At 36.6% G+C, this 64,530-nt stretch overlaps 4 protein-coding genes across 4 annotated transcripts; 2 read left to right on the top strand and 2 right to left on the bottom strand.

Annotated features, from left to right (window-relative positions):
• The first annotated feature begins 21,179 nt into the window (after window positions 1–21,179).
• LOC120081170 (17.8 kDa class I heat shock protein-like) lies at window positions 21,180–22,106 on the top strand. The gene has a single exon (XM_039035855.2). It carries the CDS (start codon window positions 21,453–21,455, stop codon window positions 21,930–21,932), a length of 480 nt encoding a protein of 159 aa, XP_038891783.1. The 5' UTR covers window positions 21,180–21,452; the 3' UTR covers window positions 21,933–22,106.
• A 6,693-nt stretch (window positions 22,107–28,799) lies between these two features.
• Window positions 28,800–29,768, bottom strand: LOC120081033 (uncharacterized). Its single transcript, XM_090315231.1, has 2 exons — window positions 28,992–29,768; window positions 28,800–28,835 (listed from the first exon to the last, which is right to left on the bottom strand). The coding sequence occupies exons 1-2, from the start codon at window positions 29,766–29,768 to the stop codon at window positions 28,800–28,802; spliced, it is 813 nt and encodes a 270-aa protein (XP_090171357.1).
• Window positions 29,769–35,184: 5,416 nt separating this feature from the next.
• Window positions 35,185–36,388, top strand: LOC120081510 (17.8 kDa class I heat shock protein-like). The gene has a single exon (XM_039036460.2). It carries the CDS (start codon window positions 35,741–35,743, stop codon window positions 36,218–36,220), a length of 480 nt encoding a protein of 159 aa, XP_038892388.1. The 5' UTR covers window positions 35,185–35,740; the 3' UTR covers window positions 36,221–36,388.
• Window positions 36,360–38,187, bottom strand: LOC120081509 (7-deoxyloganetic acid glucosyltransferase-like). The gene is made up of 2 exons (XM_039036458.2): window positions 37,497–38,187; window positions 36,360–37,415 (listed from the first exon to the last, which is right to left on the bottom strand). The coding sequence occupies exons 1-2, from the start codon at window positions 37,993–37,995 to the stop codon at window positions 36,463–36,465; spliced, it is 1,452 nt and encodes a 483-aa protein (XP_038892386.1). The 5' UTR covers window positions 37,996–38,187; the 3' UTR covers window positions 36,360–36,462.
• Between the last annotated feature and the right edge of the window lie 26,343 nt (window positions 38,188–64,530).

The following is a 64,530-nucleotide window of genomic DNA, read 5'->3' as shown; positions in this document are numbered from 1 at the left end:
ACATGTGGCGATCACCCAGCTTCACGTGTGTTGCACCGCACGTGCCTGCGGTTTCTTCACAGAATGCGGCACGTGACACTCAATCTCCTCCCTTATGTGCGTGGTGCTCATATCATCCGGCTATTTTTTATTTTCATTTTTATTTACTTATTTTCCTTTAATTTCCTGATCCAATTTTCTCCAAATTTTCACCAAATTTCAGCCTTTTCAAATTTGATTTCCTTCCTAAATTTTCATCCTTCAAATCCTTTTTATTCTCCAAATCTCAATAATTCCAATCTTTCAAAATTCCTTTTCAAATCCTTTCCTTTTCAATTTTTATTCAATCTCCACCCTTCATTTGCAATCATATCCAATGGCCAAAATTTATCCCCCTCGTCTATAAATTCGACTTGATTTTACTCTTCATATACACACACCAAAAGCTATCAAGTCTTAAGCTCTCAATTCTCTCTACTCTCAAATTCTTGTCCTCTCTGCTCCTAAATTGGCCTAGAGTTATTTTTGTGAGTTTTTTTCTGAGTGCTCAACTTGTGTATTTAGCCTTCAAGAGGTAATATTGTGAGGTTTTCTTTTAATTTTTGGGAATTATATTAAGGTGTGGGTACACTTGGATTGTGAGAAAAAGAAATTGGTTTGATCCTGAACCAGTAAAAAGGATCTTAGGTTTCTCTTTAACCTAGGAAAAAGAGGGTCATGTGTCGGTTTGGTCCTCACCTGCAAGAGGATCACTTAGTGAAATACCCAAGAAAGAGTCTTGGAGAGTGGAGTAGGCAATTTTCCAAACCACTATAATTCCTGGTGTTTTATCTTCCTTTCTTTCTTTTATTTCTTGTTTTCAAATTTTTTGCATCTTGTCTTAGTTATTTTTTTAATCTTTCCAAATTGCATGATTTAATTTTTAGTGTATTATTTAAATTTATCTTTGATTAAAGTCTTTAAATTTGAAGTTATCATAGCTTTCATGATTTAAGTTTTGTCTTGCATAAATTTTCTTTAATCAAATTAATGGGTTAACTTTATTGAGCATTGTTTGAAGATAACATTATTTAAAAAAAAAAATGGTAGTCAACCCTATTCACCTCCCCCCCTCCCCTAATGTTGCCTTTAGATCTTATAAGGGTGTCCTGTGCAAATGAGTTTTGTGCAAGATCGGACCACGAAACCTATCACTCTTACTTTATAACACTATTTACTATTTATGACTTACTATTTCAAAACGATGACATAGGTAACTTAACTTTAATCCTGTGCTAACTATGAACTCCTGTTTGTTCGGGATTATCCTTTGATCTGCAAACGGTGAAAGTAAACCAATTGCTTCTGCTCAATAAGCTTACCATTTTGGGGATAAGACTTGATGAATAGCTGGGAACTTAGGGTGCAAGAGAGAATTCACTCCTACCCAATTAGGTTAATAGAGAGGTTTTTCCCTTTAAGTGCTGATTCTGGGTTTTGAACAAGAGGCCTCACCCTCTCATTGGCCTGAGAGAGATTCGATTTATTGATTGGATCACAAATCAATTGTTCATTAAGGGATCAGTGGAGCTTAAGGAACAAGAGGTAATTTCGGGGGTAAAACAGAGATTCGACCAAGCCGTTATTACGAGCAACCTGTGAAGGGTTAACTTACTAATCATGGTTATATCGAGTGGACATAATATATCTACAGTGAGGGGAGTTCAACTATGGGCTTTAGTGGAATCACCCATTAGTTAACGAATGGGGGTTAGATCAGTCTACTTAGTTTAGCCGATTAATCTCGGATCGTTGGAGCCCATGATCTGTAGGTCCGCGAGGTCCCCTAACTAGCTCGTAAATAGATAAGCTCTAGAATTGCGTGATAAATTAATTTGAAGTGTTCAAATTAGAATTAAATGAATTTGGAGAAATAATATTTAAATATGGTTTAAATATTTGAAGATGGAATTGTGTTTTTAATATCTGATATTAAATTAATTAGAATTATTAAAAAAATTTAAATAATTATTTATTAATTTTATTAAAGAAAATTAATTTTGTAAATTTAATAATATTTTCAGTTTTATTAAATAAAATTGATTTTTGAAATCAATTTTGATAAAATTGAAAAAGAAAAGAAAAACACAAAGTTGGAAAAATTGATTTTCCATTTACTTCATGAACTACCTCATCAATAACCCATTTAACTCTTCATTAACTCCAAGCATGAGGTGCATCTCATGCATTAAACATCTTTGCATGAATGTCGGCAATATATAGAAGATTTTGGAGTGTTTTGAAGAGAGGGCAACCAAAAAAAATTTTGAGAAAAATTTGAGAGAAGAAGGGTGTTCTTCTACATGGTTGCTACTGTGAGCTTCTCCAAATTCCCTTAATTCCAGCTTATTTTGAGTCTCACTACTCAATCTTGAGTTCCAAGAGGATAGTAGGGAAGATCTTGGGGTGGTCTACAACAAAATCCTGTGGAGATTTGCAGCTAAATCGAAGTTTAGAGGAAGTTCTTCAAAGGTGTGTCATGAAACCCATTTTTTTCTATTGCAGCATGTTTTCTTTTCTGTCAAAATTAATATATTAGAGTGCTTATGGATCCTGGTTTCTTCTATTGCACATTGGTACCTTCCAACAGGATGTACGTCGCATAGGCCAAGAAGTGTTTTCATGCTTACTCGAGCATCTTGAGAAGGGATTCTCAATTTTCATTTAAGTTATAAGGTAATATGGCTAAGGAATAGTTGATGCGTTAAGGATGGTTTTTGATGCGTCAAAAATATGATGTGATAACCATTAGTATACGATAAAGTTAAGCTATGCATTAAGCTCAAAAGGGAGCTAATTATACTGATCAAGGTACCTTTCCTTTTCAGGACAAACACAAATAGGAGAGGCATACAATGCCTTGGATGAGTAGCTTAAGACAGTTAGTGAAAAGTTTTAATAAATGTTTTCTAACGCAAGTTTTATGAATGTTTTCCAATGTATAGGCATTTTATATGAAGTTATTATACTATAATTTTCTCCAATGCATGCCTTAAAATGAATGTTGATCGCATGATCTATGTTTTTAAATGATGAAATTATTTAAGAGTTTAGCATGCGTTTTTGTAATAGCCTATGCCATGTTTTATCGCATCATGAAATTGATCAAGTATACTCCATGTTTTACACAGTCCTATGCATTGATATGAAATCATGAGGTATGATTATTTCAAATATGCATATTATGTATATGTTCTTAAATGTTTAAATGTTTGTGCCTTGTACAAACCCTACTCCAATGTTAGTACCAAAGGTATGGTAAGGTACCCATATTTTAATGATGTTAGGGATCCTTGACATTGAAGGTATGGTAAGGTGGTTAAGACCCAATTTAGTTGTACATGCACGTATGACTATGTTATAAACATTGATGAGATCGAGCAAAAGAGCTCTCTCTCACCTAAGGTTATTAGGGATTGAGCAAAAGGGCTCTCCCACGTGTTCAGGCAGCGGAATAGTGGAATCTTCAAAAAGATGCTAAAGAGTTATTTCAGGGTTTTTACATGATGTATTCTTATGATTTCAGTTCCATTTTCAAAACCCTAATTATAATTTTATAAATGTTTCCTTAGATAAGCATGTTTATATTAATTATGATGCATGTTTATGTTAATTATGATTTAAAGTATGTTTTACATAAGATAGTCAGTCACTGGGCTTTCCAACTCACTCTTTAGAAAAATGCTTTCCTCCCCAAGTAGTAGTCGACATTCCAAGGCCTAGCAATTCTGCCAATCAGTCACTCCCAAGACCCTCAGAAAGATTGAAGTTTAGATGACTCATAACATTCTATGTGTTGATATTTCTGATTAGCAGTAAACTATATGTTAAAAGTGGTTTCTAGAATTATGTGTTGAGTTCTAGAGAATTATAAAGTTACTAATCAGGTTTAATAGGTGCTAAGGATACATGTTTTCATGAGTATGTTGGCAGTAATTGTCATAAGAGGATTGAAAATTGTTGTCTTCACATCTCTCTTTGAATTAAGAGGGTGATCCGGGGAAGGTGTGACAACTGGTCAGGGGTTCAAGATATTTAATAATTGATTGCGAATCATATCCAACATATATTCCTAACCTTCGTTGAGGACCCATCTTAATACGTTGTAATGAAGTAATTGGAACATTTACTGCACATCCAAAAATTCTCAGATGGAAAATATTTTACTCATGACCATGAGCTAATTATAATGGCGAGTACTTATGTTAAGATACTAGCATCATACATACAAGTGACGCTGAATGCAAAATAGCATGTCCTCGTATAGATGTATTAGCTCTCATAAGCAATGGTCTAGTAATTAACTGCAAATGTTTTATGAATGATTCTGCTAAACCATTTTGTGTATGAACATGAGCTACAGGATGTTCAACACTTATCCCAATTTACATATAATAATTATCAAAAGCTCGGGATGTAAATTCATCAACATTATCAAGAAGAATGGTTTTAATTGTATAATCAGAAAATTGTACTCTTAATTTAATTATTTGAGTAAGTAGTCTTAGAAATGTAAGATTTTGACTTGATAATAAGCACACATGTGACCATTTGCTGGACCATACCTCTATTTCAATTTTTTCCACAAGATAAGGAGATGTGGAAAGCCAATAGGCCAATTCACTTTAGCATACCACTCTGGTAGAAAATAGTCTATTTGCCATAGGCGCCCTGTAAAGTAGGCACTTTCCAAATGGTACTGGATTGTATCTTTTATTGTAAGATACTCCATTTTCAATCCCTTGTGGAGATGATGACGAAAGAAAATCATAGCTTTTGCTTTGTCCTGACTGAATGTCGTATTTCCTTCTTTAATTGTCTCTCCAAGATTCACAGTATCTAGGTGAATTTCGGCATCAATCACCCATGACAAATAATTATGGTCGTTAATATCAGGGGCAAAAAGTTCTAATTTTGTGAGATTTGTCATGGCAACACTACCATAAAAGCATTATTTATATTAGAAATTTAATAGATAATAAATATGCAAAATAACATTAAATTTATTAATTATAACGAAGATGAAAAAATCGACATACCTTTAGCAGGAAAAATGATAGGAGCTCGTGCTGATAACGTGTTGTGAATTTAAGGAGCACAACATGAACACATATATGAAGAAAATATAATATAATAGTGATATATAAATATATAAAATAACTAAATAAAAAAAAAGTAAATAAAATAACAAAGAGTGGATTTCTCCACTTTCTCCAATCTTTTTGGATTGATCACCAATATATGTGTCTTTCAAAACTCACCAAATGTCACTATTTATTGGTAATTTGACAAATAAAATATCTTGAGACTTATAAAAATAATGGGGTCAAAAGTGGTAGTTTTCAAATGAATACACCAATGTGCATATATATTTGTAGTCACACCATAACTACATATGGTTGTGTGTGTATATATATACCCTTATTTAACATGACTCAGTAGTATTGGCTAAGAGTGCAACAAAAAATAAAACAATCGAAAAACCAAATCAATACAATCTGATCCACTAGTTTGGTTTGGATTTTTAGTATAAAATTGGACATATTGGTTTGTATTTTAAGAAAACAAAAAATTATTGGTTCAGATCAGATTTTGATTGGAACATCCAATCAAAATCGAACCGAGTAGAACCGATGGTATATAACCTTTAAAAATAATAGGTATCTTTTAGTATTTTAATTATTATGATGCTTATATATTTATTGTTTAGAAAATAGATCAATCATTATGGAGTGTGTGTTTTTTATTTAGAAAGTACCAAAAAAATGAAAAAGGTTCCATTTCAATCTAGAAAGAAAGAAAGAAATGGACCTAATTTCAATTTAAAATTAACAAAAATAACCGGTTCAAAACAAAATTGGAAATAAAAATTAAAATTTGAAAGAAAAAAGAAAAAAGAAAAAATTGAGATCCAAATCGATAATAAGCTGAACCAAATTAAAACCAATCCATTGCTTTGTTTTTTATTGGACATCGGTTTGGACCTCTACTTTATAAAATCGATTGGTTTGATTTTGTTCTTAGTTGACCCCAAAAATGACAAAACCGAACCAATTATCATCCTTAGTGTTAGCATGTGTGCTCTGTTCCTAGAGATTGAATGTTCAATTCCCCACCTCCGTAATTGTTGTACTAAAAATATAAGAATAAAATTTATAAACACACTAGTAAAAATAATACTATGATGTGTAGATATTTCTAGTTACACCTATAGTTACAAATGGATGGGTATAAAATATTACATATATATATATATATATATATATATATGTATATACCTCATTTAATATGATATCAACAATCTATAAATGCACTAGTAGAGGTAGTACTCTAGATAACTTATGTATGTGCATATATCTGTAGTTATTAATTATAGGAAAAAAGACCTATGATAACTTCAAAAAGACGTTATAATAAATCTTTTATAGTATTTTATGCAAAGTTGGGATAACCCATGCGATAAAAAGTATAGGAGTTTTTTATAGCAGTTTTAAAATGCTATAGAAAAGTTCAACTAATATAGTATTTTGTTACATGCTATAAAAAGTCTTTCTTTTATAGCAGTTGTTAAACGCTATGAAATAGACGACTTTTTTATACCCGTTTGTGAATGTTACAAATACAATATTTGAAATAGCACATTTGGTCTAAAGGTATTTTTACAGCAAGAATATTTCGTTATCATACGTCTATTATAGCAATTATTTGTAGCTATAATGATTTATTTAATAAAAGCTATAATAAGCCTACAAATTTCATGCCTTTTTGTATTAATAGCATTTATAAATTTTTTATAGCTTAAATGAATGCTATTACTACATTTTTATAGTTTCTTGAATATGTTCATAATGTTATTGTTGTGTTTCATGCTACACATTAGAAATCAAATAAAAATATATATAATGCACATAATAAATATAACCAAAACATATACATATTTAAATAAGCATTCATACAGGATTCATATGGTCCAACAAAAAAAGATATAGTAATGAGTACTATAGACTTGGAGATGAAACAAACACAAACTTCATAAATTACAAAATATGTCGATATCAAAAATAAAAATAACTCTAGTTTAGTTGTGTTTGTGGTCAAGATGTTGCATACATTGATAGTCCATCAACCTACAAACAAATATCAAGTAAAAAAAAAAAAAAAAGCTCAAGTAAAATTATTGAAGTAAAGAAATAAAGTAATTGATAGATCGATCTATGTATAAACTTTATCAGAAAGCCATGTAATTGTACTATTGGTTGCATCTTCAATGCATATCAAATTATTTAATTTAAAGCCTCTTTATTTGAATTAACTTCAAGAGTCCATAGCACATTTGACGATACATTTACAAGGAAACAGAAAGAAGCAAAATCTAACCATAACAATAACTATAAGAATTCAAGAGTAGTTTGAAAGTGATACCTACCTCCCACAACAACTTTATTACAATCATGACCTTCCAAATCAAACGTTCACATATTTAATCACTAGTTTAAGAGTGCACAACAAATTCAAAGTTACATTTACAAGGAAAAAAACAAAATCTAACGATGACAATAACCACGAGAATTGTCATCAAGAATTCAAGTAGTGCATAGTACCCAATAAAATTATCTTTTGACTTCGCATGCCTATTGACAAGTAACTCCAACAAGGAAATACATGGGTTGCTTGTGTTAACAAAATAATAATAATAATAGAATAAAAATAGAAAAGGAATCATATAAGATAAAAAAAAACTACAAGTTTTCTTTAAAACTAGCAATCCAGAAAATCCAACTAGAGAAAAAACATAAGAGAGATTTTAAAAAAATTTACTTACAGTACAACTCACTAGTCGAAGAAGCCTGCAATAACTTGTGTAGAATTTTAGTTTATATTTATCTTAACTACATTGTCTTTGAATGTAACACAACTAGAAGTGTCAAATAGTATAAATATGGGGTTGGAATTAATACCTTGTCTTTGATTCAACCATTCAAGGGAATACAAAGCCTTGTTAAAAATGAAGTCACAAAAGATAAAGCAATCTCGTACCTTAAATCCTTTCACACTAAGGATGAAGAAAATAATAAGCAGAAAGTTGTTAGGCACATCCCATCCAAACTCTTACACTTACAGAGATGAAGAATGCGGAATGCATGCATAGAAAAAAATAAATCAAATAATTAAATTTCAACTTTACCAAAACACTATCAAAATTTTGGACTTTAATGTCGGTTGGAAAAAGTGAAATCGGATGTATAATATCAGTTTTTTTTTTTTTTTTTTTTAAAAAAACAGCTCTTTAATGTTGGGGTTATACCGACATTGTAGGTGTATCTTTAATTTCGATTTTAAACCGGCATTAAAGATCCGCTTAATTTTTCCTCACACCCACCTCCTCCCATTTTTTTCATTTCCCTCTTCACTCTCCCCCTATTTTCTTTCCCTCTCATTCTCATACTTTCACTCACCCACAACCCACGCGAAATCCACGAATGTCCTCTCGTCCTCTCTATCTTCGTCGTCGACTCCTTCCTCGGCCACCACCGATTTGTCCAATTCGGCAACTTCCAAACTAGTGGCGCCTCCATTTTCATCCATTCCCTCATCTTCTTTGCCATAATTTCCCTCTTCACCTTCGTCATTCAACTTCACATCTACATCTAATGCAATTGGACTCAATCCGTCCACCTTCAGCACTGCTAATATCGTAAGGTAGGTTTTTTTTTCTTGTCTTTCTTGTTGAGGCGGTGTATTCACTTCAATCGTGCAGATCATGATATTTTTCATAAAACTGCAGAAGAACAAGTAAGCTAGAAGAGAGGGCTGCTGAATTGATTAGAGCTCGGGAAGTTAAAAGTTTTGATCAATTTCATAAGTCAGCTCGAAATTCTATAAAAACAAAGGTTCTTGAGTTCTTGAAGCTCTTGAATAGTTTTTTAAAGCTTCAAAACTTGAGGCAAGTTAGTTTAGAGGTTAATTTGAAGTAATATATGTGAAAACTGAAAACTGAAATGAAATTGCTAAAATTTGAAGAAAATAAAGCTAGTATTATTGTTAGATGGCAATCGAAAATTGAGGGGAAAACAGGGGTTGTAGCCAGCTAGAGGTTGAAGAAGTCCTCGCGCCAGTGGCCTGCTCATGTGCCCACCATATGAATAACTAGATTACCAGATACAAAGGTAAGTTTAGGTTTCCTGGAGGTGGTACATAGGTATCTTGAAATTCATGTTTTTGATGTGCCAGACTTTGTTTAGTTAAAGTATTTGTTTGGTGAAGCTTTGTTTTTAAGCATATTGACTATAGGTTCATCGTATGATTGTTGTGTTGATTTTTAGTCTTCAACTTCATCATTTTTAGATGCCATCTTGTTGCTTGAGGTTAACCGAATGCTCAGGGCCGGTGGATACTTTGCATGGGCAGCACAACCAGTTTGTAAGCATGACAAAGTTCTGGAGGAATAATGGGAAGGTAACTATTAATTTTCTTAAGATCACATGCTGATAATGTGTTTTAGCCTGTGAAGTTTGATCTGGATTAGCAATTCTTAGTTAGCGGTTTTAAATTTTACACTCTATACTCATCTCTATTTGTGCTCGTAGTAATACAAAACCATTCTCGTTATTTATAAATATGGTAATGTTCCTTAGTTTAGCATTGAAAATGGGATCATTACAATGACTATTGTGCAGCTATGGTAGTTGTTTATAGGTTGAGTTCATTTCTTTCGTTATTTATAAATTGCTTATATTAATGCAACTTATGTTTGTTTGTTTATACACACTCATATGACATCACTTTCACGAGTACAGGAAGGTTATGGATAGAAGGCATAACAAACTCATCCATAGAATAGAGAAAAGAATAGCAAGTTTTGCATTCATTCATTTTGGTAAGTTTGTATAAATATAGTTTCCATACTTCATGTAATTTATTTTAGTATGATTCATTTATTTTTAAATTATTCTTGATTTTATATACTTAAGCAAGCATATCTTTTTTACAGATTTTTTGGGATAGTAATGACACTCCAAAGTGGACAACAAGCTCTCTCAATATTTAGTTTTTTTTTTTATTTGTTGAAAGTTAAGTTGTATATACAAAAGCAATTAAGATTTTATTTTGAGATTTTTTGGATACATAAGCAGCTAACTACTGCTTTGTAAATATAAATTTTGTTATTCTCTTTGGGAGCTAACAATTATTCGTATTTTGTGAGCAAGACTTCGATTTAAATTTTTTGTGTTTGTTGAGATCTTAGTATATAAAAAAAATTCTTGTTTGTGAATAAAATATTATAATATCGTTTTTAACTTTTTGACTGACATTAAAAATGGATTGGACAATGGCATTTAAAAAACGAACAATAATTGGAAAAAAATGGACAATAATTATGGGCTTTAATGTCGGTTTGAAACTGACATTAAAAAGCTTTAATGTCGATTGACAACCGACATTGAAGATCGTGTTATAAAAGTTCTTTAATGTCGGTTGTCTTTAAAATCGGTTTTAAATCATATTTACCTTGTTTTGCCTTGGTCTTAGCCTTCTTCTTCTCCTTTATCCAACGAGGTCAATTCTGCTTCCAGTGCCCATTCTGGTTGCAATGGAAATACTTTCTTTTGTCAAGCGGCGTTGGTCGCCTACCCCACTGAGCGACAAGCTGTAGGTTAGCAGGTGCCATCCCCTTCCCCTTACCACCCTTCTTCTTCTTTCACTTGGAAGTGTTAGAAGTACAAGGTGTAGACTTCGTTCCTGAGGTCGAACCTTTATGGAACTTCTTTGATGACGAAGCAACATTTGCCTCACCAACCTTCTTTTCCTTACTTTTCATCAAGGATTGGAATGTCTGCAACTCGTTGAGAAGAGTTGTAAGGGTATAGTCTACTTTGTTCAGTATAGTGTTACTGACAAAGTGTAGGAAGCTATATGGCTGCCCTCATCGATGCGTGACCCATTCATCTCCGCCATATTGAAGTGGACCATCATGTTTAGCACATGTTCACGAACAAAGGTGCCTTCCTCCATTTTGGAGTTGAAGATGCATTTCAGAGTTTCATGCTTGAGCTGTCCAGACTGTTGTCCGAGCATTCCCCGCAGGGACTCCATGATCTCACACGCTGAGACCATAGGCTCATGCTTCTTGGCCAAAACGTCATTCAGACTGGCCAAGATGTAAGCTGGACCCTTCTCGTTCATCCGTGTCCAACGCTCATAAGCCTCCCAAACATTTCGAGTGTCGTTCTGAGGTGGAATAGGAGAACACTCCTCCGTAAGGACGAACCTCAGGTCATCGACGATTAATATTGTTTTGATCATGTGTTTCCAACTAGCGTAGTTCTCGCCAGTCAATTTATCACCGCTTAATAGAGCTAATGTGGCTGTAGTCATTCTAACGTTGCTGAAAAATGAACAAACTTAATGAGTTTATGCAATACCACTTTTAACACCAATTTTAGTTTTAGCAAAATAGTTTCCATGTACCTTAAGTGAAGAGACATTTATTTCGCAATGATGCCCCAACGAGGTAGGACAAACGTCACCGGTGGGATGATCAGATGCCCCTTCATAGGGATGAGACACACTCAACCATTAGGCAAAAACAAATCTTGTAACTGGCCCTAACAGTCATCATTTTTCGGTCAAGAATTGTTAACCTTTAACAATTCCGCGTAAGTGTAACCCCTCATTTTTGGCCCTAGAGTCTCGCTCTAATACGCCCACCGTAGGGAAAAAGCAGATTAGGATAAGAGACTAAGCGACCTCATCCTATACAGGAGATCAGATAAAGAGTCGTGCAAAACTGCCATCCTATAGGGGGACACTTCTAGGGTGCCTCGAAGCGATGCATAGAAACGTTATCCAACCTAATGAGAGAGACTGTGGGATATGTTGTAACACGTTCCGCTCCCAATTACTATGAACATTCTCTCCATTCACCTTGTTATTGACCTACCCAAACACCATTCTTTAGGGGGACACTCCTAGGGTGCCACGAAATCGAGGATAGATCTCACGATGTGAACATAAATGGAGAAACGTGAAGAGGTTTAAGTGAAGTATCATATACCCCAAGTACCTCCCACTGAATGTTCTACTTAGGGGTTCATTAACTTAAACCATCCAGCTACTGATTTTATCTAGGTCAGTTTAATTTGCTCAAAAACAACTCTTGTCTTTGAAATTAAACAAGTTCAAGTTAAGTCCCATTAAACTCTTTAACAGACTATCCTCAAATTTGCATGCATGCATCAAATCTATCTAATTCACCTTTCTAGGTAGGTTCCCAAGTAAAGATGTTCCATTTCTGTCACCTTAAGTACCTCAGCCTAGGCAGAACTGACCTTAGATAAAAGGTCCCTTATAGATTGATTTGCCACATATTTAATATTTTATTAGTCAATTTAATCTTATTAAATTGATTAAAAGATTAAACCTTAGGTTGCTAATCTCATTAGAACCGTGATCTTAGGTCTATCTCCACCAAGTTTTAAAACTCTTTTACAACCATGATTCAAGCCTAAGTTCACATGCATGTCTTTCTTATCGATTTTAGTTCTAATTTCCCTTATAACACTTATAAAAGAAACAACCAAAACCATTCCCATTGCCATGCATAACTAGGTATTTCTAACTTTTATAAATTTAATCTATGTGTCATGTTTCATGCAATGTACATTCATTACTATATATAACTCTTATATACTTGGTAATGAACTAAGCTTATATAAAGATGATGCATCTCTATGCTTAATGCATGCGTAAATATAACTCTTATATCATATGATGCATGAGCATGCTCTTATGTAGTTTAAGTCATACAAACTACTATATCATAACTCTTACAATATAGAGATGATGCATGACCAATGCATAACGTAAGGTGGGATTTTATTATATGGCATACCATATGACATATAAGAAAACATACAACTTATATACATTCACCAAAGACTAATGGACCGGGATGATTAGCCTCAAAAACCATAAATTAAAATTTTATCTATTACATAAATCCATCGAGCAAACCGGTTCACAAGCGAATCGGGTCTTGAAACCCCCGGGCGAAAACTTCCTCCTGATTGTTTAGTAAAACAGGTGTGTATCCATGATCACTTAGCTACGATCGAGTACCATTTACAATGCGAATATTAAACATGTAAGTCTAAACAATCGTTTAGACGACGATGTTGCTGTGAACCACGATCGTCTAGACGATCATAGAATAAGCGCTAAGTGACTTTTACTACACGATCGTGTAGTCAATGATAAGCTATGAAGCTTGCTGAGCTACACAATCGTTTAGTGCGCATGCGTCAATCTTGCTATCGAGTATCCCATACTCAACAATTGCTTACCCCCATCGTTTACACGATTTGACCAACGCTTGGTTTTCTTCTTCCACGAAGTAATGTGCAACTCCTCGCTTTGAAGCCTCATCATGAGCGACTCACACTGACTCAAACACTTTGAATTATAAACTCGATAGCAAGTTAATATGCCCCAAAACACAGTGGCCCTTACAATTAACTTTGAATGTTAAAGAATTCAAGAACCAGAGGCAATCATCCCAGAAAAAACTCCATTAATCCACATCCATAAACATATTTAACACTTAAACAGAATGTAGACATGCTTTCACCCACCAATAATGTAAATGTTATTCTATACATCAATGGATTTGGAATATCAGAACCTTGCAGTAAAACCAATTGAAGGAACTCTTATCAAAGAGAACCCATGAGCGGAAGCAAGATCGTTTCAAATTCATTGTGACAGAATTACAAGCATTCACAAACATAAAAACTAGTTATGCATTTACTAACAAATTACGACATGCTTTCAAAATTAAATACAAAGGAACAAGAGACATACCTTTGAAGAACGCTTCTTTCACAGGTCTCTCGCTCTCGTGAAGAATTGGACCAGCACCTCTTGTTGTCACTACGAACACCAACCCAATCGTCTAGTGGATCGTTTGGTCAATCACGTACAACCTTCTCCACGAACAGGCAACCTTTCGGATACCACCACTCAGTGACCTTGGTATTCTCAAAGTGAGAATCCAAGAGGTGTGGGCTCTGTTGAATTTGGTGGTGGGAAGGAGGAAACAACGATCAAACACAACAACCAAGCAAGTGGGAAAGTATAGAGTATATCGTATAGACTTTGTGCTTGATCATTTAGTAAAAGACAACAGGTACACGATCATTTAGGAAAAATAGCTTGATCCTTTACATGATCGTTTAGAGAATATCACTTAGGCACGCGATTGTTTAGTAAAAGATTACACGATCGTTTAGACAAACACTTGAAGCTGTCATGTAGTCTCTCGTGAGCTAAATGATAGGCAATGTACTCAAATGAAGTGATCCTACGATTCATTTACAAAATGATTTTTTTTTTTTCATTTTATCCTTTAGTTATAAAAACTGAATACAACCTCCCACTTTTACACACGTTTAAGGAGAAACTACCAACAATTATCTCATAATTGTTTTAATTATAAATAAATATAATAACTAACTTATCATATTATATTTATAACCTATAGTTTTAATATCACATCATGTGCAACATTTAAACCATAGTTCTTTTCTCCTTTACTTGATATAAATCATATTTATATCATTTTCCTCCAATTAATGTATCTTATACATCATGTCAACTATATCATATATAACTGAATCAGTTTAATCGTATCATATATAATCAAACTCCCTCTTGTCAATTTGAACACTTCAAACTAACCAAAAAACTACTTCTCAACTTGAATCCATTGAGCTACCAAGGGGACCTTATGAACCTGTAGCTTGAAGCTCCAACGGTATGTGAATAGCTAACTAAACTCTTTAGTCACAAGATCCACCATCCGTTAACTGTCGGCACTTCACTAAAGACCAACAGCTACACTCTTCTCACTGAAGATATATTTCTGTGTCCATCGGATATAACAAGTCAACAGTACAATAACCCTTCACAGATGCTCGTAAGTACAGTTGGACTACTTTACCATTTTGCCCCTATAGTTACATCTAACTTCTTAAGTACCACTGATCCCTCTAATTAACAATACATCATAGTCTTTCTATGAGTGGATACCGCTCGGGCCATGAGAAGGTGTGTGGTGCCACATCGTTCAAGCCCCGGAATCAGCCCTTAAGGGAGAAATCTATCTACTTACCCATGCTTCGGGAAAGGAGTGAATTCCATCTCGTGTAGCTGAGTTCCCAGCTCCCCAATCAGACGAATTCCCAAAGTGGTAGGTTTGAGTTAGCAATCTGGCTACTCGCACCCATGCAAATCAAAGAACCACCCTCAAAAGCAGGAGTTCCCAACTCACTCAGGATTAAGGTCATGTTACCTATGGTCATCCTAGTGAAGTGAAGTCTTTGTCATGAATTGCATTATATAATCAAACTATACACTTCATGGTCCGGTCTTATACAAACTCCTTTGTATTGGACACTCCCGCTCACATGTCTCTACATGAATGATCCGGATCAGACCATCTGTAGCACGTTACAATACTTGTAACTATCTACAAAGCGGGCCGCATCCGTAGTGTCACCAGGATAAGGTTTCCCTCCTATATCCATATACTACAGACCATTTTGGTTATCACTTAGCGCATGATCCACTTGTATGTCTCCACATACATGCTTAAGTTACAATGACAACCAAGGATCTTAGTTTATTGGTTTGTGGTAAAGCAGTTAAAACATCTCATGTTTCATAGACAACAGAGAAGAAAATATCTCATATTATTACATCATAAGCGTTTGTTCAATACAGGTGTTTACAAACTATAAGACCCAATGAGAGTTTAGGGCATCAATCCCAACAATCATAATGTTCAGCTTGAGATTTTCCAAACACTAAAATGTCATCAAAATAAAATATGGTTGTTCGACCAATAAATGGCTTTAAAACATGATTCATCAACCTCATAAATGTGCTCGGAGCATTACTCACCCAAATGGCATCACTTTCCACTCATATAACCCTTCACGAATCTTAAATGTGGTTGTCCATTCATCCCCTTCTCTAATACAGATTTGGTGGTAGCCACTCTGTAAATCCAATTGGAAAAATAAACAAGAACTCTCTAATTTGTCCAGTAAGTCCTCCAAGCGAGGTAGTGGAAAACGATATTTCACTGTCATCTTGTTCATGGCTCTACTATAAACACACATTCTCCACGACCCATCCTTTTAGGAACTAAGAGAGCCGGAACAGCACAAGGGCTTATGCTCACATGAATAAATTGTTTTTCTAGCAACTCATCAACCTGTTTTTGGAGTATTTCATGCTCAGTGGGACTCATACGATAGTGGGGTAGATTAGGAAGATTAGCCCTTGGTATCAAATCGATACAAATGTTGAATATCACAAAGTGGGGTAGTTCCATTGATAATTCGTCAGCAAAAACATCTGAAAACTCATTTAATAACTCGCCCAGATTAGTATCCACAAGGGTAGAACCACTATTTTCTTTTACCATGAGAATGAGTAAGGGTGAAAATAGATCTTGGAGTTTGTAGGCAAAAGTACTCCCCTGAATAGTCATTAGTAATGTGGGGGTGTCACATTGGGTGGGGTAGAGGTTTCAAACTTAGGTACTAGGACAATGTTTTTATTCCCCCATTGGATTTTATACATATTTTCCTTTCCATCATAAAGAACAGCTTTATCAAATTGCCACGACCTCCTCAACAATAAATGACAAGCGTCCATATCAACCACGGCGCATTTATAATATATTTGTAAGACTTTCCAATAGAAAATTGGAGTACTTTATGCCCCCATAATCTAACCAATTTTATATGGTTGGGGATGCTTTACAGTGGGTAACTTGAGGGCTCTCAAAGGTGAACTAGCCACAATATTTTTTGTGCTACCATTATCAACTATTACATCACAAACTTTTTTCTCAATGATGCATCTAGTTCTAAAAATTTGATTCTGTTGATATTTTACCAGTTTTTTTAAACATAATACTCGATCCCCCTTATCACCAATAATCTCTTCAACCTCTTCAATTTCTTCATTAGATTCATTCTCAACAGGGTTGTCACTTCCCCAACTAAATTAACTTGTTTTCGCAAAGGACATTCGTTTGAACAATGACCTTGTTTGTTGCACTTGTATCAACTAATTGTGTTCGCTTTACCATTAGCAATATTGCTTTTAGTTAGTGTTTTATCCACTTTTTCTTTTTGTTTGGAAAATTCACTCGTATTGTTCATGCTTGTGGGTTCTTTTGAAATGCTGACTCGTTTCCCTTTTATCACCACTACTTTCACCCAATCCCTTTTTATACTGATAATAACAACTGGGTGCTTTTGCATTGTGTGCCTCTGCTTTTTGAGCCATGGTAACTACCTTGGATAATGTTTTCATTGACTTTAAAGATAATTGATCTTGAATTGCTAACTTTAAGCCGCCAATATATCTCGTCACTTATTGTCGTTCCGTCTCATTCATATTGTGTAATGCATTTAGGCGATTAAACTCACTAGTATATTCACGTACACTTCTATTTTTCTGTTGGCAGTGTTGTTATTGTTGATATAGTGCTTGATCATAATCTAAGGGCAAGAAATGCTTCTTCAAGTAACGTCACATCTTTCACCATGCGTATTTTCTCTTTTCCATCTCTTCTTCTATTTGCTTTAAATTGTTCCCACCATGCGGATACCCCCTTAAAGTTTATAAGTTATTAATTTAACTCTACTTTCTTCTTGAATGTCCATGTACTCAAAAAAAAAATCACATGTTGCAGCCAATCTAGAAATTCTTCAATATCTAATGTACCATCAAAATAGGAAGATCAATTTTAATTTTATACTCATTGCTTTCGTCTCTTCTTTACTGTGAAAACTCTATTTCTTGTCGATTTCCCCCAATAATATTGCTTCTTCCACTAGATTATCAGATTCTGTAGTGCTATTCTCACTACTGTTTTCTTCCACTATAGGTCTCTATCTACCACCAACCTGCTGTCTACCTCCACGCTGACCCCCTCTGCGTTCAACCCCTCGAGCTTGTGGCTGTTCACGTCGATTCTATGGGTGCGTACTTCAGAAATTGGCGTTCAATTGAGACATGCTGGATGTGTTGGATATCTTGATTAAATCACTCTAAACTTTCATCGAGTCGATTTCTCATGCCCATTATAGCTTGCCACAAAGCTGAAAAATCTTGTTCCCTCTCAATTCCCTTTTTTCTATCCCTTCTAGTTGCCATTGCCCAAGTTGATCTTGGAGCTCTGATACCACTTTGATGTAAAAATCAAAAGAAAATTGGAGAAGAATTTGAAATGAGCAATAAATTGGTCTAAATTGAGCTAGATTACAACAACTACTGGAGATTGTATTTCACTTTCATATTCAAAAGTTGTCATTCCTACCCAAAGAGGAGAAATAAATACCCTAGGGTTATTAAACATATTTGGATTGATGTAAGTTTTATTTTTTTACTATCCAAAAAATTGATAGGAAAAAAAATTGTTGAAGATTTGTTGATTGTCTTTATATTTTTCTTAAAGCAGTTTCTGGGGGTTTTCACAAGTTGTCTGAAATGAAGTTTTAACTTTTGCCTCAGACAAGTCATATTTTTATTTCCTAATCTTGGATATCTCAACAGAAGTATTTTAATCAATATTTTTCTTTTTATGGTGGATCTTTTTCAGAAAAATCTTTCCTTATTTGGCCTCGCTTTTAGATGAGAATTCTGACCCTCATTTAGGGTTGCCACTTTTTGTTATTTGAGCAAGACTTTTTTCTATTTTGTGGTCAAATTGTGCAACATTTTGTGTTTGCTATTTGCTCACTATATTCTATTGTGCAAGTTCTTCATCCTTAATTGCAACACGTTAAAGATAATCACGCTCTTAAGGGGAGCCTAAGCCATCACTGTCGAGAAGGAATTCTCACGGTCTTAGAGGAAGTTTAAGTCATTGCTATTGCGAAGGAGTTCTCCATCTTATGGGGATTCTAGGATTCATTAGTGAAGGGAGTTCGCTCATTTAAAGAAAAGATAACAACGTTGAGAGGAGTCTCACACAACGTCGGAAACCGAAGTGTGCAACACTAATATTATCAAACTTAGGGGGAGTCTAAGTTCATTTGAGAGAGAGTCTCGCATCTAGGGGAGCCTAGATGATCAGTGAATTAAGCTCTACGTGAGTCACTATAGTAGTCGTGTATTATAGATAAATACTATTTGGTCTGTATTACAGATAAGTTTATTTGGTCTGAGTTCAACTTTTTTTATGAGTACTATTTTTTTTTTTTTTGAATTTTTTTTATTCAATAATTCTATCATCTTTGTTTGAATAAAATATGGATTGCAATTTTTTTCTTTTAATTTTTAAAATTTTTCTCTTTTTTTTTTTCATTTTTGGCAATGAACAACAATTAACCCATTACATTTCTTGTAGAATATGGTTAAATGAAATGAGAAACCAAAGAGAAATCAAAACTTTTGATTCTAGCTAATCTGTCTCCATGAATTTTATTATCATCTTCTTCTTTTTCTTCTTCTTATTGTTGTCGCTCTATATTTTTACTATATCATGAATTTTTTCTAATTAAATCTCCCACATCATGTTAGCAGCCAAAGAAATTCACCACATTTCTTCAACAATTTCACTTTCAATTCCTCTAAATCTGGAGGATCATCAGAGAATAAATCTATATTTTTCACTAATTCTTACTAGAAAATGTTCCAGGAAAAAAATTTCATTTTATGGTATTTTTTTTGTTATATGTTACATACTTTTCAATTACATACATATTTTTCGTCTAAATATTTTTAACACTCATTTGATATGTGAATTCAATTAAATAAAAATATTTTTTTACAAACGTATAAATATTGCACTTATTGTAAAAAATATTTTTTTATATAATCAACAACCCTACAACATACTTTAACAGTCATCAATCTTATAGTAGTCGGAAGTGGTTGTCGAAGTTGATTATCGTAAAAAAAATTTGCTGGAGTTTGTAGTCAGAGGTGGTTGTTGGAGCCCCAAGTTGGTCGCATGAAGGCGGTATTGGAGTTGGAAGCTTATCATCGAATGTGATTTTTGGCTCCCGGAGTTGGTCGGGAAAAAGTGGCCGTCGAAGTTGATCATTGCAGATGATTTTCGTTGGAGATTGTAACCGAAGGTGGGTGTTGGAGCCCGAGGTTAGTCGCATGAAGGTGGTATTAGAGTTGGTGTTCGAAGTTTGTCGTCGAAGCCACGATTTGGTCGTCGAAGTTGCTCGCTCAAAGTTTGGTCATCGAAAGTGATTTTCATTGGAGTTTGTAGTCGAAGGTGGTTGTCGGAACCTATGAAGATGGTTGTCAGAGTTGGTCATTGGATTTTGTTGTCAAAGCCAATTGGTTGTCGGAGTTGGTAGCGTGAAGGTGGTCATCGAAGTTGGCTCATTGGAGGTGGTTGTTGGAGGTCAGAATTGGTTGCAGAGTTGGTCGCTGGAGTTGTCATTAGAGATGATTGTCAGAATCTGGATTTCGTCGTTGGAATTGTCATCAAAGTTGGTTGTCGGAGCGTAGAGTTGGTCGCCTGAGTTGTCATCAGAGGTGATTTTTGGAGCCTAGAGTTAGTTTTCGGAGTGTGAAAGTCGTCGATGGGTGGAGCCATTGAAAACATTGAAAGAAGGGTGAGTTGGGGGTGAGTCAGTGGATTCTTCCATTTCTTTTCGTTCCTATTCTTCTTTCTAAGGAAAAGGTGACTTACTAAATAAGGCATTATTTCATTTCCGATAGTCATTTATTTAATGGGTGGATAGGCATATACTCTAGATCAGAATCATGGGGAGTATTGCCTGATTATTTCTACAAATTTAAAGTCCCAATTCATATAAGTGAGTTGATAAAATATAACAACTTAACTCCACCAATATTTAAAGTTGGTGGATTAAATAGTGAGTTGGTATATTATAATTTATACCAACTCAACTCATATTGGGAAACCAAATGACCTCTTAAGTTTAAATTGTTACACTTCTAAAAGTTCAAATTTTAAATTGATATAATTATAAGTTTAAAGTTGAGAGTGCTACAGAACTATAAATTGACATTTGTCCAAGAATTTTTATGACCGTTTTAATAAATTTTTATGCTCATTAGTCATTTTTATTGCGAAAAAAAGAAATTGAGTTTTTAAGGACAAAAATGGGAATTTGAAATTCCATGGTCCAGAGGGTTAGAGAACAATATGGAAGTTTCTACAAGTTCTCACTCTTCCACCAACTTCTGATAAAAAGGAACGAAAACACCAGAAAAGTGGCGAAATATCTAATTCTCTCTACCGTTCTATTTAAACCACCTTCAGTGTGATTCTTCACCATCAGCAGCAAAGCAAACAACAAACAAATTTCATTTCACGATCCACATTGTTGCACTCTTTTCACAAGCTTTCAAGAATCAAGAACACCATGTCACTGATTCCAAGCTTTTTCGGTGGTCGCAAGAGCAACATCTTCGACCCCTTTTCATTAGACGTTTGGGATCCATTCGATGGATTTTCATTCTCAAATTCGTTGGCTAATGTTCCTTCCTCTGCTCGTGAAACCTCTGCTTTTGCCAACACTCGCATCGACTGGAAGGAAACCCCACATGCCCACATCTTCACTGCCGATCTCCCTGGAATCAACAAACGGGAAGTCAAAGTTGAGGTTGAAGAAGGCAGAGTTTTGCAGATCAGTGGAGAGAGAAGCAAAGAACAGGAAGAGAAGAACGATAAATGGCATAGAATTGAACGAAGCAGTGGGAAGTTCATGAGGAGATTTAGGCTGCCTGAAAATGCTAAAGTTGAAGAGGTGAAAGCCAGTATGGAGAATGGACTTCTCACTGTGACAGTACCAAAAGTGGAACAGAAGAAGCCTGACATCAAATCCATTGAAATCTCTGGTTAAAGTTTTCTGTTAACCTCTGTTCTTCTCTGTGTCTGTCTGCACTGTAATAATGTTCTGTGAATTAAATCTGTATGGTTTTGAGTTTTTGTGAATGTGTCTGCAAACCCCACTTGGGTTGGGTTTCTCCTTTATTCTACCAATGTAATAAAAGCAACTTACCTCCCTTGCTAATTATGTTTGCGATATCTAATTATCAACCAGACACAACATGTTTCAAAGCTTAAAACATACAGAGAAATGAAATGTTCAATCAATGGCTTCTCTCCGCCGTTGGCAAAGCAATTGAATATCGTCAATCATCCGCTCCAAATCACATTAGGACGATCACCTTCTTTCACACTTCTTAATCTCAATAATGGTCAGGAAGCACACTTTCCTCCCACTACATTGAGATACTCTTAACTTCTTGAGCAAGATGCATCCTACCTGTGTCAATAACTCTTTGTTAATAGTCAGATCTAGAAATCTTTAAATTTTCTATCCTTTGATTTAGTTATTTAGATATCTGAATATCTATAAATGAAATTTAACAATTTGATTCTCAACAGAGATGGCTAGAACAAACATAATTTTTAAAAATGAATATTTCATTTATCTCAAAAATATATACAATTTATTCTATACATGTTTTAACAATTAAAACAAGTAGCAATTTCTCCCATTGGATGAGATGAGCAAATGGTTCCAGAGTTAAGTTAGCTTGATTACCTTTTCTCTGCTCTCTTCTCGACAAGATATAGAGGGCAACGTCTCCTCCAGTGCCCTTCATCGTTGCAATGGAAACATTTTCCTTTGCAGTGTTATCCTTGCCTTTCAATCCAGTAGGCTTCTTCTTCCCTTTCCCTTGCAATTTCAGGCTTGGAGGGCATTCCTCACTTCTTGGCAGTAATCCTTTGTTCTCAACATTATCTGGTAAGCCTGTAGCTCATTCAGTAGAATAGTCAAATTTTATTCATAAATGCATTCAGAATTGCAGAAAACTCTTCGAAAGAGATTCTAGAGTAAAACCAACTTGACTTCTCTCGTTCATGACAACACCATTTACTTCTGCCATATGAAAGTGGACCATCATGTCCAGGACATGTTCACAAACATTGGTCTCCACTTTGATGCGACTATTGTAAACGTGTTTAATAGCATCCCTCGCAGAGATTCCATAATCTCTTTAGTAGTACTCATATCCTCATGCTTCTTTTTCAACACATCAGATAAGCTGGCGAGGATATAAGCACAGGCTATATCATTAGCCTTGAGATATCCATCATATACATCCCAAACATTTCGATTTTTTTTAGAGCTAGGAATGGGAAGACAATCCTCAGTTAAGACAAACTGCAAATTGTTTATCACAAGTATCGTGTTCAAATTTGATTTCTAATTCACATAATTATCTCCAATAAATTTATCTGCTGCCAAAACTTGTATTATTGAACTTTTCATTCTGAAATTAAATATCCAATCAAGTTTTAGCAATTTTAATAATTTACCCAAGATTATTCTTTTGCAACGATACTACATCAAGACATTCTTGACTAAATACTACCTCTAGAATAACTCATATTCTAATAGTCATTTAGGTACTATTTTTAGTCACACATTATTAACAATTAATAATTCTATAAGTGTAGACCCGCCATTTTCGGATCTTATAGAACGGTATGAGTATCGCTTCGAAATGGAAAACAATACCCAAGACGGAACTATAAAACCCTATTCATTTTACTGAAGTCTGGGTTGTTCCGAATCCTATGTTACAATCCTCCGTACGGATAGCCGTCGTTAAATGACTACTAAAGGGCCGCTTAAAGTTAACCAACACGTGCAACATAAGAATCTCACGGTTCAAACTAATGGAGGAGATCGTAGGATATGTTAACACATTTCCTTCACCCACTTACTATGAACTACTTCCTCCGTTCACCTTGGTATTGACGCATACATCCGCTCTCCGAAGGGAGGTCACTCCCAGGGTGACACGAAGTGTCATATGAATCTCATGGTGTGAACTATATGGAGACGTGACAGTTAAAATCATACATTTGATCTTTGATTGAACAACTTCCCCTTATTCACCCGAATCTAAATTTAAGCTAAAAAATACTTTCCGAAGGGAGGTCACTTCCAAGGTGTCACGAAGTACCGCTTAAATCCAGACTGCAAACTCTTAGGGACACATGAGCTAAGAATAACATACCGCATATGTTAATAATCTGCCGCTGAAGTTTTCTAATAACTCTATCATATAGAAGTTATTCACTACCACTGAAGTGTTTTAATGTTTGGGTAACTACATACTTAGGTTCTTTTCTGGTTAAATAAAAAAAAAAAATAACCCTAAGTCTATGTAGTTTATCCATGTATAACTCTTATAAATGGACTTAAACCTACAATGTCTAGGTGATAAATGCTTTTATTACCTCACATCGCTCATGGATACTCATAAAACTGGTTACCAATGCTCAATTATTTGGCCATAATCCCCAGGTACGAGGTATTCCGTAGACCGTCAACTTAAATACCCCCAACCTTCGACATGATTATATACCCGTTGTGTTTGTAACCCTAGTTTTACAAGTTTAACGACCTATTTTAACTTATTAAAACAAGTAGTAACCTACGTGAGCATGCAACTGTTCTTCATTATGGATTTTAAATGTCTAACCCAATTTTATAACAGTTTATAAAACTTTAGACATGCTAAACATCCACAACATACAAGCATTCAACATCTAATATAACATTTATATTAAATACAAGAAACCCTAACATGCATACTATTTATTATAACAAATTATAACATACTTTCAATGCATGTTGCATGCTTCCTATGGTGGGATTTTAAATCTAAATGGCATACTATATGCAAATACAAGATTTATTTAACTATAACATACATCCAATGCACAAATAATTAAACACATACTGATATGGTTTTAGTTTTGGCAAAAACAAGCAAGCAAAAGCCTAACTATTACAAAAACAGCTTCAACACCACTCGTACCGCTCCAAAACCGCTTGAACTAGACCCGAACCATCTGAACCAGACCAACCACAAATCATTTGAAGCTGAACCAGACCAAACCTCAAGAGAACCGGTCGAACCGACTTCTCTTTCTCTCGCTCAAAATCTCGCCAAGTCTGATTGTTTAGCATTGAAGACCATCGTCATGTGTTTGGCTTGATCGTTTAGCAACCAACACCTATCATTTAACAAAGTTACACGATCGTATAGTGTTCCACTTCTATCATATAGTGTCATTGTCTAGCGCCAGAGGATGCTACACGATCGCTTAGTGTCAAACACTACCGCATAGCTCCATCGTTTAGCACCACGTCTTGATCGTTTAGCACGCGCTCGAGGTAAGTGATCGCCTAGTGCTATCGCATAGCAATCTCGCATCGCTCAGCTGCCACTCATAGGTGAACGATCGTGTAAGCGATCGCTCAGTGCCATCATAAAGCTCTCTGCCGCATCGCTTAGCTCCCGATCAAAGGTAAACGATCGTGTAAGCAATCGCTCAGTGCCATTGCATAGCTCTTCGTCTCATCGCTTAGCTCCCACCCGAAGCTACATGATCATGTAGTGTCATCGCATAGCAAAACAACGCATCGTTTAGCTCTAGAGGTAGACGATCGTCTAGCGCACAACACCTAAACGATTAACGCCCAAAGCTACACGATCATTTAACTTTTCCTTCATATCATCTAACATGTGAAGCTAAACGATCGTTTAGCTACTGAAGCTCAACGACGATATAAACAGAGGCTGATCGTCTGGAATCTGCAACTCGGCCCCTTCGCTTGTTTCTTCGAATTATAGCTTAATTTCAACTCTAATGACTCCAAATAAATTACAGACTCTTGAGAAGACATTAAAGCTCATCAAGCAAGAGCCAATTACAAATTTAAACAGGAAATCAAAGAGAAATTAAAGGTCAAAACTCAGAAAACCATATGATTACAGCAATTTCATATTTTCATACAAAACACCCACCAAACCAAAATTAATTCGAACTGAATGCTTATAAGATGCTCTGATACCAATTGTTGGACTGACACTATCATGCAGCGGAAGAAATCAGGATCCATAAGAATTTTAATTCATTAATTTTGGTTGAAAAGAAATATGCTAAAAACAGAGTTTAATGGGTTTCAAGAGCATACCTTGGCCGAAACCAACGAAATCTTCATTTCTAGCTGCGAAATCCTTTGAATCCTTGTTTAGACCACCACAAGATCTTCCTTACTATCCTCTTGGTGCTCTAGATTGAGTTATGGGACTCAAAATAAGCTGGAATCAAAGGGAATATGGAGAAAGCTCACTAAACCAATCTATTGAAGAACACCTTTTTCATCCGAATTTTTAAGCAAAAATTCAATTGGTTTTTCCTCATTTTCTTCACTCCAATCTCTTTATATATTATAGACTATCATGCAAATAGATGTGTTGCATGGGATGCAGCTCATGCTTGGAGTAAACCAAAGAAGAAGGTGGGTTCCTTGTAAGCTACTTCGAAGATACTTGAAAAACATTTTTTCAAGTTTGTGTGATTTTTCAATTTCCAAAATCTATTTTGATTTTAAAAACATATTTTCTTTCTAAAATCAAAATTTATTAATTTTACAAATTAATTTCATAAATTAATTTTACAAATTAATTTCATAAATTAATTTTATAATAAAATTAATAAATAATTATTTAAATAATTCTAATTAATTTAATATCTAATGTTAAATTAATTTTTACACAAAATCATCTTCATATATTTAAATCATATTTAAATATATTTTCTCCAATTCCGTTTGATTCTAATTTGAACGTTTCAAATTAACTTATCACACTACTCTAGAACTATTCCATTTTCGAGCTAGTAGGGGGACCTCATAGACCAACAGATCATGGGCTCCAACGATCCGAGATTAATCGGCTAAACTCATTAGACCAATCTAACCCCCATTTGTTAACTAATAGGTCACTCCACTAAAGCCCATAGTTGAACTCCCCTCACTGTAGATATATTATGTCCACTCGATATAACCATGATTAGTAAGTTAACCTTCACAGGTTGTTCGCAATAACGGCTGGGTCAAATCTCTATTTTACCCCCGAAATTACCTCTTGTTCCTTAAGTCCCCAATGATCCCCTAATGAACAATTGTTTTGTGATCCAATCACAAAATCGAGTCCGGCAGGATCCCTTGTTCAAGCCCTAGAATCAGAACTTAAGGGAACAACCTCTCTACTATTCCTAAAGCGGGTAGGAGTGAACTCCTTCTCGCACCTATGTCCCCAGCTATCTATCCAATCTTAACCCCTGAAATGGCAGTCATATTGAGCTAACGTTGTTAAGCCAACCCTCACCTATGCAAATCTGAGGGCAATCCTAGATAAGCAGAAGTTTATAGTTAGCTCAGGATTAAGGTCAAGTAAAGTTACCTAGGTCATCGCTTTGAAATAGTTAGTCTTAAACAGTAAACAACGTTATAAAGTAAGAGTGACTCATTTCGTGGTTCGATCTTGTGCAAACTCTTTTGCACAAGGACACCCTCACTCCTCATGTCCAACAAGAACGAATTAGGATCACTTCGTTTGTAGCACTTTACAACTCCTTGTAACAACTACAGAGCAGGTTGTATCCAATAATGTTATCAGAATAAAGTACCCAACCTTGACCATGTACTATAGATCATTTTAACTATTTACTTGAACCTGATCGACCTTTATTTCTCCACATAAAGTTCAAGTACTCATCCAATAGTCAAGGGACTTTTAGGTTTATTGGATTTCTATTTAAGCAATAGATCTATTCAATAACACCTTTATTGAATTATCAGAATAAGTTCCATTGTTTACATACCATAAGTTTTAGGTAAAACCCAACACTTCATTCCTCTATCCAAAGTTATACAGAGCCCATAACTTCTGGATTCTCACACCGAGAATACCAAGGCAACTATTGTGGTGGTGTTCTTGTTCCGTTCGAGGGTCGAGGATCGAGTTGCACTCGAAAGATTTCGAGGATTCTTTAGTTCGTGCTGTTAGTTGTTCGAATCGTTGCGTTCGAGTTATTCTTTGGACGAGTTGTTAATTGATTGAGGGAATACTAGAAGAAGAAGTTCTTCAAAGGTTTTATATACTCGATCCTTTGTGTTTAATTAAAGAAACATGCTTGTTATTTATCGTTTATGCATAATATCTTCCGTTAGACTGTAATTGTTTGTGTTCTTTCTCAATGGACTCTGGAACGATCCACTTCCGCTCACTGGTTCTCTATTTAGAGTTCCTTCAAATTTAACTTAAATATTTACTAAAAATCAATGTGATTATAATCAATAAATACAATGTCAATCAATAAGGAATACATCCTTCATTGTTACCAGTTACAAAAAAAAGTTACAAGAATGAGTCAATAAATAAATAAGTAAAAGAAGTTACAATCAATAAGGACAACTACAAATAAATAACTAAGTCGCATGACGAGCTCGATTGGGACAATTCCATCTATTATGCCCTTCTTGTCTGCAAATTGTGCATCGTGTCTTGTAACGTTCCCTCTAATCCATCTCGTTTTTCATGCGAGAAGTACACGATTTGCCAACTTTTCTAACTTGTGATTCATCCAGATAAATAGTGGGGAAGTTAGGATCAGGCCAACATTTTTTATCGGGGATTGGCTCGAATTGGGGTGATAACATGCCAGATAAGTGGAAATTTTGTAATAGTCTTCAATGTAGTAAAAGTAGTCTAACCAATGGTTTTACATGCAGCCATAACGTGAGAATAGGCGATTCCATAACTCTGCCACTTATTGCATGTGCATGTTCTTTCACTCAATTTTATTTGGTGTGTGGTTCCACCCTTTAGTGTTATTGGGTTGATTGAGGTGGTGATGTCGCACAACCCTGTTCGATGGTCAAATATGTTAACAGAATGTTTAGTTGCACGTTGTTCCCAATGAGTTTTTTATTTACTACATATCTATGACAAATACGACAATTACTTAGAATACCTCTACAGTTAATATAAAAATGTGGGTAACCAAGATGTGAATAATTTACCTTATGGTACTCTCCTGATTCAAGAACAGTCTCTATTTCTACACGACAAGCAGCGAAATAAGCAATAATTCGATAGAATGTTGCTTGGACTAGTGCAGTGATGGGTAGCTTTCTGGCTTCTTTCAGAACAACATTTGTACTTTTGGCCACATTCGTGGTTAGCCATCCATAACGATGACCACCATCATGTGATTGTGTCCACTGCTTAGGATCTATGGAAGAAAAATATCGTAAGCAATTAGGATTTGCTGTTTGAAGTTCAACCATACAGTCATTAAACTTTCGAACTTGAAATTTTGATCCTGCACTATACACCAAACTCTTCAATAGACTATTTTTATACCTGTCGTTAAAATTACTCTCCACATGTCGCAAGCAGAATCTGTGGTGTACTCCTATCCAACCGTTGTTAGGGTTTCTGATGGTAGATATAATGTCTTTGTGTCTATTTAAAATTAGACACATTCCCTCCCTTCCATGCACCACATGATCCCATAAATTTCTAAAAAACCAGCCCCATGAATCAGCACTTTCCTCTGGTACAATAGCGTATGCAATTGAATAGACGTGACCATTTGCATCGACTGAGGTAGCTATCAATAATGTTCCTTCATACTTTCCATACAAATGGGTTCCATCAATTTGAAGTAGCGGCCTATAATGCTTGAAACCTTCAATAACCAGTCCAAACGACCAAGATACGCTATTGAACATGACAATCCTTTCATCACAATCCACCTCATTTAGCCTCCAATGGATAACTATATGGGGGTTCATGATTTGTAAGATATGTTGGGTTTTATGTCCTAAAACTCGTGGTTTGTAAACAATAGAACTTATTCTTAAAATTCAATAAGTTGTTATTGAATAGATGTTTTTCTTGTGACAAATCCAATAAACCTAAAAGTACTTTGACTATTACATGGGTACTTGAACTTTATGTAGAGACATAAAAGTGGATCAGGTTCGAGTAAATAGTCGAAAATGATCTATAGTATATGAATAAGGTTGGATGTCTTATTCTGGTAACACTATTGGATGCGGCCTACTCTGTAGTTGTTACAAAGAGTTGTAAAGTGCTACAAACAAAGTGATCCTAATTCGTACATGTTATGATATGAGGAGTGGGGTCGTCCTGTGCAAATGAGTTTTTTACAAGATCGGATCACGAAATCAGTCACTCTTATTTTATAATGTTGTTTACTATTTAAGACTGGCTGTTTTAAAGCGATGACCTAGGTAACTTGACCTTAATCTTGAGCTAACTATTAACTTCTGTTTGTTCGACATTATCCTTTAATCTACAAAAGGTGAGAGTAGTCCCACAACACTGCCCAATAAGCCTCTCATTTTGTGGATAAGGTTGGATGAATAGCTGGGGACATAACCCTACAAGACGGAATTCACTCCTATCCAATTAGGGTAAGTAGAGAGGTTGTTCCCTTTAAGTGCTGATTCTAAGTCTTGAAAAGGGGCCCTACCCTCTCATTGGCCTGAGAGGGACTCGATTTGCTGATTGGATCAAAGATCAATTGTTCATTAGATGATTAGTGGGACTTAAGGAACAAGAGGTAATTTCGGGGGTAAAACAGAGATTTGACCCATCCATTATTACGAACAACATGTAAAGGGTTAACTTACTAATCATGGTTATATCGAGTGGACATAATATATCTATAGTGAGGGGAGTTCAATTATGGGCTTTAGTGGAGTGGCCCATTAGTTAACGAATGGGGGTTAATTTGGACTAATGAATTTAGCCGATTAATCTCGGATCATTAGAGCCCATGATCTGTAGGTTCACGAGGTCCCCCTACTAGCTCGGAAATAGATTACCTCTAGAGTAACGTGATAAATTAATTTAAAACGTTCAAATTAGAATTAAACGGAATTGAAAAATTAATATTTAAATATGATTTTAATATATGAAGGTGAAATTGTATAAAAGTAATTTAATATTTGATATTAAATTAACTAAAATTATTTCAATTGTTTAAATAGTTATTTATTAATTTTATTAGATAAATTAATTTATGAAATTAATCTTATAAAATTAATAATATTTTCAATTTTATAAATAAATTGATTTATGAAATCAATTTTTGAAAAGTTGAAATAGAAGAAAAATACACAAAATAGAAAATTGGAATTTTCCATTATCTTCTTCAAGTAGCTCATCCATAACCCAACATCTTCAAGCATCAATTACTCCAAGCATGAGCTGCATCTCATGCAACTATCTTCCTTGCATGAGGGTCTACAATATATTGAAGAGATTGGAGTGAATTTGAATAAAGGCAATCGATAAAATTTTTCTGAAAAATTCGATTGTAGAAGGTGTTCTTCAAAGTGGGTTGCTGTTGTGGGTTCTTCTTCTAATTCCCTTAATTCAAGCTTCAGTTGAGTCCCACAACTCAATCTAGAGTACTTAGTAGGGAAGATCTTGGAGTGGTCTACAACAAGATTCCGAGAGATTTGCAGCTAGAAATCGAAATTTCAAAGGTTCAACAAAGGTATGACTTGAAACCCATTTATTTCTGCAAAAACATGCTTTAGTTTTTGCCAAAATTAATGAATTAGAGTGCTTAATGATCCTTGTAACTCGCTGCATGATGATACAATCCAACAAGATATTCATCCATCTAGGCAGCAAATTGTATGATTCGATCCAATCTCTGAATATCTTCGCAATTGCTTTTCTTTTTCGTCCCACACTTTCCAATAACTAACAGAATAACCATACTTTTTCAAGATAATATCTTGTAATGTTTTGACAACAACTGACAAATTTTCTTTTTTAACTATGCTGCTTACCTTAGACGCAATTAGATTTGAGCCCAATTGGTTATGATCCTGACTCAGTCTTGCACACACACAGGAATAAAGGCCATTATATTGGGTAATTTCAAATTTACCGTTTTTTTTACGGCAGACAGTGTGAAGTCTCCACGTGCACCTATTGCCATATCTTTTACACCTAACATCCCATACTGTTTTTTTCGACTCGACGACTTCAAAATTTTGGTTGAATGATCGAATAGCTTTTCACTGCATTTTTTAAATCCAATTTGGAATTGAATATGGTCCCCTTAAGTAATGAATCATACCCCATATTACTTTTTTCCTCCATTGTCGAATCAGGTACAATGTTCATGTCGTTTAGGTCTATCTCAGTAAAAGTTTCAAGGACTTCGTTTAGGTAGTTGATCTAGATCGATATCATCATCGCCTATTTCAACTTCTTCATCGTTTATGGCAATAGTTGGATCACAATGCTCATCCTCCATATTATGACTTTCCAACTCAATAGTAGTTTCAACTTCTACTCTCGTTGAGGTTGGACTTGGGACACTGGGTTGGGATATATACAGTTCAACTCTATTTGGAGGGTATGGAGCGTTGCTCATCATGAACCGTACATCAACTTCATTTCGTAATGAGATAGGAATATAGAAAGTAGATCCTACTACATAACTACCATATCTAAATATTACCTCTACCCCCATCATCTTTATTCATGGATAATGCATCACATAATCCATCGATTAATGTGTTGAAGTTAACTTGACGATGCATGTTTATACGAAGAGATGGTTGACTATCATATTCTATCTCGTTTGGCCCATTAGCAATGTTTCCATGCATATAACATAAAAATTTAACAACGTCCATTGTAGTTTGGGCAATGCAATTTGATATTTATCGTAATATATGTAAGTATATATTCGGCCAACTATATTAAAAAAAATTACACTCAAAATGAAATTTTAATTTGACCATTTAAAACATATAATAGATTTTCATTTTTTTCATTTAATTAGGCCAACTATATTAAAAAAATATTTAACTTTTTGGTTGTATTCGTTTCAAACAATGGGTCGAAAATGGAAAATAATAATATAAAAAATATGTACAAAACCATAATAAACAAATAGGTACAAAATCATGATAAATAAGTATGTGTTATTCCTATTTTTTATAAAGGAATGCTTTTTCTTTTAAAATAATATCCACCTTCACACAGAATAATAATTAAAAAAAATGGGTACAAAATCATGATAAATAAGTAGGTGTTATTCCGATTTTAAAAAAATAATGTTTTTTTTTTTTAAAAAAAAAAAAGAAATGCTTTTTTAAAATAATATCCACCTTCAAACAAAATAATAATAAAAAAATAGGTACAAAATCATGATAAATATTGTTACTAAAGACATGCATCATCATTTGATCATGAATCAATGATAAATATTCTTTTATATTGACATGAATCTTTGTTTTTTAATCATCATAAAATTTACAATATTAAGGTGAATAATCCAAAATAAATTGACTAGATAAACGGTAAACATAACAACAACAATAATACTAACATTAACATCCAAACATTCAATAATCAATAATCAATACATCATTCCAAATAATAGTAAATAACTATATACATAACCTTTGAATGACTTGATTGTAGAGTTTTTCGAAATAATAGCCACGGTAAACCAAAAAAAAAAAAAAAGCAATACAAAATCATGAACATTTTACATTTTTGTTTCATTTGAGAAATAAAACGTCCAATTAACCTACTATAAAATAAATTCTCCAAATAATCCAATATAAAATAAATTCTCCAATTAATCCATTATAAAATAAAACATCAATGTTTCTCCAATTAATCCATTATAAAATAAAATATCAATGTTTCTCCAATTAATCCATTATAAAATAAAATATCAATGTTTCTCCAATTAATCCACTATAAAATAAAGAAATAATATCCACTATTAAAAAAATTTTAATATAGAAATATACACTAATACCACTATTAACTTTATATTCTTATTTAAATACCTCTTTTTAGGTTTCATTTTCATTCTTTAATTGTTTTTATAAAAAAGTTATATCATTGGTTTTAGTTTTTCTTTTCTTTTCTCCACAAAATAAAGTAATATCATTATTTTTTCCATTAGGAATATATTCTTAATTTTACATTTAAAACTACTAATAAATTTTAAAATTTTGGCAAAATAAAAAAAGATGTTTGATTATGCTCCTAATTGCAAACCTTTTTCTTTTTACGTGTGATAGATATATATAGGTATTTTATGTGAAGGATAGATTTTTTGATAACATTATATTTTTTTTTCTTTAAACGTGAATTAAAGGTAAATTTTGGTTTTTAAAAATTTGAGTTAGATTATTTTCACTAAAAATAAAGAGAAAATGTGATTTTTTTTCTTGTAAAAAAATCTCTCATTTTACATGTGATGTTAAAAGATATGGAAAATGTGATTTTTTTTTCTCTTATGTATGATGCTCAAATATAAGAGAAAAAGAAATTATTAATGATTTCAAATGTAAAATTTTGTTGAATGCGTCTTTCAAAGCTAAGCATTTCAATATGGACAAAAATAATGCCCTATTTATCTAAATAGTTTTAAAAGTGCATTTTTGTCTAATTATCATTGTAAAGTACCTTATTTTTTCAATTAAACCGTTAGTACATTTGATTTTGAATTTATTATGTCATTGACTTAGTGAATTTTTAAAAAAATCTAGAACCATTTAGAAGTCTAATAACCTATTTTTAATAGTTAACCTGAACATATATTATACAATATTAATAACATGTAATTCTTTCTTATGAAAAACTATGAAATTAAACCAATATAAAAAAAATTATGAGAATCAATATAAAAGAAATTAACCCACTATAAAGAAATATATCAACTTATTAAAAGAAAAATATTGCACTTTACCAAAAAAAACTTTGAATGATGGTTTGTAGAACTTTTCTTCAATATAATATCCACCGTAAACAAAAACATTAAAAAATCAGTAAAAATTATCAAAAACTTAATTTTTTGTTAAATAACAAAAATATATAAACTTACCAAATAAAATATTGCACTGAAATAAATTAATAATATGAAGGTGGAAATTGCGATGGTTGTTAAATTTGAAATGAGAAGAAAATATGGGGAGAAAATATGAAGATGAAAGATTGATTCTTCGGTGTTTGAAAATGAAGGCAGAAGATGATCTTCGGTGTTTGAAAATAAAGGAAGAAGGTAAAAAAATGAAGGGAAGAAGATAAGATGATGGATGATCGGGTGGTTGTTGTTTGTAAAGGAAGAAGATGAAGAAATGAAGGTTTGTTTAGGGATTTTAAGTTGGAATTGAAGGGGAAGAAGACAAAAAAGAAATAATAAAATATATTGAACAGACGCATTCAGACTGACTTGACAACTCTACTTTTTCTAACCCACCTAATGTATCTATTGAACAGATGCATTTAGACATTTTTTTTTAATGAATTGAAAAAAATAATATAATATTTCAAAATCAAGAGATACATTCGGATGAGGACAAAAAAAATAACCCCATTTACCTAACTAAGTTTAAAAGTATCCTTTTTACCTAATTAAAATAAAAATTAATCCTATAAACCTAATTAACTCGAGAAAAAAAGAAATTGAGTTTTTAAGGACAAAAATGGGAATTTGAAATTCCATGGTCCAGAGGGTTAGAGAACAATATGGAAGTTTCTACAAGTTCTCACTCTTCCACCAACTTCTGATAAAAAGGAACGAAAACACCAGAAAAGTGGCGAAATATCTAATTCTCTCTACCGTTCTATTTAAACCACCTTCAGTGTGATTCTTCACCATCAGCAGCAAAGCAAACAACAAACAAATTTCATTTCACGATCCACATTGTTGCACTCTTTTCACAAGCTTTCAAGAATCAAGAACACCATGTCACTGATTCCAAGCTTTTTCGGTGGTCGCAAGAGCAACATCTTCGACCCCTTTTCATTAGACGTTTGGGATCCATTCGATGGATTTTCATTCTCAAATTCGTTGGCTAATGTTCCTTCCTCTGCTCGTGAAACCTCTGCTTTTGCCAACACTCGCATCGACTGGAAGGAAACCCCACATGCCCACATCTTCACTGCCGATCTCCCTGGAATCAACAAACAGGAAGTCAAAGTTGAGGTTGAAGAAGGCAGAGTTTTGCAGATCAGTGGAGAGAGAAGCAAAGAACAGGAAGAGAAGAACGATAAATGGCATAGAATTGAACGAAGCAGTGGGAAGTTCATGAGGAGATTTAGGCTGCCTGAAAATGCTAAAGTTGAAGAGGTGAAAGCCAGTATGGAGAATGGACTTCTCACTGTGACAGTACCAAAAGTGGAACAGAAGAAGCCTGACATCAAATCCATTGAAATCTCTGGTTAAAGTTTTCTGTTAACCTCTGTTCTTCTCTGTGTCTGTCTACCCTGTAATAATGTTCTGTAAATCTCCTATGGTTTTAAGTTTTTGTTGAATGTTTCTACAAATCCCACTTTGGTTGGGTTTCTATTTTCTTCTACTAATGTAGTGAAAGCGTATGACTTCCTTTATTAATTATGTTTGCATATCCAACTATCAACTGCGCACAATATATTACATAGCTTAAAACATACAGAGAAATGAAATGTTTAATCAATGACTTGTCTCTGCTGACGAAGCAATTGAATATCGTTAATCATCCGCTCTAAATCACAGTAAGACGATCCACCTTCTTCCACACTTGTAAGAGCCAATTTTGCAGTCTTAAGAACAGAACCCATCAATTCATTTCTCCTATTTTCCATCACATCATTCACCATCTTCGCTACTGTCTTTCTATCGCAAACATCCTTCATATCCAAACCAATCTTCCATACCTCGCTCACGAATCGGCTGTTCGTCAGCTGGTCGGCAAATTGAGGCCAACAGATCATCGGCACTCCAGCGACTATTCCCTCTAATGTTGAATTCCATCCATTGTGAGTCAAAAACCCTCCAATGGCTTCATGAGCCAACACTTCCTCTTGTGGCGCCCAACCGACCATACACCCTCTTTCCCTTGTCCCCTCCTCCAACTCCGCCGGAACCCCATCTTCCTCATCTTTTCCGGCCACCAAATCAGGCCGCACAACCCACAGAAACCGCTTCCCACTATCCACCAATCCATGCCAAAACTCCCGAAATTGGTCATCCCCTATGACTGTAACACTGCCAAAGCTAACATACACGACCGATTTCGAAGGCTGAGCGTCGAGCCACGCCAGGCAGCTCCGATCCACCTCCCGATAGCCATTGGAAGACTCTAATTCCGGCGGAGACTTTTCGCCGGGAAGTCTGGATTTCAGGTGAGCGTTGAGAGGCCCAATTGTGTAGATATTTCGGCATCGCTTTCGAAGGCATGACAGAATCGGTCCTTCCAATTCCTCAAACGTATTCAATATCAGAGATTGAGTTTTAGAGCTTTGTATTGTTTGGTCCACGCAGTATTGAAGGATTGGTTCCGTTTGTTCCCCCACTCGGCTGAAGCTCGGAAGATCTCTGCATCGGAGAACATTTTCCATTCCATCCACTCCTTCAATCATTCTATCCATGTCTTCTTCTCCTGTATTTCAACGGAAATCAAATTTTATTCAGATTGGGAGGAAATTTGAAAAATTAGAAAATCGATTGTCGATTGATTTACCTCTAACAGGGAGCTGCCCCTCTTCAATGAGTTTGGGAATGGACGAATAAGCCCAGAAAGAACAAGCACTAACGGTACGGAAACAGAGAACGGGAATTCGAGGCTTGGCGTTGGAATCAACCATGAAACTGAAAAACCCATCAAGAATTATGCAGGTTGGGATCGGACCCAGTTCACCGGACAGCAGCATCTGTCTGAGAAGGGGCTTGGTTACGGCTTCCATGCTCTGAGTCAAGACAGATAGCTTCGTTAAGCTGCCGATATAGGCCGGGGGAAGGCCGTCGGTGATGGTATGAAATCGGAATTTGGGAAAGCGAGAGAAACGAGAATGGAGGTTTGTGTGAAGAATTAGGCGTTGGTGGATAGTGTGGATGTTGAGGAAGGTGACTCGGAGGCCGGAGAGGGAAAGAAGTTCGGCGAGTTTGAGCATCGGATTGACATGGCCTAAGGCTGGGAAGGGGAACATCAGAACATGAGGCTCTGCTTCTTCTTCCTCCATGTTTCTGCAGGTTCCAGGACTGGCTTATCTTTCTGGTTGCTTGTATAAACAGTAAACCACTTTACCAATTTATTTTAACAAAATAAATAAAAATATTAAATTGCAAGTTTGGATCTCATAGTTGAAAGAGAGTCAGAATCTGATCTCAATATTTATTTGTTCCCAAATTAGAGGCATGAAATAATTTAAAATGATTAGAAGAAAAAAAGAACTTGGTTAATGGGAAGACGCTTGGTTCTCCCGCCCTAGCCGTCGCGTGGGGAGTAGCTGATCGTCTTTTCACCGTCGGACGCTGTCGACTGTGAAGCCTCACCGTCCGTCTCGCTCGGTCGTGAAGCGCGCCGCCAACCGTCTTGCTTGGTTGTGAAGCTTCAGATCCGTCAACCGTCTGCACGTCCAAACCTGGTCGTCTTCACGTTTGGCGTCTGATCCAGATCTGTTTGCTGCTACCTACAGCTTCGCGCACCTGTATTTGGTTTGGATTTGGCTTTGGGTCGTCCGCTGATCAGGTTTCAATTTGGGTTTTTGAGCACTTGGATCTGGTGGTTTTACTTTGGGTGTGACTCGATTGCACCTGGATTTGGGTTTCTAATTTGTTCTGTGTGCTTAATCAATGGTGCGTAAACTGTCACCATTAAGGCTGAAGGAGAAGAATGGTTCGCAAGTGTTGAGGCAACCATACCGTGTTATGAAGCCTGAGAGTGAGCCAATTGTTGCTGAGAAGGTTGGGTTGTGCTCGGAGTTGGAGGGTTTAAAGACCCTTTTAGAGCAAGCGGACCATTTGGAGGAGGGTAAGATTCGTGGAAGTGGTGCCAGAGATAGGGGTTTGGTGAGGTTGAAGACAAAGGTGGCATCAACACTAGAACTAATGGGTGCAAACCGAGTTTGGGGTGATCCGGGCAGGTTTGGTTTTGGGGCTGGGGCTATTAGGGTTGTTGGGGGAACCGAGCTGGGTGTGATGAAGAGTGGGTTGAGCTCAGGTGAGGTTAATGGGCTTTTGCTAGAGGCCCACTTGAAGGAGGGGGGACTTTCTGGGTCTGGTGGAGTGGGGGACAAGGGGGGGCTGGATGGGGAATGTAGGCAGCATTGTGGGCCAGAGGGAAGGGTCGGGCCACATGAAGGAGGTTTTTGTCGGGGTTGGGCTTAAGGAGGGGGAGATTGGTGAGAGGTTGGTGCTGGGAGATTTGGATTCAAAAGGTGGGCCGAGTCGTGGGCCTGATGGTAGGCGGGTTGGGTTGGGAGGTTTAGGAGATGTGCAGGGTGGGTTGAAGGGTTGTGGACTTGAGGAGGGTTGGCGGGCTGGGTTGGGAGAGGTGGGAAGGGTCGAGGCTGATGTGAGTTGGGTTGTTCCCATCATTTCGATTTGGTAGGGGAGTCATCTTCTGAATCAGCTAGGCTGAATTCTCGATTTGGTAGAAATGAGGCAGGTTTGGGTGAGGGAAATTTTGGTCCGATGGGGAGAAAACCGTGGTCGGCCCTATTTGGCTCGAATTTGAAAGGGAACCTCGAATTTACCCCTCTGTTGGTTGAGGATGATAGAGTTGTTATTGAACCTTGTGAGGATGTTCTTGATGCGGGAATCAGTATGTGGGACAAATCTTTAGTGGGATGCGAACTACCGTATTATGTGATTTATCGGCTTATTAAGAGAATTTGGGGATGTGTAGAGATGCCCACCATTACTTTGCTGGACAACAACTTTATTATTTTTAAATTCCTCAAATCTGAGTCTCGGGACTGGGTGTTTGAAATTGGTCCGTGGTACTTGGGTGACAAACCTATCTTACTGTGACAATGGTCACCAAGTATCATCCCTGAAACTTTTGTCTTTGATTCTTCTTTGATTCTGTTCCAATCTGGGTTAAATTGGAACGTGTTCCCTAGGAGTTATGGACGGATAAGGGTTTAGCAGTGTTGGCTAGTGTTGTGGGTACACATGTTTCTTTTGATGTCACAACAAGAGAGAGGCGCCGTTTATCGTTTGCTAGAGTTTGTGTAGAGGTGGATGGGGAATCGTTGATGCCCTCTATGATTACTGTTCGTATGCGGGGTCAGGAGTTTATTGTTCTAGTGACTATGAGTGGAAACCATGTAAGTGTGGATGTTATAGTTCGTTTGGACATACTGTCGCTATGTGTGATAAGTAGAGTGTGTCAAAGGTTTAGGATTTAAGTATTGTGGTGGTTAATGAGTGTGGTTCGGGGGAGTTGGTTGGAAAGGTGGCATGGGTAATGGGGGATCTGGTGGAGCTGATGTAGGGAGAGTTGCTACTCTTATGGTGGTGAATGGTAGTGGAGGGTGTGATGGTGAGTTCAAATTGGTTAGTCGTAGGTGACGTGAGAAGGAAATTGTTAGGAGTGGAGTGGTGGTGGATCTCCGGGTTCGTCACCCTTGGGTAGTAGAATAGTTTGTGGTTCCCCTAGGATTACAGGGTTTATGAAGCATGTTGTTGAGCGTAATCAGTTTGACATTTTGAGTGATGAGGGGAGTGATTTGCTAGCGCTGGCTATAGTACAGTCAAACCCTGATCGTTGCTTGTTATGGATGCGATTTTTGGGAGTACGGGCAAGAGCCCTGTGGGAGGTAGTAGGTGTGATTCCTTGTTGTTATCATGAACTGGTGTTCATGGAATGCTAAGGGGTTGAATGATCTTATCAAATGTAGGGTTGTGGCGGATTTTTTTTGTTCTTCGTCTGTTAGTTTTTGTTGTTTGTTTGAGACTCGGGTTAGGCAGGAGAACTTTGATGTGGTATTTGGTAGGTTTGGGGAGATTTAGGGCTGTGTGTGTAACTACAATTTGAATGGAGTTGGGAGGATTTGGGTGTTATGGCGGAGGAGTGTTTATGATTTCATCCCGGATGTCAGTGAGGATCAGGTTTTTTTGGTCCTTGGTGGATATTGCATCTAATGTTCGTGTTCATGTAGGTGTGATCTATGCTTCTAATTTGGTGAGGGATAGGAATAAATTGTGGTGTAGTTTGGTTAATGTATGTGCTACTTGGATGTGTCCTGGTATTGTTATGGGTGATTTTAATGCTATACGTAATAGTTCGGAGGCTTATGGTGGTTGTCATAGTTTGGGAGAGAAGGAGGAATTTGATAGGGCTTTGTTGTCGCAAATCTGGTTGAGCTGAGTGTGCTGGGGAACCGGTTAACTTGGACTAGTAAAGTTTAGGGGAATGGTCTCTTACGTCGTTTGGATCGTTGTGTGGTTAATGAGGCTTGGATGGTGTATTATCCTTACTTGGAGTTTAGAGTTGGTTCGTAGGGGATTTCTGACATAGTCCTCTTCTGGTTTCGAGGGTGAGGTGAGGAGTTGTCCTCCGCCCTTGTTCCGTTATTTTAGCCATTGGGTAGTCTGATGATTTTATAGATGTTGTTTCAGTTGTGTAGAGAAGGCGTTTGGAGGTTTCCCCTATGGTAACTTTCTTGAGGAATCTGAGGGATTTGAACCCGGTTTTGCATGCTTCTTTTGGAAGGCGACTCTCTTTGTTGTCTGATGAGGTGTAGGTGGCTAGAAATTTTATAGAGGCTGCTCAGGTAACAGTTGAGAGGGATCCCTCCTCGGAGTCATTTATATTTGGAGGCTGTCCGAGCCACTGAGGTGTTCTGGTCGGCGACTAGATTGGAGGAGGCATCTCTTAGGCAGAAATCCCTGGTGAAATGGTTGGAGTTGGGTGATCAGAATTCAACGTTTTTTCATCACTTCGTTCGTTCTCGGTGTAGTAGGAGTGGTTTGCTCTCAGTTGTTTATTTTGAGGGCGTTCGGTAGTCTTCTCATGAGTGAGTGGCGGGAGTGGCTGTAGATTTCTTCCGTGGTAGTTTGGGGTCTCAGTCTGTGGGGTATAGGTACCTTACTTCTCGGATTGGGGATAATGTGCAATTCAGGTGGCCTGGGGAGTGTGTAGAGGCTCTTAGTCGTCCAGTGATTAGGGAGGAGTTCAGAGGGCTTTATTTTCTATGAAGCTTGGGAAGGCCCCATGCCCTAGAGAGTTCTTAGTGGATTTTTATAAATGTACGTGGAGTGTAGTTGGTGATGACTTTTGTGATGCATTTATGAATTTTTTTGAGTCGTGTTACCTTCCTTGTGGAGTTAATGTCACTACTATCACGTTTATTCCTAAGCAAGCTGGTGTTGAGCATATAGAGAACTTTCGGCCTACCTCCTATTGTAATGTGGTGTATAAGTGTATTTCGAAAGTTCTGGTAGAGAGGTTATGAGTGTGGCTTCCAACATTCATTAGTGGTAACCAGTCCGCTTTTGTGCTTGATAGGTCTATTGCTGATAACATTCTTTTGTGTCAGGAGCTTGTGGGGGGTTATCGGTTAAACAAGGGGAAACTGCGGTTTGTGTTGAAGGTGGATCTCCAAAAGGCTTATGATTCAGTGAACTGGGATTTTCTGTTTGGAGTTCTTCTGCCTATTGGTACTCCTGTACAGTTTGTTAGTTGGGTGCGGGCTTGTATCACGTCTTCTTTTTTCTCTGTGATGATTCGTTATCTCCCTATCTGTTTGTGAAGGTTATGGAAGTTCTTTCGAGGTTGCTGAATAAGCCTCCTGTGTGGTTTAGGTTCCATGACCGTTGTGAGCATGTTGGCCTGACTCATTTGGCTTTTGCTGATGCTCTCATGATTTTCTGTGCGGCTAACCAGGGTTCTTTGGATATCGTGAGGAGTGTTCTAGCAGATGATGCGTTATTTTATGAGGTGAAAATGTGGAATGAAATGCGGTGATGAAATGCATTGAGCAATCAAGCTTTCTCAATGGAATCGAAGTATAAACCCCACTGAGTTTCCTAGTAAGTCCAGGGTCGAACTCAGGGACTTGGGAAAATAGTTTGCGGCGGTAATTTTCAGGAAGACTTTGCGGTAACCGGTAATTCAAATAGTTGTTTGGTGTTGTTGTTTGTGGTAATAAAAATAAACAAATGCGGCGAATTTTCGAAAAGAGTTGATAAAACGGAAGATGCGATGAGTATGTTGTGAATAGGTTGAGAAAGGATTTGGCTAACACTTCCTATGATGCGTTCATGTTATGCGATCATGCAACATACATACAATAGTAAACCATCTCTCAACGCGAATGCTACAGCTTCTAATGCTAGAACGCATGCGATATATGCGATGAGTCTATAGAACCTACACATAAGCCTTTATTCTTATTTATGCGATGACAAAATGACACACACACAAATAAGGCAACCATATAATATCATACTTATCTCTAGGGTGCATGCGATGCAGGTTGGCAAACAGAGCTTATCTCTAAGTCCCTATCTCTTGTTTATGCAGTTCTAATCTTGCTCTCTCGAGTCTAGACTCTAACCTAGTTCTCTAAAGTCTTAGGTTCTTTCTTTAGACTCTCTCTCGAGTAGCTCTAAAGGGGTGTTGGGCACAGCGTAAAACAAGATAATCACATGCGATGAAGATCCTAGGTCGTGTTAGCTTAGTTCTTCTCAACCCATTCGATAAGTTTAGCTACTAATGCGTGCTAAGAGAGTGAACAGATGTAGAATAAGAACTTCCATTGTATAAATATAAATTTGAAATATTAAACAATAATGCAAGAAGAGAATAAAGAGCCTGGTAGCAATCTGTTGCTTCCCAGGCTTTTACACTATCTTTTCTACTTTTGTTCAAAAGATGGCCCGCTCTCTGCTTTCTACACCTTCGGGTTCTCTCTCGAGTTGCCCTGAGCGATCTTCCGGCGTCTCTTCTCTTCTCTCGCTCTGCCTTAAAATAAAAAGGAAAACTATGGACAAAGCTGAACTATGAACAAAAAGAACCGAACCTCTTTTTTTAAGGATGCCTTTGGTATTTATAGAGTTTTGGGGTGAAAGGTGGCTTCTCTCTTATGATTGCACAGATGGGATGGCTTTAATTTTCTGACTGATACGCCAAATATTTGTCACTGAAAAGCTGAGTGTACTTGTTATCATTAGCGGCTTGTCAACTTAATTCGGATTCGACCATCATCAGCTTTCTGTCCCATTGTGATTAATTATGCCTTTCACCTAGATGCGTCCACCAAGTTGCGTTGGCTCTATGCGGCAATCCTTCTTGAGCAGATGTTTTTTAGCACAAATCACTGCAAAGCCTTGCGGTAATGCTGCACTTGTTCGTTGATTTATTGTGATCGTGCTTTCTGCCTTGCGTTAATGCATATTCTGCATAAAAATACAAAAATTAACTGTTTCTATGCCATGGATGCATGCGACCGCAATGCTATGAACTTAATGCTTTTTGGACGCATTCTAACATATTTTATCAAAATTAAAATGTGATGCGATAATGCAGAATTTGAAATAAAGTCAAGGAAGAATACAACCCCCAAATTTGTGCTATCGCCTGCATTGTTTGTTGACGCATCCTGCTTTGCGGCGATCTTCTTTTTTTTGGATTGCAGTGACGGAATGAAGTAGTTGTGTCTTCGTGTGGCGCCTTCGCAATTGTTCGCCTCGATCGTTTGCAAGAAAAACATCGAGAGGGTCAAATGATTTTAAACAAAACAAAATCTTTTTTCGCAATCGTTCAGCACGATCGTATTTTTATTATTTTTTAGTTTTTTATTATTGTTATTTTTTTTTGTAGAGAACTAAAAATATAATGAAATGAAAATACTGAGTAAAGAAAAGTTGAAGATTTCATGATTCCAAAACTTGGGTCCCTGATGAATTTCGATCGTCTGATAGCGTAGGGACCACCTACTTCTTTCTTATTCAGAGTCTCTCAATTCCACAGAGTCGACTTGGCGATGCCAGCCTTCTCCGTGATATACTTTTACTCGCTGCCCATTAACTTTGAATATGTTGGTTCCGTCATCATTAGATAATTCGACCGTGCCATGCGGAAATACCTCTCTAACTATGAATGGTTCGAATCAACGTGACTTTAATTTCCCAGGGAAGAGCCATAGTCGTGAGTTGAATAGTAAGACCCTTTGCCCGACTTGGAGGTTCTTGCCGCATATGTGTTTTGACATGTCAGCGCTTTGCGTGCTCTTTATAGATCTTTGCGTTCTCATATGCAATCCTCTATTCCTCCAGCTCGACCAGTTGAAGTTTTCTCGCTTCTTCTACTTTCTTCAAGTCAAAGTTTAGCTTCTTCATTGCCCACAATGCTTTGTATTCCAGCTCCAGAGGCAAATGACATGCCTTATCAAATACCAACGTATATGGGGACATACCTATGGGTGTCTTAAATGCAGTTCGGTATGCCCACAACGCATCGTCGAGCTTTGTTGCCCAATCCTTTCGCGAAGGCCTTACTACCTTCTCAAATATTAGCTTGATCTCCCGGTTGGACACCTTGGCCTGAGAATATGATTGACAAAGTGGGACCCTTCATCACTTATTATGGCACGTGGGGTGCCAAAACGAGTGAAAATGTTTTTCTTCAGGAATTTAGAGACTACCGCCGCATCACTTGCAGCGCATGCCACAGCTTCTACCCACTTGGATACATAGTCGATGGCTAAAAAATTATAATTTTTGCCATTCGATGGAGGGAATGGTCCCATGAAGTCGATACCCTATACGTCAAACAACTCAAGTTCCAAGATGGTGTTCATAGGCATTGCATGTTTCCATGAAATATTACCAGTGTGTTGGCACCAATCACACTTCATCATGTAGTCAGCTGCATCCTTAAACAATGTTGGCCAGTAGAATCCACTCTGTAATACTTTAGCTGTAGTGCGCTGTTCTCCAAAGTGCTCACCATATGGTGAGTCATGACATTGTGATAATATACATTATTGAGCAACATTTGGTATGCATAGTCGCAGAATCTAGTCTGCCCCCTTTTTATACAGATTTGGCTCGTCCTAAAACTGTGATCTGCATTCGTACTTGAGCCTCCTCTTCTGGTGGTCAATATAATCCTCTGAGAATTGCTCACAAACCAGATAGTTGACTATGTCAGCATACCATGGTAATTCTTCAATATGGAACAGCTGCTCGTCTGGGAACACTGCACTCACTTCTGATTGGTTGCGGTCAACCTTTGGGTTTTCCAATCTGGATAAGTGATCCGCAACTTGGTTCTCCACCCCCTTATGATCAATTATTTCTATGTCAAATTTCTGGAGGAGGAGAACACATCTGATCAACCTCGGCTTCACATCCTTTTGTGATCTGCATTTGTAATTCGCCAGAGATTGAAAGCTGCAAAGAAATAAAAAAAAAATTACCTTTAACACGCTGATTTGCCGAAGTCCCTAGCAATGGTGCCAAAAACTTAATGCGTTATTTTATAAGGTGAAAATGTGGAATGAAATGTGGTGATGAAATGCGCTGAGCAATCATGCTTTCTCAGTGGAATCCAAGTATAAACCCCACTGAGTTTCCTGGTAAGTCCAGGGTCGAACTCAGGGACTTGGGAAAACAGTTTGCGGTGGTAATTTTCAGGAAGACTTTGCGGAAACCGGTAATTCAAATAGTTGTTTGGTGTTGTTGTTTGCAGTAATAAAATAAACAAATGCGGCATTTCGAAAAGAATTGATAAAACGAAAGATCGATGAGTATGCGGTGAATGGGTTGAGAAAGGATTCAGCTAACACTTCCTAGGATACGTTCATGCTATGTGATCATGCAACACACATACAATAGTAAACCATCTCTCGACGCGAATGCTACGACTTCTAATGCTAGAATGCATGCGATATATGCGATGAGTCTATAGGACCTACACATAAGCCTCTATTCGTATTTATGCGATGACAAAATGACACACACACAAATAAGGTGACCACATAATATCATACCTATCTCTAGGGTGCATGCGATGCAGGTTGGCAAACAGAGCTTATCTCTAAGTCCCTATCTCTTGTTTATGCAGATCTAATCTTGCTCTCTCGAGTCTAGATTCTAACCTAGCTCTCTCAAGTCTTAGGTTCTTTCTTTAGACTCTCTCTCGAGTAGCTCTAAAGGGGTGTTGGGCACAGCATAAAACAAAATAATCGCATGCGATGAAGATCCTAGGTCATGTTAGCTTAGTTCTTCTCAACCCATTCGATAAGTTTAGCTACTCATGCGTGCTAAGAGAGTGAACAGATGTAGAATAAGAACTTCCATTGTATAAATATAAAGTTGAAATATTAAATAACAATGCAAGAAGAGAATAAAGAGCCTGGTAGCAATCTCTTGCTTCCCAGGCTTTTACACTGTCTTTTCTACTCTTGTTCAAAAGATAGTCTCGCTCTCGCGAGAGTCGGCCCGCTCTCTCCTTTCTACGCCTTCGGGTTCTCTCTCAAGTTGCCCTGAGCGATCTTTCTGCGTCTCTTCCCTTCTCTCGCTCTGCCTTAAAATAAAAAGAAAAACTATGGACAAGGCTAAACTATGAACAAAAAGAAACGAATCCCTTTTCTGAAGGATGCCTTCGGTATTTATAGAGCTTTGAGGTGAAAGGCGGCTTCTCTCTTATGATTGCACAGATAGGATGACTTTAATTCTCTAATTGATGTGCCGAATATTTTTCACGAAAAGCTGAGTATACTTGTTATCATTAGCAACTTGTCAACTTAATTCGGATTCGACCGTCATCAGCTTTCTGTCCCATCGTGATTAATTATGCCTTTCACCCAGATGTGTCCAGCAAGTTGTGCCGGCTCTATGCAGAAATCTTTCTTGAGCAGATGTTTGCGAGCACAAATCACCGCAAAGCCTTGTGGTAATGTTGTGATCGTCCGTTGATTTCTTGTGATCGTGCTTTCTGCCTTGCGTCAATGCATATTCTACATAAAAATACAAAAATTAACTGTTTCTATACGATGGATGCACGCGACCGCAATGTTATGAACTTAATGCTTTTTGGATGCATTCTAACATATTTTATCAATGCAAACCTTCATTGTTTAATAACTTAGCACTATAATAACGTGCATTTCTGCCCGTTATTAGTAGATTTTATGGAGATGTCAGGGCTAGTTGCAAATGTGGGAAAAAGCTCTATGTTTGTAGCGTGAGTGGATTTTGTTGAGGCTAAAGAGCTTGCTACATTTATGGGGTTTTCTCTTGGTTCTCTGCTTGTCAGGTATCTCTGGGGTTACCGTTGTTGGCTGGTCATCTTAAGGCTGTGGATTGCACCTCATTGATCCAGAGGATTATTGCTCGTATTAGGAGTTGGGCGGCCCATTCACTTTCGTTTGCTGGGAGGTTACAGTTAGTGAAGTCTGTTCTTCAGTGATTTCAGGTGTTCTGGTCCAACATCTTTGTTTTGCTTACTTATGTCTCTAATGAGGTTGCTCGTCTTCTATAGGCTTATTTGTGGATGGGCAGGGTGGAAGGTCGTGATGGTGCATGGGTTGTTTGGGATGAGGTTTTCTTACCAAAGGGTGGGGGAGAGGGGGAAGGGGGGGTTGGGCATTAAGCATCTGGTGTCGTGGAACCAGACAGCTATTATAAAGCTTCTTTGGCTTCTGTTGGTTAAGTCTTGCTCTTTGTGGGTGGCGTGGATGTAGGAAATCACAAACAGAGATCTCCATGAGCAGTAGAAGTGGATTGTTTCAAATTCCATTCAGATTGAACATAACCAATTACAGTCTAACAGGAAACTAATAGATAATGCAAATATACAGAAATTACAACATGCTATAAGAGATTCAAGGGATAAAGTATGTGTACCTTTAAAGAACCATTCTTCAAAAATCAGTATGCGTACCTTTAAAGAACCATTCTTCAAAAATCCCTCGATCAATATCCAATGCATCCAACGAAGTACTCGAACGCAACGACCATAACAGCCAACAGCACGAACACAAACACAACGATCGTCTGAATGCTCCTCAAACCCAATCGAGTCCAACCCGATTCATGAACTGAGTTAGAACACCACCACAAGTGTTACCTTGGTATTCTCGTGTGAGAATCCAGGAGTTGTGGGCTTTGTATGATCTTGGATTGAGGAAGATAGTGACGAAAATCAGATATGAGGACTTCCATGAGCAACGGGATGATCGTTCCAAATTTCATTCATATTTGAACATACAAAATTACAATCAAGAAACGGAAGCTAATCGATCGTGCACAATACGAAATTGCAGCATGCTTTATCAGATAATCAAGGGAAAGATTAAACATACCTTTGAAGACTCATCTTCAAACTCCCTTCATCACGAATGCTCGTTCAATCTCCAAGACTACTACATACGAATGCTTGAACATAGCGACCACAACACAGCACGATCAAACAGCAACCATGAACTAATGGAATGGCCTCCAAAACCTCGACCTTAGTCCAGTTGAATAAGATATCACCATAATGGCTACCTTGGTATTCTCGGTGTGAGAATCCATAAGTGTGAGCTTTGTGTGGACTTGGTTAGAGGAAGAGACCGGAGGAATAACAATCGTGTAAATGATTAAGCAAGTGAGGGATGACAACAATTTATCGTATAGAGCCCAATCGTTTAGCAAATGCTCCGCGATCATGTAGCAAATGCTCTGTGATCATTTAGCTACAATCAGTTGAGTGAACTATCGTGTAGTGTCACTCCACGATCATTTAGTCTCTCTTCAACTATCGTTTAGTGAATCCTATTCACTTGATAGCAAACCGTGAGTGAGTTTCTGAAAATAGCAACTCTCATAACAACTACTAAAATTAGGAAAATATTTTTCCTTTTATCTCACGGTTATCATGAAACCACCAATAACCTCACACTCAATTGGTTATTAGAGAAAAAGAGATAATTATCCAATTATTAATATTATTATAAATATATATGATAATCAACTTACAATATTATATTTATAACCTATAGTTTTAATATTTCATCTCATGAAATATATAAACCTTAGTTCTTTTTCTATTTCATGGTACTTAATGTAAATCTCATTTACATTAATCCTCCACTTGATGTATCTCATACATCACACCGATCATATGATATATAATCGAATTTTCACTTGTCAATTTGAACATTTCAAATAAACACCAAGAACTGATTCTCAACTTGAATCCATTGAGCTACCAAAGGGACCTTATAGACCTGTAACTTGAAGCTCCAACGGTACGGGAATAACTGACTAAACTCTTTAGACATGGGATCCACCATCTATTAACTGCCAGGCACTCGACTAAAGACCGATAGCTGCACTCTTCTTACTATATATATATTTTGTGTCCATATCAACCAATCAACGGTGCGATAACCCTTCACAGATCACTCGTAAGTACAGCTGGGTCAATAACCGTTATGCCCCTATAGTTACATCTAACTCCTTAAGTACAATTGATCTCTCTAATGAACATAAGTGATAGTTCTATTATGAATGAGTCCTCTCTTCCAAGAGAAGTTGTGGCCACTATGTTCAAGCCTCGGAATTAGCCCTTAAGGGAGCAATCTATCTACTTACCCCTGCTTCGGGGAATGAGTGAATTCCATCTTGTGTAACTGAGTTCTCAGCTTCTAAATCAGACAAATCTCCAAAAAGGTAGGCATGTTGAGTTGGCAATCTGGCCACTCTCACCCATACTAATCAATGGACCGCCCTCAAAGGCAAGAGTTCCCAAAGCACTCAGGATTGAGGTTATGTCACCTATGGTCGTCTAGGTAAGATGTAAGTCTCAAGTATCAACGACGTCATATATAGAGACTAGTCATCTCGTGGTCTGGTTTTATACAAACTCTTTGTATAGAACACCCCTGCTTGCATGTCTCCACATGAATGGTTAGGATCTACCATCTGTAGTAGTTTACAACACTTGTAAACCTCTACAAAGCGGACCGTATCTGTAGTGTCACCAGGATCAGGTATCTGATAGCTTGTAAAAATAAAGCTATTGTAGCCTTTTACTTAGAATTATGAAGGTTAATAAGCAGAATATGCGTTAATAATACTAAGAATAAATGTAGAAAAGTGAGCTTGCGTTGACCAGCACCAGAAATCCTCACTAACCCTATATCATACATTATTATGCATCAAAGCATCTATTTTTGCAGCTATTGCAAGAATTGATCGCATGCGTCGATCTCAGACCGCCACAAGAGTAATCACATGCATTGATTTTCATAAAGACTAGTTCGCTGCATGGAATGCTGCGTCCACAGAGTGATAATTGTGATGGAAGATTGATCACCAAGTGGGTGGAATGCGTTGACACTTCAGGAGAAACTAGCATGAACGCATACCTTGGGAGTATCAACAAGATAAGGTGATGCTGACATTTCACATACAGCGACAGAAGTAGTAGTGAGTCAGAGTGGAATCATCAATGTTATTGGCGTTTGAGCTCTATAAATAGAGCCTTGGATCTTAACTTCAAACCATTCGAGTTTCTACCTTAGGAAGATTCTTGTGATCACAGATGAGAGCATGGGCAAGACATTCTTTGAGAGTTCTTCACCTCCATAGCCCCTTCCGAGTGGTGACTGGAGTTTCACCGGAGATAGGGCTCAAGAGAGATTTCTCCACCATCCATTCATGGCACCACCAACAGCCTTGACGCACTTTGAATGAAAATCAAGAGATTGCTTACTTCTAGCCCTCCACCTCTCCTCTTATCTTTGTATTGTATTACATTTTGGCTTAAGACATTAATACATTTTGTAACCAATACATCTCTTAGTTCCCTCAGCACCATCTCTATCACCGTCTTCTTCTTTATCATCGTTTACATTCATCGTTTAGTTAAGTGTCAAAGACAACTCGCATACTCAGTCGTGCGCAAAAAAGATATGACCATGTAGCAAACCACTAAGAGGTGTGTGTTGCACGAGTATAGTGAGTTAATCCTCCTTGCTTGGTGTGAAGCTGTCGAAATGCTTGTCTATGAGCTGATTAGCTACAACCAACTGTTTGAGAGGGTAAGTAGTGGAACACACTAAAGCAAAGTAAGTACTGTTCCTAGAGATATGAACGATCTTATACTCGACGCAACCATGCGTTATAGAGATATAAGCATGTGGCCAACCACCGAGAGGTGTGTGATGTGTTAGTGTGGCGAACTGGGATTACTCTTGCGACCAAGCGAAATGAAGTGGCGAATTTGATGCGTTGTGAATATGATGAAATAATGGTGTATATTGCGATGGTGGTGTATGTGTTGTGCATGCAAGTTTTCTTAGTAAAATCCAAGTATAAATTCTACTAAGTCGCTTGGTAAGCCCAGGGTCGTACACAGGTACTATGGAAACAGTATGCAACAGTGATTTCTGATAACTTTGAGATGACAAATAAAACAATGCGTTGATTGATATGTTTGTTTAAGGTATAGGTTCTATGCGGCGGAATTGAGAAAATATTTAATAACAACAAAAGTGACAATGAGTATGTGAGGGAACGGGTTGAGAAGGGATTTAGCTAACACTTCCTAAGATTGCGTTCATGTTATGCGATCATGCTACATACATACAACAACAAGTTATCTCTCAATGCAAATGCTATAGTTCCTAGTTTTAGGACACATGCGATGTATACGATGATGTCTATAGGACTTATGTCTAAGTCTTCACTCTTGTCTATGCGATGATGAGTGACACACACATACACAAGGCGACCGTATACTACTATAACCTATTCCTAGGATGCATGCGATGCATGTTAGCAAACAGAACTTATCTCTAAGTTTCTGTCTCTTGCTTATGCGGATCTAATCTTGCTTTCTCAAGTCTAGATTCTAATCTAGCTCTCTCAAGTCTAGGTTCTTTCTTTAGACTTCCTCTCGAGTAGCTCTAAAGGGGTGATGGACGCATACATAAAACAAGATGATAGCATAAAATGAAGATCTTAGGTCATGCTAGCTAAATACTTCTCAACCCATTCAGAAGTTTAATTACTCATGCGTAATGTAAAGAGAGTGACCAGATATAGAGATGCAAGTTCCATTCTATAAATGAAATCAAAATACAGAATGACAATGGAAAATAAAGATAGGGAGCCTGGTAACAATTTCTTGCTTCCCAAGGCTTTTACACTGTTTTTTTTCTCTACTCTGCCCAACGAATATTCTTACTTTCACAAGAGTCAGCCCTCTCTCCATTCTCAACGCTTCCCGGCACTCTCTCGAGCTGACCAGGAATGATCTTTCGGCGTCTTCTCTCTTCGCTCGCCTCTGCCTTCTAAGTGTAAGAAAACTATGAACAATGGCTAACTATCTTCTTTATGGTGAATTCTCTATATGGCTCATCTGGAAAATGGAACCGAACCAAACTCCTTTAATGAAGGTGACCTTTGGTATTTATAGAGCTTCAGGGTGAAGAGCTTTTTCTCTTAAATGATTGCACTAATGGGATGACATTAATTCTCTGTCTGATGCGCCGATTAATTGTCACCGAAAAGTTGAGTGCACTTGCTACAGTGTGTCGTTAACGCCTTGTCAACTAAATTCGGATTCGACCATCATCAGCTTTCTGTCTCATCGTGATTTATTAAGCTTTCACCATGATGCGCCATCTCTATGTGGCCACCTTCTTGAGCATATTTTCACGAACGCATACGATCGCATAGCCTTGCAGTCGCAATCTCTTAATGCGCTCGGATGCTAAATTCCTTGGATCGCAATTTTGCCTTGCGCCAACGCATGTTCCTGCACAAATTATGTAAATTAGCTGCTTTAATGCGATGGACGCACGCGATCGCAATGTTCTCAACTTAATGCTTTTGGACTCGATTTTTATATATTTTTACCGCCGCAATCCATCATTGTTTTATATCTTTGCATTGTAATAACGTGCATTTCTGCTCGTTATTAGAATTCATTCCCTCTTCATTCACCTTATTATGCGTTAACAGTTGCTGCATCTTTACCAATTCTCAACGTCAAACTTTCATTGCTCAATCTGTTTAGTTAAGAGTAGGAGTAATGCATAATCCATTAGCTTCTGTCTTTTTACTTTTATTCATCGCCTCAAATGCATTACTTCACAAACATTATTTAGTTACAAGCCCCTGTGTTCGACCTCTGATCATCTCAAGAAACTTGCGTTCTCGTTATACTTGATGAGAAAGCAAGAAAACTTTGTGACAGGAATGCATGGTTGTCGTATACGCGCTTAACACATATTGCATATTCATCAATCCAACCCATGACCATTGATGCATAAAGATTAATGTATATCAAAAGACGAGTGCATTTTTCCTCTCCCTTTTCCATTGAACAGTATCCCTCCTTAATCCTTATACTATAGATCTATTTAGGTTATCACCTAAGGCATGATCCACTTGTATATCTCATATACATGCTTAAGTTTATATACAATAACCATGGAGTTGTGTTTATTAGATATGAGTAAATGCCAAATAAAATAACTCTTATTTTATTTATAACAATGTGTACAGTTTACAAACTACAAAATCCGAGAGAATTAGGACATCAATCCCAATAGATAGGAGGTCTACGATCGAGTAGACGATCGAGTAAGTGGGAGATATGAACGTTGTCTATCGCATAGACAATGTACTCGATCGCTTAAATAATGGAAGCCTATCGCATAGACTTTGCTACCCGATCGTGTAGCAACGATCAGCTGAGTAACTATTATATAGTCAACTCTAAGCGATCGTGTAGACTCTGTCAACACTATCGTTTACTAAAACTCCTTTAACTTGATAGCTTTTTCTGTGAGTTTTTCCGAGTGAAATCAACTTCTAATTTTGAAAAACAATTTTCCTTTTATCTCACGGTTACTATAAAACTTCCAATAACCTCCCACTCAATCGGTTATTAGAGAAAAAGAATTAATTATTATATAATTAATATATTATTAATAAATATGATAACCAACTTATCATATTATATTTATAACCTATAGTTTTAATATTTCATCTCATGAAATATATAAACCATAGTTATTTTCTATTTTATAAATCATATTTATATTAATTTCTCCAAATAATGTATCTAATACATCACACCAATTATATCATATATAATTGAATTTCCTCTTGTTAATTTGAACACTTCAAATTAACCCAAAATCTAATTCTCAACTTGAACCCATTGAGCTACCAAGGGGACCCCATAGACCTATAGCTTGAAGCTTCAATGATACTAGAATAACTGACATAACTCTTTAGTCACGAGATCCACCATCCGTTAACTGTCGGTCACTCCACTAAATATCAACAACTGCACTCTTCTCACTACAAATATATTTTTGTGTCCATATGACCAATCAACAGTGCGATAACCCTTCACAAATCGCTCGTAAGTACAGCTGGACCAATTTACCGTTTTGCCCCTATAGTTACATCTAGCTCTTTAAGTACCATTGATTCCTCTAATGAACAATAAGTCATAGTCCTACTATGACTGAGTCCTCTCTTCTAAAGAGAGAGTGTGGCCACTATGTTTAAAACCCAGAATCAGCCCTTAAAGGGGCAATTTATCTACTTACCTTTGCATCAAGGAAGGAGTGAATTTCGTTTTGTGTAGCTGAGTTCTCAGCTTCCCAATCAGACGAATCCCCAAAAAGGTAAGCTTATTGAGTTGGCAATCTGGACACTCTCACCCATACTAATCAAATGACCGCCCTCATAGGCAGGAGTTTCCAAAACACTCAGGATTAAGGTCATGTCACCTATGGTCATTTTAATAAAATGTAAGTCTCAATTATCAATGGCGTTATACAAAGAGACTAATCATCTCGTGGTCCGGTCTTATACAAACTCTTTGTATGGGAAACCCCCGCTCGCATGTCTCCACATGAATGGTCAGAATCAGACCATTTGTAACACTTTACAACACTTGTAAATATCTACAAAGCAGGCTGTATCAGTAGTGTCACCAAGATAAGGTATCCCTCCTTTATCCTTATACTACAGACCATTTAGGTTATTACTTAAGGCATGATCTACTTGTATGTCTCACATACATGCTTAAGTTTACATAAAATAACCACGGATCTTAGTGTATTGGATATGAGTAAATGCAAATAAAATAACACTTATTTTATTAATAACAATGTGTGTACAAAATGTTTACAAACTACGAGACCACGAGAGAATTAGGACACCAATCCCAACAGTGGATGAATAAGTATGTTTTGAGGGGGCGATCTTTGTGGGCAATTCAGTGTAAAGTTAGGAGATCCTGGTGCTTGAGGGCTATCCTTCGTTGTCGGGATGAATTCAAGTAGTTGGTTCGTTTCAAGGGGGGTGATGGGAGGAGGTGTTTTGTGTGGTGGGATTCATGCTTGCCTGGGGGTGCGATTTGGGAGACATATGGTCCTAGGGTGGTGTTTGATGCGGCGAGTAGTAGGGAGGCATGGTTATCGGATTTATTCCATTTTGTGTTGTGTCTGTTGGGATCGTCTCATCGAGTGGCTGGGTGGGATGTCGAGTTGAGTTGGGTTTATCGAGTGGGGACGAGTAAAGGGGTACGAAGTAAGTTGTTTCGAGTCTTTTGGTGTGCGTCTATTTATTATATCTGGCAGAAGATGAATCATCAGTTGCATGGAGGTTGTCCAAGCATAATGTCTGCTTTATTTCATTTTATTATCTCTATGGTTCGTGCTTGTGTTGTTTCTTAATGGGTTGATCTTCTTTGTCTTCTCTAGTTTTTATTAATGTTATGTCTTCCTTTTGTGTTCAATCTTCTGTTTTCTTTGGTGTTGCCCTTAGTTTGTAGGATTTGTTTTGTTTCATGACTGTTTCCCTGGACAGTTATTTTGTTTTGTTTTGCTATGGCATTTGATCTCTGGTTCGATTAAGAGCTTGATTTTCATTATTGCTTTGTTTGCTGTGGTGCCTTGATCTCGGGCTGTGGGATCCTCCTGTTACTGTATAATAATATTACCTATTCAAAAAGAAGAAAAAAAAATTAGTCTGTATAGTTTACAATTTAGTCTCTATAGTTTACGATTAGAATTTAGTACATATGATACAACACTGACAAATAGTCTTTACATTAAGGGCTATTTATGAGATTTTATCAAATCATATTGGTTTAACTTTGTCAATTTTAAAAATAAGTCATTTAAAAAAGATTGAAGTATTTTACAATTACTTTAAGTTTATTTTAATATGTAATTATTGAAGAAGTTTAGATAAAAATGTACATTTTAAAAAAATATTTTTCTCCAGTCATTTCAAATAGGTTGAAAGACGTTTTCTTTAATATTTTTTTTTAATCAAATCATAGTAACTATATACTATGATTAATTTTAACAATAATGTAGTTTTCACAAGAAAGGACAAAAATAGGGTAGTAAAAAAATTACTTTAATAATGTGGTTAAAAAAGAAATTGTTTATTGAGAGTGGTTGTTGAAAGTATTGACAAAAATGGGATAATTATGAATCCATCTCATCCCCACGCGGATGGTCACGTTTTTCCAACTATACGATACTCGTGTATAGGATACCCGAGTAAGCCTCAAATCATATATGCGATACTTTGCTTTTTTTTTTTTTTTTTTAAGTTTCCAAAGAAATGTAGTCTAAGTTTTTTTTTTTCAATGTTATTATAAAATAATAAAACATATCATTTTTCGATAATCTGTGAATTGAAGACACATAATATGAAAAATGATATTTAAATAAAAGTACACATATAGTTAAAACTACCGATTACAACTCATGTGTCATATGATGGTGCTGCTTACAATGAGGTATAGGTACTTCAAAGTGTTGTTAATGATGAATTACATCATAATATCTTGTTGAGTGACAACAAAAGGAAATTCATCTTGCACATAACAATCTTATTGATTACTAGAACTCGATGAGATTTTGCTTGAATTCTTAGTGAGTGTCTAGAAGAACTTGGAATTAGATCATTAACTATGAAAGGTTCTTGGTCAACGTGTTGCTCTAAAATATCCTCGATTTGTTGTTGTTGCCTACGATGAACACATCTTCTATCAATGTCATCAACATTAAGTCTTTGTGTCTATTGAATGATATCTTGGTTACATATTGAACCTAACTATGGTAAATTGTGTTGTACTAAATATTATTGTACATCTTTAACAAAATTACTTTGAAGAAAAAGATTAATATAAAATGTTCATACAATATAATTGAAAAAATATATAATAAAATTCTTACCATGCAATAATAATAAGTGTCTTTGGGTATGATATATTATCTTGTAATTGAGTCGTACCAGGGTAAATAGTCATCAGTTACAACTGACCCATCAACTATATCTCTTCATGCCTGATGACCACGATGTATATGCCACAATGATATGTAGCGCAAATGAAGTCGTTGCCAATCTTGGTCCTGCTTATCTTTTAAGTCAATATATCTGGTGTAGTTAAGTGTTTGTATAACACAATGCATGACATTGTGCATTGCAATTTGAATTATCTTAATACCCGATTTGGGTGATGTCACTCTATGATATGAAAGTATATAAGAAGGCTTAACCAAATATCTTGACCATTATGATAATAGTTAAGCAATAATGTCATAGTCTCTAGTGTGTTTAATGTCAAATTGATTTGAACTTTCGTAGATGAATACCTAAGAGCCCAAAAATATGTAATATTTATTCTTCTATGAAACTTAATAGTCCAAAATAAAATCATTCTATCCAAAAAAATATCACACAAAAGAAAACGTAACTAGACCCAAAATAATCTAAACTAAGTAAAAAAAAAAAAAAAAAACTATGAAACATCTAATAAAAATCTAAATCGAAACAAAACACACTCTAGATCTATTAATTTGTTCATCCACAAAAAAAAAAAAAAAAAAAAATCTCTCTAGATCTGTACATCTATTCACCCATAATATCATATATTGTTATATAAAAAAAAAAAAAAAAAAAAAAAAAAAAAAAGCCTTTAAATAAGCTATACCACCTACAGTGGAAACATACAATACTCAACATACATGATAACTCTAGAGGGATGAATAGAGTTTAATTAAATTTTTTGAAAATATGCTCAATTTGAACTAATTAAGTAATTTTTAAATTAAATTAATAAAAACTCTAATTTATGCTAAATAACAAGATTGATAAAAATAATATAACAACATACTCAATAATATCAACCAACAAAAGCATGCAATTAAAATTAAATGTAAAAATAATTAGGAAATAGATAGAGAAGATGATATCGTGATTCTCATAGTGGTTTGGTCAAATTCAACATTGTTTGAGGAAAAATGGGGGGTGAACGCAATATTGTGTGTGTTGTATGTCAAGCGATGCATTTATGTCCATGTATCGGAGGTCATGCATTGGAATGAAAAGTATTCGTTAATCTAGTATGCAATGGCCATGCGTTCCTATTACAAGTTTTCTTGCCTTCTCGCCAAGTATAACGAAAATGAAAGTTTCTCGGGTAATCCGAGGTCGAACACAAAGACTTGTCACTCAATAATGCTTGTGAAGCAATGCGTTTGAGGCGATGAATAAAAGTAAAAGGAAGAAGTTTAATGGATTACACACTACTCCTATTTCTAACTAAACAGATTGAGCAATGGAAGACTTGCGATGAGAATTGGTAGATACACAACAACTGTTAACGCATAGTAATGTTTATTATTTTAAATCACTCGAGTAATCCCAGCTCGTCACACTAACGCATCGCACACCTCTCAGTGGTCAGCCGCATGACTATATCTCTATAGTGCATGGGTGCGTCGAGCATAAGATCGTGCCTATCTCTAGGAACAATGCATACTTTTCTTTAGTGCATCCCTTACCTTCTCAGGCAGTTAGATGCAGCTAATTAACTTATAGACAAGTATTGTAACAACCCATTGACAAGCGTTACTACAGCCTTTCACCAAGCAAAGCACTATACTCGCACAACACACGCCTCTCGGTGGGTTGCTACATGCATCCTATCTCTAGGCTACACAATTGAGTATGCGATCGCTTTTGATAAATAAACGATGAAGATAAATGATGATAAAGATAAAGAAGATGAAGAAGATGGCGTTGAAGGAATCAAGATATGCATTGATTATAAAATTTCTTAATATCTTAAGCTAGAATGTAATACAATACAGAGATCAGAGAAGAAATAAAAGACTTTGCGTCAAGGTTGCTGGTGGTGCCATGGATGGATGGTGGAGATGTCTCTCTTGAGCTCTATCTCCTGCAAAAGCATCGGTCGTCACTCGGACTGGTTTGTGGAGACGAGGAATCCTCATAGAAAATCTCACTCATGCTCTCATCTATGATCACAAACTTCTGCTTTGAGACAGAAGTTCAGATATCTAAAATGAAGGTCCAAAGGGCTATTTATAGAGTTTAAACGCCGACGGCAATCATGATTGCGTTATGTCTCACTGCTGCCTTTGTTGTGGTATGAGCAATGTCACATAATCTTATCTTGTTGATACTTCCAAAGTATGCGTCCGAGCTTAATTCAACTGAAGTATCAATGCATTCTACCCATCTTGCGATCACCCTTCTATTTAAGGTTATCACTCTGTGGCCGCAATCTCTAAGTGATTACCGCATTCGTTTGACGATCGCAATATCCATGCGATGGACGCATTTGATCGCAACTTCCATGCGATGGACACGTGCGATCATCGCATGCGTTCGTCTATGCGATAGTTCGGCTTTCAGTGCATGCGTTTGATTTTGTGATTGCTTATTTCCAGTGTATGCGTTTGATTCCTGTGATAGCTACAAAAATAGACACCTTGGCATGGAATAACGCATAATATTAGGGTTAGTAAAGATTTAGGTGTTGATCGACCCAAAACTCGATTTTTCACAAATTCTAAGTATTATCACCGCATTTTCTACTTGTTAGCCCTCATAATTCTAAATAAAAGACTTATAGTAACTAGCAGACACCCTCAAACTTAGAATCATGCTTGTCCTCAAGCATGCATCATACTCAAGAAATTATTAACTCACCTTCCGACGTTCCTTTGCGATGACTAGCCTCTCAAAATAAAATTTACTCGTACCACTAACCATGGCCGCAATGCTCTTCTCCACTTCGGCTACTTCTTCAAAGAGATCTTTTCTAAGTTAAATTCGACAAGCTTTTCTCAACAACTTTTTACTCATTCTTCGCAACTTTGCATTCAGCTCTTGAGAATGCGTTTGTTCAAAACAATTCTAGATTATGCGTTTACTTATTTGAATGCGACATTGAACCTGGTTACACTGTTCGTTTTGGCTTACCCCACGTGTGTCATACGGGCATTCAACTTCATGTGTTCCATATTCAACTCAACTCTTGTCTCGTTTGATTTGGCTTGCGCCCGATAGAGGAGTTGCGCTTATGCATTGATCCTGGCGACTTAACTTCGTTTTGGCTTGCCTCCACGGGTGTCATGCGGACATCCAACTACGGGTAAGTGTCTTTCACAACTTAACTCTTATCAACATGGGTTTCCCCATTGCGTTGACAGTGGAGTTGTTATTTTCAAAATTCTCTTTTTTTTATAGGAATGATCGCAATGTAATGAACACAATTCTCCGAGACCACTGCCACCCTTAAACTTAGAGGTTGGCAGCATTCTCACCGCAAGCTAAAAACAAACTCAACAGGAATATGGTAAAAAATGTTTGAGCAAGGGTTTGCACATAATAAAACTCATATTGTCAAAATTTGAAGAAGCTATTAAAAGTAAGGAGTGCCTTGCAATGCTTAGTTAGTGGATACGGTGAATTATACGTACCATCATCGATGCATCGCAAAGGAATGCAATCATACAAGGAGAATTTCAAAAGGATAATGCATAAAATATAACAAGAAAAGAACCTTAAGTAGAAATACGCATGCGACAATGCGTTGAAGTTCATACAATCGAAGCCATGCGTTGAAGGATGGGGAGGATTCTTCCGTTGTAACTGTGCATCGAGGAGAGTTATTATCGCACCTACAAGGAGAAAACGCACCACAACCAAGGAAGCAGATGCATATCCAAAATAACAATAATAAAATAAATAAAGTTAACTATGAAAGAAAAGTAAAGATAGAGTAGAAGACGTCCCTGGAGAAATTGGAGTGAAGCCACCGTAAGGAGTATTCCATGCAGGAGATTGATCTCAACTTCTTAGATCGAGACTCGTTGTCTTGACCATTGGAGCTTCCAGCAATTGTTGGACGTATGATGGTTGACATGCACCTAAGACTGCGTCCAGCTCATGTGACAGATAGCCTTTCTATCTCAGGGTCAACATTGACTTTCGACGCATCGCCTATACTTCAAATATTGTTTGCAGCTTGGTTGCACAAGCTACAGTACGCCCAAGACTAAAAGGGTGCCTGCGAAAATACAAAACAAAACAAACCATTAGCTGCCAAGTCCCCGGCAATGACACTAAAAACTTGTTTGAGGAAAAATTGGGGGTGAACGCAATATTTTGTGTGTTGTATGTCAAGCTATACATTTATACCCATGTGTCGGAGGTCATGCGTTGGAATGAAAAGTATGTGTTAATCTATTATGCAATGACCATGCGTTCCTATCACAAGTTTTCTTGCCTTCTCGCCAAGTATAACGAAAACGTAAGTTTCTCAGGTAATCTGAGGTCGAACACAGGGACTTGTCACTCAATAATGCTTGTGAAGCAATGCTTTAAAGCGATGAATAAAAGTAAAAAAGAAGAAGTTTAATGGATTACACACTAATTCTACTCCTAACTAAACAGATTGAGCAATGGAAGACTTGCGATGAGAATTGGTAGATACACAACAACCATTAATGCATAGTAATGTTTATTATTTTAAATCGCTCGAGTAATCCCAGCTCATCACACTAACGCATCACACATCTCTCGGTGGTCAGCCGCATGACTATATCTCTATAGTACATGGGTGCGTCGAGCATAAGATCGTGCCTATCTCTAGGAACAATGCATACTTTTCTTTAGTGCATCCCTTACCTTCTCAGGCAGTTAGATGCAGCTAATTAACTTATAGACAAGTATTGTAACAACCCATTGACAAGCGTTACTACAGCCTTTCACCAAGCAAAGAGGATTAACTCACTATACTCGCACAACGCATACCTCTTGATGGGTTGCTACATGCGTCCTATCTCTAGGCTACACAATTAAGTATGCGATCGCTTTTGATAAATAAGCGATGAAGGTAAACAATGATAAAGATAAAGAAGATGAAGAAGATGGCGTTGAAAGAATCAAGATATGCATTGCTTACAAAATGTCTTAATATCTTAAGCTAGAATGTAATACAATACAGAGATCAGAGAAGAAATAAAAGACTCTGCGTCAAGGCTGCTGGTGGTGCCATGGATGGATGGTGGAGATGTCTCTCTCGAGTTATATCTCCGGTGAAAGCTCCGGTCGTCACTCGGTCTGGTTTGTGGAGATAAAGAATCCTCATAGAAAATCTCACTCATGCTCTCATCTGTGATCGCAAACCTCTGCCTTGAGGCAGAAGTTCGGATATCTGGAAATGAAGGTCCAAAGGGCTATTTATAGAGTTTAAACTCCGACAACAATCATGATTGCATTATGTCTCACTGCTGCCTTTGTCACGGTATGGGTAATGTCACATCATCTTATCTTATTGATACTTCCAAAGTATATGTTTGAGGTTGATTCAACTGAAGTATCAACGCATTCTACCCATCTTGCGATCACCCTTCTATTTAAGGTTATCACTCCGTGGCTGCAATCTCCAAGTGATTACCGCATTTGCTTGACGACCGCAACTTCCATGCGATGGACGCATTCAATCACCAGAACTTCCATGTGATGGACTCATGCGATCACCGCATGCATTCATCTATGCGATAGCTCGGATTTCAGCGTATGCGTTTGATTTTGTGATTGCTTATTTCCAGTGCATGCGTTTGATTCCTGCGGTAGCTACAAAAATAGACACTTTGGCATGAAATAACTCATAGTATTGGGGTTAGTGAGGATTCAGGTGCTGATCGACACATAACTCGATTTTTCACAAATTCTAAGTATTATCATCACATTTTCTACTTGTTAGCCCTCATAATTCTAAATAAAAGACTTATAATAACTGGCATTTCTACCAGTTATCAAACATACATCCAATTTTCCAAGCGCTTCTTGGAATTTCGATTAAAAAAAACTCCTTTGACTCTTTCCACGACTGAGAGTCAGATCGTTACCTTGCTTCTTTTATGGGTTCAAGAGCAAATCCGATCCTTTCCACAGGTTAGGATCCAACCATAATATTCTTGAAGCTTTAAATCACATATTAAACTCTTTAACAAGAGCAGGTATAGAAATTTGAGCTCACAGTATTCAATCCTCATAATATAATAAAAATTATCTCAAGAACAAGATGAAAAGAAAGAAATTTGAGAGTAGAGTAACAATGGTGGCCTTTTGAAATTTTTTAGGATCGTAATGTGTGTAAAAGTTAAAATAATTTTAGGGAAGATAAAGTATAAAAAAGAGAGGAAAGTAAGATAAAAATTGGATTTGAATTTGGGTCATCGATAAAAAAAAAAGTCAAATTGAATGTGGAAACTAAAATTGAAAAGGTGAAATAATATATATATATATATATATATATATAGTGTGTGTGTGTGTGGGGTATGCAATGGTAATTTTTTTTTAATAAAACTAAAATCCACCGATTGTAAATTTTAGATCCGTGTGTCACTCACCTATAGTTTGAGTGACACTCTTTAATTGGTCCAATTTGATAATTTAAC

Source organism: Benincasa hispida, chromosome 7 (assembly GCF_027475165.1).
Source record: "Benincasa hispida cultivar pf3 chromosome 7, pf3_genome.v1.1, whole genome shotgun sequence".
In the NCBI taxonomy this organism is placed as follows: domain Eukaryota; kingdom Viridiplantae; phylum Streptophyta; class Magnoliopsida; order Cucurbitales; family Cucurbitaceae; genus Benincasa; species Benincasa hispida.
Note: the sequence above shows the minus strand (reverse complement) of the source record. Positions and strands in the feature narration are given on the sequence as shown.

Bases quoted from the DNA above. Each gene is read 5' to 3' on its own strand.
- LOC120081170 (XM_039035855.2), top strand. From the start codon at position 21,453: ATGTCACTGATTCCAAGCTTTTTCGGTGGTCGCAAGAGCAACATCTTC.
- LOC120081033 (XM_090315231.1), bottom strand. From the start codon at position 29,768: ATGAACCCCCATATAGTTATCCATTGGAGGCTAAATGAGGTGGATTGT. The intron at 28,836-28,991 runs GTAAATTATTCA...ACCATCGAACAG, and splicing joins AATCAGGAGAGTACCATAAG to GGTTGTGCGACATCACCACC.
- LOC120081510 (XM_039036460.2), top strand. From the start codon at position 35,741: ATGTCACTGATTCCAAGCTTTTTCGGTGGTCGCAAGAGCAACATCTTC.
- LOC120081509 (XM_039036458.2), bottom strand. From the start codon at position 37,995: ATGGAGGAAGAAGAAGCAGAGCCTCATGTTCTGATGTTCCCCTTCCCA. The intron at 37,416-37,496 runs GTAAATCAATCG...GTTGAAATACAG, and splicing joins GGGGCAGCTCCCTGTTAGAG to GAGAAGAAGACATGGATAGA.